This window comes from Rosa chinensis, chromosome 5, assembly GCF_002994745.2.
Source record: "Rosa chinensis cultivar Old Blush chromosome 5, RchiOBHm-V2, whole genome shotgun sequence".
Taxonomy (NCBI): domain Eukaryota; kingdom Viridiplantae; phylum Streptophyta; class Magnoliopsida; order Rosales; family Rosaceae; genus Rosa; species Rosa chinensis.
In genome coordinates, this window is record NC_037092.1 from 77,316,200 (window position 1) to 77,386,918 (window position 70,719).

At 38.2% G+C, this 70,719-nt stretch overlaps 6 protein-coding genes, 2 non-coding genes and 1 pseudogene across 11 annotated transcripts; 5 read left to right on the top strand and 4 right to left on the bottom strand.

Annotated features, from left to right (window-relative positions):
* Positions 1-7,429: 7,429 nt before the first annotated feature.
* LOC112164115 lies at positions 7,430-17,093 on the bottom strand (annotated as a pseudogene).
* A 3,992-nt stretch (positions 17,094-21,085) lies between these two features.
* LOC112165691 (mitoferrin) lies at positions 21,086-23,713 on the top strand. The gene is made up of 2 exons (XM_024302299.2): positions 21,086-22,202; positions 23,179-23,713. The coding sequence occupies exons 1-2, from the start codon at positions 21,417-21,419 to the stop codon at positions 23,395-23,397; spliced, it is 1,005 nt and encodes a 334-aa protein (XP_024158067.1). The 5' UTR covers positions 21,086-21,416; the 3' UTR covers positions 23,398-23,713.
* Positions 23,714-24,094: 381 nt separating this feature from the next.
* Positions 24,095-26,795, bottom strand: LOC112165692 (probable protein phosphatase 2C 26). 4 transcript variants are annotated; one of them, XM_040506639.1, is made up of 11 exons: positions 26,575-26,795; positions 26,393-26,444; positions 26,164-26,243; positions 25,905-25,986; positions 25,742-25,815; positions 25,548-25,627; positions 25,354-25,355; positions 24,928-25,051; positions 24,756-24,838; positions 24,625-24,673; positions 24,095-24,365 (listed from the first exon to the last, which is right to left on the bottom strand). In XM_040506639.1, exons 1-11 carry the CDS (start codon positions 26,715-26,717, stop codon positions 24,313-24,315), a joined length of 822 nt encoding a protein of 273 aa, XP_040362573.1. In that variant the 5' UTR covers positions 26,718-26,795; the 3' UTR covers positions 24,095-24,312. The 4 variants fall into 4 exon arrangements, 3 of the variants coding, with proteins under 3 accessions (XP_040362573.1, XP_024158069.1, XP_040362572.1); XM_024302301.2 differs by having other exon boundaries at positions 25,354-25,451; positions 25,742-25,812; positions 26,575-26,789; XM_040506638.1 differs by having other exon boundaries at positions 25,354-25,451; positions 26,575-26,788.
* A 73-nt stretch (positions 26,796-26,868) lies between these two features.
* TRNAG-GCC lies at positions 26,869-26,939 on the top strand. Its single transcript has one exon. It is a non-coding gene; the product is annotated as a tRNA-Gly (tRNA).
* A 3,114-nt stretch (positions 26,940-30,053) lies between these two features.
* TRNAG-GCC lies at positions 30,054-30,124 on the top strand. Its single transcript has one exon. It is a non-coding gene; the product is annotated as a tRNA-Gly (tRNA).
* Positions 30,125-30,140: 16 nt separating this feature from the next.
* On the top strand, positions 30,141-31,021 carry LOC112165189. The gene is made up of 2 exons (XM_024301626.2): positions 30,141-30,300; positions 30,395-31,021. Exons 1-2 carry the CDS (start codon positions 30,267-30,269, stop codon positions 30,877-30,879), a joined length of 519 nt encoding a protein of 172 aa, XP_024157394.1. The 5' UTR covers positions 30,141-30,266; the 3' UTR covers positions 30,880-31,021.
* LOC112165188 (malonyl CoA-acyl carrier protein transacylase) lies at positions 31,015-33,835 on the bottom strand. Its single transcript, XM_024301625.2, has 10 exons — positions 33,468-33,835; positions 33,180-33,265; positions 33,001-33,067; positions 32,736-32,878; positions 32,333-32,381; positions 32,089-32,226; positions 31,904-31,984; positions 31,625-31,801; positions 31,453-31,539; positions 31,015-31,364 (listed from the first exon to the last, which is right to left on the bottom strand). The coding sequence occupies exons 1-10, from the start codon at positions 33,732-33,734 to the stop codon at positions 31,302-31,304; spliced, it is 1,158 nt and encodes a 385-aa protein (XP_024157393.1). The 5' UTR covers positions 33,735-33,835; the 3' UTR covers positions 31,015-31,301.
* A 1,578-nt stretch (positions 33,836-35,413) lies between these two features.
* LOC112165187 (shewanella-like protein phosphatase 1) lies at positions 35,414-38,980 on the bottom strand. Its single transcript, XM_024301622.2, has 9 exons — positions 38,679-38,980; positions 37,915-38,015; positions 37,704-37,817; positions 37,323-37,535; positions 37,100-37,235; positions 36,837-37,012; positions 36,595-36,683; positions 36,394-36,463; positions 35,414-35,908 (listed from the first exon to the last, which is right to left on the bottom strand). Exons 1-9 carry the CDS (start codon positions 38,929-38,931, stop codon positions 35,822-35,824), a joined length of 1,239 nt encoding a protein of 412 aa, XP_024157390.1. The 5' UTR covers positions 38,932-38,980; the 3' UTR covers positions 35,414-35,821.
* Positions 38,981-60,113: 21,133 nt separating this feature from the next.
* LOC121049253 lies at positions 60,114-60,741 on the top strand. Its single transcript, XM_040505933.1, has 2 exons — positions 60,114-60,540; positions 60,619-60,741. Exons 1-2 carry the CDS (start codon positions 60,130-60,132, stop codon positions 60,661-60,663), a joined length of 456 nt encoding a protein of 151 aa, XP_040361867.1. The 5' UTR covers positions 60,114-60,129; the 3' UTR covers positions 60,664-60,741.
* The last annotated feature ends 9,978 nt before the right edge of the window (positions 60,742-70,719 follow it).

Here is a 70,719-nt window from a genome sequence, read left to right on the forward strand (position 1 = left end):
ATTCAACTCCAACAGACTAGCTATTGCTAAGTTAAATTTAGTTTTAGCTATATTTAGCTAGAGAATCATGCATAACTAAAGCAAAAGTTATATTCCTCTCTCCTCTTTTGTCCTCATGTCAGTTTATGATTTGATAAAATATAGTATATTATTTATAAATAGCTACTACTGCTGGAGCAACATTGTTAAATTAATAGCTATATTTCACAATTTTAGCTATATTTAACTATAAAATAATTCATACTGTTGGAGATGCTCTGAGTTTCTGTATTTGATGCAGATGGAGACTTGGAGCCATTCATATGGATTCATTTTGTGCAGCAACTTTTCACAGAAAACGTGTCTAATTAATTTCTATGGTTGTCCTAGCTGGTGTATATTCATGCAGTACGTAGATATATGTGGTCAAATTCAATGGTTGTATTACCCGTGATATTTGGGATTCTATCCGAGAAATAAAGAAAAGTCATGGACAACTTATGCCATTGGGTGAGAGATTTGTATGAAGAACAGAGAATTTAGAGAGAAAGAGGATTTCTATTAATGAAAATGAAAATGAGGCTATGATACATCAACAAAAATGAGCAAGCTACAGTCCTTATATAATGAGCAAAGAGAGCAGATTAATGCTTTTAGCACTATGATTCTATTCGGCTCAATTACATCATTTGATCATGCAGAAGTTTTCTCTATGTATAATAATGTTAGCTACTCTAGCTACTAATTAGTTAGTCTGCTGTTTACTTATCTGTATGGTTAATTAGCCAGTGGCGCACAACTGTAGTCCACATGTAAGCAATGTGCAGCATAAGTGGTTAGGATATAAAGCTAGTAGCTACCTCAGTTTTCGACCATTGTATTAGAGCCTCATTTTTCATCAATAGAAATCCTCTCTCTCTAAATTCTCTATTCTTCCTGCAAAGCTTTCAAATGCCACATGTTTAACAGCTGTAGGGCACTAGAGTAACTAGCATGCAAACAGACTAATTAAGTAACTAATTAACCAACTAACGGGTAAATATCCTCCTTTAATTGGTTGGGTTAAAATTAATACGGATAGCGCATGGAAAATGAGTTCATTGAGTGCAGGTTATACTATAGTGGAGTTTTTTCGAGACTATAAGGGTGAGATTCTTGGTGCTTTCTCCGCCAATTTAGATATCCCAAGCTCAAAAGTTGGTTTGGATTCAGGATTGGAAGCATGTATGGTTAGAACTTAGAAGTTGATTCATCTTTTGTTCTCACCTTACTTCACTCTCCTCATATATATGGTGCCTTGGCAACTTCGAGTGGAGTGGGGTAATTGTCTTCATTGGATTTCTCAAATGCACTTTCTTTCTTCACATATTTATAGAGAGTGTAACTAAGTTGTTGATGCTTTAGCTAATTTTGGTGCTTCATTGTTTGATATGATTTGGTGGGATTCGATATCACATTTTGCAATTTCACTACAACAGGAAGCATTTTTTCTGACGACTAAATTCGGTCGGAAAATGCATTTTTTGGTTAGAAATACATATTTCCGACCAAAAAGTTCCGTCGGTGGTGGTTGGGAATATTCTCGTCAGAAATGCTCTACTACTGACCAGTCGTCGGAATAACAAGCATTTTCAACCACATTTTGTCGTCGTTGGTGGTCAGAAAGATTATTTTTTCCGTCGAAATATTCCGTCAAAAATATTTTAATACCGTCAAAAATACATTATGTAAACGACGACATCATGTTTCTGACAACTTACTTCGTCAGAATAATTATTTCTGACTAAAATATTTTATCATTATTGACAAAAACGTTCGTCAAAAGTAATCATTTTTGCCATACAAGATATAATTAATATTTTAACCAAAAAAAAAAAATTCCCACTAGTTGGAAATGAGTTTCTGACCACTCTTGGTTGTCGGATTTATTTTTATTTTTTTATATTTTTACGTCCAACTACCAAAAATAATTTTTGGAAGCTTTCTTCTTGAATAAAAATATATATTAAAAAGAGAAATATTTAAAGAGTACAAAATAAAGAAGATTAAGCTACATTTTATTTGAAACAAGACATTCATCATCAAGTCTTACAAAATAGGAAAAGTCTTAACAATAAGCGTAAAACTAGTAGGGAACATGAGCATACAGTGCTTATTTAATATTAGCAAATAACAAGAAAGTAGTATTTCTTGTATTCATCATTTGGCTTCATGATTTGCACCTGAGGTACCTGTGGTATTTTCCTACCAAAAAAAAAAAAAAACAAACAGAGACAATATAAATTAATGGTTAAATAACTTACAAAGTAATTGAAAAAAAAAAGAAAAAAGTACTGGACAGCAGCAACTAAAAGATCCAAGTGTCTTTACTTACTAGTATTGCATATTTCCTATATACTAATTCTCAACGCACTATTCATCGGCTTATGAACAGTGCCAGCTCGAGCCGAGCCGGTTATGGCTGAAAAGACGATGTTGTCCCTGCTTCATCTCTCTTGCCCGACACCTATTTATCGTTTCAAAGCTTTCGTGTCTTTGTTCTTCGCTTCGCACAGTGTGTGTTTCTCTTGCTTTGACACCTGGGGTGCTGCTCAGCAATCGTGTCTATGCTTCAGTTTGAGAGAGAAATAGCACGAGAGAGAGAGAGAGAGAGCTCCAGGCTGCGTTCTATCTATCTAGGGATAGAGAGAGAGTTTGAGACTGAAGAAGAGGGAGACGGGAAGAAGTTGATGGTCTATTAGAACAGAAATTGAGTGAACTGATCATCCCAGGAATTCTACGATGGGTTCGAATTTGTTTGATTTACTTTTTTGTTGGTCTCTCAGTTTTTCCATCATTATACATCACCGTTTTGAGTTTTTCCTGTTCAAGAACCAGTTTAAGTAGTTTTCAATTAACCTGGGTTTGGCTTAACCTTGAGGTGGAGGTCTGTTGAGAAAGGTAGGAGAGCTGCTGTTTCTGGTGTTTGAGGTGTGGCTTCAAACATCCAATTCTAGAGTTATTGTTCATGCTTGGAGACCTAGATTGCTTCTACGTTCAAGGTTCCTTAATTCTCCTCTCTCAATTTTGTCTATTGTAATTGTAAATTTTTCCTATTTAATGTTAAACTGTGATTGGTTTTGCATGCAGGTTTCACATGCTACTGTTGTAAGAAATTGGTCTGCAAGGTCTGAAGAGAAGGAGAAGGTTGAATCTGTAAATCAAGGTAAATGGAAGAGAATACATGTTAAGCAATTTTTGAAATCATGCTCAACTTTAAATTTTTAGAAATTTTTTGATAAGGTTTTTTTTCCTGAGATCTCTAGAGGATGAATTTCTTTGAAGTTGTAACCTTTGAACTTTTTAGTACAATTTAAAGCCATAGCCCGAGAGTAGAATGGAAAATTGATATGAGTTGGTCTGCTGGTGTGAGATTATATGCTGTTGAGGAACTCTTCTTATGCTATAGAATGGAAAATTGATATGAGCTGGTCTGCTGGTGTGAGATTATATGCTGTTGAGGAACTCTTCTTATGCTTGAAAGATGGTATATGAAACAGGGTTTTGGTTAGATTGCTCTATGGGTTTGATTTCTCCATGTATGATGATATCCCAAATCAATCTTTACCTTTCAAGTATTTTAATTAAATTAAGTGTGGATTTTGTAGAGTTATCTATATGGGATTTTGTATCTATTCATAAAAGAATCATAAGCACTTGCTAATCAAAAGAGTTCTCCCCATTTCTCATATATGTTATGGAGTCCAGGTCATTTTGGGATTGGATCAAGGAATTTTTGGGGGTGAACGTGTGCCTCCAATGCAAGTAGGTAAGGTTGTCAGTTGATTATCTGTTTATTTGTTTATTTTTAATTCTCATTTGCATAAAAAGAAAAAAAAAACAAGTTCTCACCCAACAAATATTGCACAGGGGGGAAACGGAAGCTTCAAATTCCTTCAAATTTATCATATGGGCCAGAACCTGTCGGATGCTTTGCAGGTGAAGTTCTAAAATCTGTGAAACTCCATTGGTTCTTTAGTTTTTTGGTCATGGAGCCATGGTATCTTAAACTATTGTCATCTACCAAATTATCTTAATTAAAGTGCGAAGGCCCTAAAAGATGTTCAAAGATACTAATCAGGACAATTAGAACCCTACCATCAGCTCTTTCCATCAAAATGTCATTGTTATGAACTTGACTTGATCAACTGATCAAGTTCAATCAATCCTTACGTCGATGTAAACTTGATGGGATCGTAATGATTTATTGGCATGCTTGCTTACAATATAGAACTTTAAAATTTTTCACCAGAGAGAGAGGAGAAAATGAGTTCATGCGCCATCGGTTATCATGATAACTATTGAGACACTAATGTATGTATTTTTCTCTTATAGGTGACTGCAATGTACCTGGAAATGCTATTCTTGACTACTATATTAATTTTGTTGCCATCTATTCGGGAAATAGAGCATTACCTACAAACAAATAGGAAGCCTATCAAGTGCATCTCCTTATTTTCCATACCGTGAGGCTCAAGTTGAGATGGGAATGCAAGTACCGCACATATATTAGATGATGGTTCGATTCGCTATAGGGCTTCACTGAAATTTTTTAGAAAACACATACCCCAGAATGTGTTAGGCTACCTCTATCTAGATTTAGCTCTAGAGTTCATGTGTTGCTTTTAGTTGTAAACCAAAACTCTTACCTTAGTTGGGTGCATAACTGGGTAGTACTGTGGGATCATGCAGAAAAAGCAAAAATATTAATGGTCCTGCTTTCCTATATTCTTCTAGGTCCTATGCTTAGGAATGGAATTGATGTATTGGTAATTGCTTTTTTCCTCTCTGTTACTAATGGAATTGTTGGTTTCTGTTTATTTTTTTTTTTTACTTGAATCTTATTTGATTATATTGTTGATAGGTGGGATCTAATTTTTGTATAGTTTGTGATTCAGGTTTTTGGCTTGATTTGAAGCAAATTTGGAGATTTTTAGCACTTCTAAAGGTAACTACTGTTCTGATTCTGTTGTTGTTTTTTACTTTTGGGTTTTGTTTTTTTTTGGGATTATTGAGTGCTTGAATTTACAACCAAAAAAAGGAAAAAGAACAGGGTTTATAAATAGTTCCTTCACTATTTCTTTAGTGGTGGTGATTTTGGGCGAGCAGGCTTTTGGGTGTAGAAAGAATTTGACTTTTTTGTCTCAATTTTTTGGGTTTCACTTTTGGTTCATGACATCTTAACTGTGCACTGCGAAATACTTCTACACATGTTTTGCAATGTAGTTTGTGATTGAACTGAATTAATTTGTATACCGATAGACTTGATTGTAGGATATTCATGGAAAATGATGTAAACCTAAGTGAGCACAGTGGCAAGGTTCTTCTGATTGTGAATGTTGCTTCAAAATGGTAATTAACTTGCTCTGTTGTGTGGATGAGTTTCTGGATATTTTTCTCTCTTCTTCCATGTAAATCGTTACCGGTTTCATGTTTGTTTCAATTAAGTGCTACAAATTCGAGTTAACTGGATACAGGTGTGGAAATCTATGACACAAATCGTGCGTCTCAAAACACTTACAGATCTATTTCCCTGGGTGTTTGGCGTCTCAAATTCTGAGATGTGGGATCTGATTTTTGTATAGTTTATGCTTTAGGTTTTTGGCTGGATTTGATGTGAATTTGGAGGTTCTGCATATGGAAGAAGTTGACAAAATAAAGAAAAGAGTTCGGGTTTGGTTACTCTGAACTGTATGGAGCTTTGACGTTTCACTTGGTTTTTGAAGAAAGTCCAGCAACTACAGTTTAGGGTTTACTGTTTAGGGTATGTGAAAGTTTAGAACGCATGTACTACAGTTCTTGCATAATACCCAACTCCCAAAAAAGGTAAAACCTTTCCTCTCCACACTTATTGAGCTTAGTTGGCTTTCAAAATGCTTTGTCATGTTCATGAAGCATGTATGTTAAACTATACCAGCATAAGCAGCAAGAAAAGGGTCACGGCTAGAATCTTGAAAATGATGGATTAGCTCATGAGTGTCTGATTGGTTGTTGAAGTTTCCTGCTGCAATTTTCATAGCAGCTTCTGTTCTTTGCCGGGAATTAACATCAATGATTTCTCCAATGTTGGTGACATTTTTTTCATCTTCTGCTTCAGCTGCATAGGAGAGAAAGCCTTTGGTCTCTGTTAGCTGTAGAATGAGAAAACATGACTGCTTTTTGATTGTATAGCGCAGATACAGAACATTTACAAACATTACTTGCATATGTATGATTACTGTTTTTTTTTTTTTTGGCAAACATATTCCAGGATAAACAGTGGAATTTTATGCTTGAATTGGTCTTCCATGAAAGATTGAAATTGCTAACATGGTTGCAGAAGTCGTCGAGATGAAAGTACCTAGGGAGATCTTATCAAAGTACTTGGTCTGTTACGAATTTAGGAGAACAACCCCCATTATTGAGCATTCCCTAACCCGCAGCAACGCACAGGCGCAAATTCTAGTCTATACCAATCAGTGACCAACCAAATACAATATGGTTTTGTTAAAACAAAAACAAAACAGAAAGGAGAATGAACTTAATCAGTTACTTAATCTAATAAAGATCCCTAAAGGGCAATAGGTATTGTTAAACAGTTGTATTAGCTGTAATGTCAGTTCCATTTATATGACGTGCCAGCTCTTTAGAGGCCCACCTGTTTATCATAATGCAGCAACATAAAGCTTTGATTGAACTTGACATCGATCAAGCTTCCAACACGTTCAACACACTTTTAGCCACGACAGTGGGATCAAAATGATTCTTCTTTTCCATTTTTTTTTTCTTTCTACATGCATTTGTAATGTGTTAGAATAATGACTGTAACCAAGAAAACCTTGCTCAAACTCAAAGTTTAAAGCTAACTAGAATGCTAGTTGTTGCAGATGAGATGTTGCCTCATCGCAAAGAGGCACAACTTCTCATTGTATCCCACCCAGAAACCAAGGCAAAATGGACTAGGCAAATGGTTTAAAACATTATTCACTAAGACAAACATAAATTGAAATCCAAAAGAACCTAAGCATATAGTTATAAGCATCATAAAATGACCAGCAACTCTACAAACAACCCAAGAAGTAAATATAATAATGACCAGTAGTGCTCAACAGCAAGGTTAATTAACTTATGTCATTAAGCTAAGAGGTTAGAATTTGGAGTGCAAATGAAAAGAAACTTACCGTAGATGGTGCTTCTGTTGCGCATTCAGAATGAGTTGAGTTCTTCGATAGAAAAGTCATAACCACTTGCTTCAAATCTTCTAGCTGGTTGGTAAGAGTTGTAACTTTCTCGTTCACTTGTTTGAATTCTTTCTCACGCGCCATGCATGGATGCTTATTGCAAGTGTGGCTAGAAGAGTCCACATCTTCATCTTCAGGTGGTATCATGCCATCACCTAAGCCACGAATTCTGCCGTGACTTGGCCCTCCAATCACAGCTTTATATATGCCCCAATGCCCCATTCATCTACTGCTTCACTTTCTTCACCAAATGCCTCTTCGAGCCTCTTTTGGGTATGAATAGTTTCCTTAAACAAAAAATAAGCAAACATAATTAAAGGCACAATCTCATGACAAGCAAACACTAAGTAAACCAAGATTTGAATACATACATAAAGATCTTTAGCTTTCTCACTAATCCAATGTTCCCCCTCTTCATTCTTGGCCTTAGAGACATGAAACCTTTTGAAGCATTCAATGGGACTAGGCTCAACTCCAGTCCTATCAATCTGTTGGAGTAAAATAAACAAAGTGTAAATCAACAAATAACAATCAGTCCATATTTGCAAACAACCTGATTTCCATGACGCATTAACCTAAGTACATCTATAGAAGCAATGGAGGTTTAGTACATCATACTTGATGAAATCATACCTATATCATGGTACATCATACTTGATTGCACTAGAGACTGATATGTTACATACACCAATAAAATATAGATCGTGTGCAAAACCTATTAAAAGATAAAAACTCTTGATAGTACAGAACAAAGTAAAGAGAACTTACAATGAACAGGAAACATATACAAGACTACATTTTGTACCAGAAACCTATATACCCATCAAAAAACATTTAACCTTATTAATACTAGTTCCTTTTCATCTTCATTTGCTTCCCTGTTTGCTGCAATATTTCTGATAATTTTGTCAATGTCTGCTAGGCATCCAAGTAAGACTCGACGTTATCATTGACCAGCTCGTATTCGCTCTACATCTCCTCCAGATGATGATTATTTTTATAACTCCAAAAAAGATGCTGATGTAAAAGTGCATCCAGTTAATCCATCACTTGGACTGGAGTATATCAATGGTGTTCAACCTGTTACACCTCCATTACCGGCTATAGAGGTGGAACCTCAACATTCAGGCATTACTTGTCCGAGAGGCCGAGTTTTATCAGCTTGGTGTTATCCCGGAAAAGACCCTTGTTACCCTATTGATCTCACCGCTGATGATTCTAAAGTAAAGCCTCGTGTTTTACATACTCAAATAAAGATTGAAAAACCTAAGGTCAACCCATCTTGTCCAAAATCAACCATTGTTATTGATGACTCATCTGATTCATCTGACGAAAATTAAGAAAGTTGTTGCTATTTTATAATAAGGGCATATTCTATTTTATTTCTTGTCATATAGTAATAATTCTTTGTAAAACTGGGTAGTTTTTGTATACCTACATTTGCTTCCATGCTAGTGATGCCTAAATTTTTTTTTTATTTGCTTATTTATATTATGTTAACGTCTTGATGAGTTTTACAATTTATTAAGGAATTCATTTGAAATACTGGGCGTATGCTATATCATTAACTAATCTCACTATTTTCAACGGTGAGTGTTTTCGTCGGAAATATTATATATATTTTCTGACGACAAAAAGGTCTCGTCGGAAAATGATCTATTATTTTCCGACGATATTCAGTGTGGTCGGAAAAGTAATTAGCGGGAAGTTTTCCCGCTAAATAATAATTATTTCCAACCAAAATCTATACTTTTTTTTAGAGATTGGTGGTCGTCGGAAATAATGGCCATCAAAAAAGTGTATTTCCGACGGACAATTTTTTTTGGTCGGAAAAAATGATATTTCCAACCAAAAGTAGGATCTGTCGAAAAGACGTGGTCAAAAAAGACCATTTCTCTTATAGTGTTTCTTTTTGTGCTCGAGAGACTGTTTAGGTATTCCTAATTTTTAATTTAGCTAGTTTGTAGTTCTTTAGTTATTCTTAAAGAGGTTTGTCTCTTCAATTTTTCGATGGGTAAGACAACAACTACAAATTAGCTAAATTAAAAATTAGGTATACCTAAACGGTGCATTAGTGATTTGTTGTTTCGAGTTTGGTGAATGTATAATGGAATTCGTGCTTTGTCAATGCCTCGGGGATGGGATGTCGATCATTTTTGTTGTAAGTCATAGATCTTATCAAGTTTGGAGACAATTTTTTGATCAAAGGATAAAATGCTATCTACAGAAAATTGGTACAATCCTATTTAAATTTGCTACAATCCAAATCTAGCGGCCACAAATTAGTTATTAGTACATGTAGGAGATGAGGGTCGATCCAAAGGAGTTTCCATCATCCCTCAACGCCACCCCAACCCTTGCAGTGGGAAAAAATGGACCAAATAATTCATTCTAACTTTATGATTCTCTCTAATTTATTGTGATCCTTTCCAGTTTTAGTTGCACTAGAGAATAGGGAATAGTGAATGTGTACAAAATGAAACAGAACTCTGAAACAGAGTAATGATATAAAGGAAGAGAGTTCTGCAGAGCAAATGAATTTTTCATTATTATTTGTGACATATATAAGATCACTAATTGCAGCCCTTTTATATGAAGTAATATTCGTAAGAAATTTGATTACTCAACAGAAGTTTATATTTTCCTCTATACACATAAAATAGTAAGTTACCTTGTTGATCAAGGGACAAATAGAAAGAGAGAGGGAAGTGATCTACATTGAAAATTACAAGTTTTACAACATATCCATCTCCAAAATTTCTTTACCTTTTTTTGAGGAAACATTTGAACCAGTGTGCAGAAAGTTTTGGGTGCCTATTCTGCCCATTTTTGTAATCTACATAGTTGATACCAAATCGGACAGTGTAACCAGAATTCCATTCAAAGTTTGTCTAGCAATGACCATGCAAAGTATCCCTTAACATTCACACCATCCCTACAATAAAGAAGTGTTGTAAGTGAGATGATCAACTCATTTGTAACCTTGATCTGTTAACCACTCACTTGATTGCTCTTTGAAGGCAATAGAGGTGGCGATAGTAGTAGTCAACTCTCTGGGTGTCGTTAAGGGATACTTCGAGTGTTAATTTGGGATCATTGGACTCATCAATACCTACATTATTCACATAATATGTTACATTGATATCAATTATATATGTAGTAACTGCGTTACAAAACTATGTGGAACATTGATGATGCAGTTAAGCACTTAAGCCTCAAATATAGTTACCATTCTCAGTAACGTATATGAGTGGATCATTATACTTTGTCTTCGTGTAGAGCAAAAGATCTCGAATTCCTCTGGGATAAACGTATAGCCAATCCGAAGCAGCCTGCACCAGTACCATTTGAAGACTATGGTGTATTAATATAGGATATGATACAATATTTATGTGTGAGGAAACATTTGAACCAGTGTACAAAATATAAGAGAAATGAGGATTTCCGACTTTAATACAATCGTAGAATACAATTAGGACTGTTACTCGCTCTCCTGGGAAGTCTGTTCTAACTACTATGTTGGAGATGCTTAATTTACATTAATACTGGACCCAGATTTCAACTACTTAATGAAAAACAATTAATGAAACTTGATGCATTCCTTTGGTCCAATGGGAATTCCATTAAGCACATCTACCAGAAGATATAGACATATAGTTCCATTAAGATCAAAGTCTAATTAAGTTCTCTATGAAACTTAAATAACTGTAGAAGAAATGAAATTTTTGAACTTGCAGTACTTACAGGAAAGAGTAGCATAAGTGTCTGTCAAGTAGCTTGCATTGACAGAATTATAGTGAGGTGCATCGGCTGCATAATTAGCTGTGTAGTAATTCAATCCCAGAAAATCAAATGATCCAATTAGCAACTTGGATTGCTCCTTTGTGAATTTGGGTAATCGGTTTCCAACAAGAGATCTCATGCTATGTGGATAATCACCATTTGTCAAGGGGTCCATAAACCTACAAAACATGGAAATTCCATATACGAACTCAAGGATACATATATAAAGGCCATCAAGTATATAAGTATATTATACTCATGAAGTCATGATTCTGCTAATCGAGTTAAAGAGTATATAACAGAGTTCAGTTGATGTAAGTTTACTGATCATGAGCATCCAAACATATAATCTAGAGCTCTTAGTGTAGCATTTTTATGGTGCTCTGCCTCAGAAACCGGCTCAAACCAGTTTGACACTAGAGTAATCCCTATCAATCCCTTTTGAGATGACTGCACATTTTCAACATTGATTAATTTGGTTAATTAGAACCACCAATTCCACCTGGAAAAAAAAAACAAGAGATTAAAAAAAAAAAACAAGGAGAACTAGCTGGGACCTGATATTGTTGCTTGTATAATGTTATTGCAGCTGTATGAGCAAGGAGCTGGTTGTGTGCCACCAAGTATGGTTCAGTACCCGAATTCCCACCGGTGCAATTTAGTTCCTGCCGATCAGAACAGCGTCCTGGTGCCAAAATTGCCACTGCATAACCACCAGCACTATAACTATATGGCTCATTAAAAGTGATCCAGTGCTTTACCCTATCACCAAATTCCTTGTAACAAAGCTCTGCATAGTCCCGAAAATGATTGCTGTATATATAAATTGTTTTGACGATTAAAATCAAGAAAAATTATACAATGTGTTAACGTATGACATGCATACAATTGCCTTAAAAATGGTAAAATGAGTCCTCAAAATAGTAATATTAGTCCTCAAAGTAGTAACATGAGTCCTTAAAGTGGTAAATTTTCTTAGTTACCACATGAGTCATCAAAATAGTAATATTAATCCTCAAACTGGTAACATAAGTCCTTAAAGTGGTAAATTTTCTTAGTTTACCATATGAGTCCTGAAAATAGTAATATTAGTCCTCAAAGTGATAACATGAGTCCTTAGAGGGGTAAAAATAGTTGATGTATGAGAAATGTTAACATATCATACCTGTATCCTAAAATCAATTGCATATTTGCTGATCATCCAATACATTTGGGTTTTAGTAGTAGTAACCTACACAATGAGAGGGCTTAAGAAACCGCCATATTCATCTTCTAAAGTCTGGGGAAGATCCCAGTGGAAGAGGGTTACAAATGGCTTTAGACCTGCATTGTTATGAGCTTATAATTATGAGTAACAGAAAAATATTAATTAATTAAATGATGTTGTTTTACATCATATACAGTTAAAAGTGTATGATAGATGTAAGATCAAGTTGAATGACCATTGCGTAAGAGTTCGTTGATGAGATTGTTGTAGTATTTGACTCCTTCCTTGTTCACGCCCCCCGTTAGCTTTCCATCTAACAACCAGAAGAAAAACTATATAAAAACAAACGAACAAAAATAACTCAATCAATAAATAGAGAGAATAAGGATAAACTATATATATATATATATATATATATATATATATATATATATTCCGCCAAGAGTGGCCATGAACTTGGACTAAAATTCAACTTTTTGGTTCAACTGTGACTAGTTAGTTGCTTATTTAATTTTAATCGACAAGAAAACCTTGCATGGTTGTATGCAATCAATAGAAGCACTACATTGATATGTTTTAAATTCCGGCTACTCAATTAAGGTCAAGTACAGTATATTTTCTTTCTTATAAGTTGACAAAGAAATAAAAAGAATCGTTATTTACGATATTTTGAATTAGTTCAGACGTCTGATTGAATAACTCGTACTATCTGAATTATCTTTTGGGTTTTTAACACACTATGCCAATAATCTCATCAGACGATAGAGCTCAGACGACAGACATGTTGGTTTCTGTCGTCTGATATATTTTAACGACAGACAGTGAAAAAACTGTTGTCTGAATATAGCAACATACCATGGTAAGTTAGTTTTGAGAATTAGGTTTATCTTGACACAACATTTATCTGTCGTCTAACCAAAGGAGATAAATTTGATTTCGGCTCATGTCGTACCAGTTTTTTTTTTTTGGCACAACATGAAGGGATTAAAAGCTATTTCTCTCTACCCGACACATTTATCAAACTCGGATCTAAAGCTTTCCCATCTTCTTCTTACACTACACTACCTTCTCTTACCCAAATTTAATCCAAACTTCATGCCGCCAAATCGAGTTCTCACCCAAATCAAAAATCCAGCTGAGTCAAAACCTAACCCTCTGATTCATACCCCTCTTCGAGAAAGAAAGGGAACCTCATTCTGCATCTGATCCAGACTTTGTTTCAAAACCTAACCCTCCGATTCATACCCCTTTTCGCGAAATCATCCAAACCTCATTACTCATATCATGGGTGTCAATCAGTAGTTCTTTACCTATGCTGGTTGGATTGGGAATTTAGGGCTTTAATAGGAAATTTCCTTTGAATCTTGATTTTTTTTCTTTTCTTTTCTGGGTTATATTCGATTTGGGGATGGAAGGTTATCAAAGTAGATATAAGTGTTAGGGTTTTTTATTGAAGTCGAATTTGGTGTTAAACTGTTTAGAAATTAGGATTGCTTGTGTAGTATCAGTAAATATGCATAAACTCAACTTTGTACTTGCAGTATTAGATTTGCACTTGTTCTTCCTCTTTTTCAACCTTCTTTGTATTACTATTAATTAGACCTTCATAGACCACTTTCATGAACATAGTTCTTTGGTTATGGAAGTGTAAGCAGAGAGTTATAAATTGCATATGCACACATATGTATCCTGTTTTCATATCTTTTTATTAAGTTTTATTTATACAGGGAGACTCATGTATGAATGGAAGTTTTGCAACTAGTATTTCTAGATCTGCTGACCGTACCTTTACAAAGTAAGCATGGGTGTTTCATAAATTATTGTTGAATAGTTGCTATTACCCTTAATTTCATTTCTTGTTTTATAACTGTCAAACTTGTTAAGTGGGCTCTAATCTAAATTTTATATTCCCACGGTATAATTGGTCCGAGATTAATAAATTCAACAACACTAACATGGAGATGGGATCATTAAGGGAATTAAGAAGTAGTGTCTATAGTTCTATTGTCTTGGCTTTATGTTGGAGATAGATGCCCAAGTGCCCAAGTTACAATGAAAGGAACAAATGCTTTACAGTTCATGTTAATAATGTAGCTGCACATCTTTCTTTTCCACAAGCTATCTTGACTAAAACTGGCAGAACACTAGATACCCTCCTTACTAGGATGTTTTATAGAGATGCAACGCAAGTACCCTCATGCTCATGCTTAACATTATTGAATGTGTATTTTTCTCTTCTAGTTTCTGTAGGACCCCTAAATATGATGTTTAAAGTTTCTCTTTGTATAATTGAAAGAAGTAGGTATCAGATGCTACAACCTAGAATTAGTAATATTATTTCTTTTATCTTATGATGCTACCTATCAATTTCATAATGTCAATGTTGGATTATTTCTACCTGAGAAACTGTTGGCTTCTCTTTTTGAATTGTTATAGATTTTCCTTCTATGAGTATTAATGATGAACTATAGCTATGTATTGTGTATGTGTTTGCTTAATGTCACTTATCTTTGTTATGTATTCAGTTTCGGTTTCGCTGATGATATTTATTCTCTTTTGTATTACCTTTTTTTTCGGCGGTGTATGGGAATTTGCCTTCTCAAAGCCAGTTAGCGGATTAGGAATTCGTTGTTACTCAGCATTCAGCTGTACCACAGGGGATTTTGGTGAGCTTGTCTTTCTTTGTTTTGTAGAAATTAAGAGACTACTTTGGAAAAGAATTTAAACTATTTTATGTGAATAACTGATTTTGTTTAGAAATTGTGGTTGCTTGTGTTATATCGGTCATTATAGAGATTCCACTACTGTTAACTTTGTGGATTATCTACCTCCACTTTGAGTTCCGGAGACTTCAGCTTCATATGGGCTCAATATCTGTGATGGAAACATTCCTTGTTTGCCAATGTTGAGCTCTTCCTTTTTCTTTTCTTTTCTTTTCTCTTCTTCTTTCATTCATTTGTAAGCATGAATTGGCCTGATACTGATTAGCAATCTATTATTGTTTTATATATATATATATATATATATATATATATATATGATATGTTCGTTTAGGGAAAGCATTCGAGTTGTGTGAGGATCCATAATCAAATTATGTTCTCAAATTACCTCCTTGATTACTATTTAGGAATTCAGAATTTTGTCTATGCCCAAAAGTTAATTTCTTGTGGAAAGGCACTTCCCTATGTATCGTTACATTTTGTGCTTTAAAAATTTAGTATTGAACATCAACAAGAGGAATAGATGCTGGTTGATTCACTATATTATGGATTTCTCAGGTGCTTGGGGACATGGGAGCTGGGAAAAATAAGTTTGATATTGAGATTTGTCACAAGAAAATTTTTAGAGTACCAGGTTACTTTTAACATCAGACCATCAGAGTCTTTGTTATTGTATAATGTTTCATTATTCCTGCATGTTCTTTCACATCAGAATTATAGTATAGTTCATTGCTTCTAACATGTGTAGGCTGCAGCCTACAGGAATCAACAATTGGAGCAGATTTCTTCACTCAAGTTCTGTCATTGAATGAAGCGACCATAAAATTCGACTATAAAAGTTTGACTTGTATTAAAAGTTTTTTGACTTGTATTTCATGTGTTTACTCTAATGGTAACTGAAATAATGTTGGTTGATGTTGTCATAGAAAAATGGTCCTCACTTAGGAAGCAGAGATCTATCAGGGCAGAAATGGTCAGGAAGCAGAGATGATACGCAGTCTGCATAAGGCAAGTAGAAAACAAGTTGTGAAGTCTTTGACCAAGGCAACAGATACACTGTTGATTACCCATGGAACAAGTACACCCTTCATGAAGGACCTTTTGTGGAGGTTGGACCAATTGTGCTGACTTTTATCAATGGAGTAGATTAGTTTATACTGCTGTTAATAGACTATATTCATGGTTTGAGTATGATTTTTTCATCATTGGGATATATGATAATACTTTGGATATATATATATATATATGTCTTTTTTAATAATATTAAACAATAGAAAGTTACCAACAACTATTGTTTGAAACAAGAACACACAATAGAAAGACCAAAGACACTTCAAGCATCTACACATTCAAAGGACATTTAACTACCCTTTTACAACAAGAGACACAATAGATAACTAACATTGGATGTTGTTTTAATAAAGCCCACACAACAGATTTGACAGAGAAACAGCGAAATTCTACACATTTAGACGACATTTTATTGTCGTCTCATATTAAAACAGACAATAGATTATTTGTAAAGTCTGTTGTTAGAGTTTGACAACAACAACATTTAACTGTCGTTCTATTTGATATCTAACCACATATACTTACAATTTGTGCATATTTAAGCACATTCAGACGACAGATTTGTTTTTTTTTTTTTTTTGTGTCTGTCTTCTTAGTGAACTTCTGACGTCGGGCTTTACCCGTCGTCTGAACGTCAATCAGATATCAGCTTACTAAACGACATATTTTTTGCATATTAGACGACGGTCCAAGTCTGTCGTCTGATGAGGTCATTGGCACAGTGACAACTTCTTCAGATAAGACTCTCTCTACGTTGATTCCAGCATTAGTTGCAATTTCTACAACTTGTGGAAGAGGTCTTCCAGCTTCATCATTGAGGTGTGCAGGCATAATCCAATCATGAAGTGGATCAATGCTATTATCAAGTGGCTCGCTTGCAACATGAAGTAGATCTATATAGTTGTTTTCATTGACCACATTATTATTTGCCTGTTTTTCTCGCAGCCATAGCTTCATGTTGTAGTAGCAGTATACAAGCTTTTCCAACTTCTGATATGCCAAACGGTTCCTTTGCTTGGTATGAATAATGGCAAATGTACTCCAATTTCTCTCACACGCAGAAGAAGAAGCCATTTGTGCCAAAATACGCATTGCAATTTTCTGCATGTTTGGTACAGAATGCCCACATTGTGCCCACCAATCAGCTGTAAAGCTACTACAATGAGTTACTGCTATAGTAGATCAACATTTTCTATTAAAGAAATTTTATGTGTGTGTGTGTGTGTGTTTTAATGTATACATATACCACAAACCTGTTTTTCTGGTTTCCCTTGTTTTTCTTCTTGCTATGGTTGACCCAAATGATTCGTTTGCATCTCTAAAGCATACAATCTGCATTAACCATTTGAAAATTGGTCATTTATAATCCCAAACTTTTTTAAGGTTGTCATCAATAAGAAGTTACCTCATCCACAAACGTATTCGCAATTTCTCCATTTATGTTAAATTGTTCGACAACTGTTGCCAGAGAGTTTGTGAAACGTGTGCTATAACCAACATTAGGTCGATAATGAAAATTTGGGTTTAAGAAATGTGCTACAAACAAGAAACTAAAAAGTTATATAATATAGATCTTCATCTAACTAAGTAATTATCAAGATACAAACGTATTTCGAGATAGAGAAATAATACCTGCTGCATGCAATGGTTGACTTAATGTGTTATCCCATCGATTATTGATGATTTTAAGCACCCATTTCTTTCCTCTCATCTGTGATATTTGTTGTTTCACTCTTTCAAACATATCATATAATATGGGCATGGTTGGCTGAATTTCTGTGTCAACAATTTGAAGAATCTCATACAATGGCTTATAAATTTTATGGACTGCTTCCATGCCATCCCAAAATGTCCCATCGAGGACTCTTTTTTCTATCCTTTCTCCATCTCTGGTCCTGCTCCTGCATTCTCATTCCATGCGCTACTTGTAAACAATTTTCTCAAATCAGATTTCTTCTTCAAGATACTGTTGATGGCAATGTGATTTGTCACAAATCGAGTTTTACCCGGTCGAATCAAATCTCCCTTCGTGATGCTCCTCATTTCAGCCAGTACCCAACTATGATTGTAGATGTAGTTAGTTACACTTTGAGCCTATTTGACGACAGTGGAAACAGTCTCTTGCTTCCCGATATCTTCAAATATCAAATCGATGCAGTGGGCAGCACACGGGATCCAGAACAGCTGATATTTTTTATGTAGTTCCCTTCCGACCTTTTTAAATGCTGATGCATTGTCAGTGACAATCTGGACAACATTTTCTGGTCCAACATCTTAGATAATCTCATCTAACAATAGTTCTATGTACTGAGCATTTTTTTTCATATGTGAAGCATCTGCAGACTTCAAAAACACAGTTGAACCTTTTGAATACACCATGAAATTTAGAATAGCCATTTTGGTTGGGCCAGTCCATCCATCACACATGATAGTGCATCCATATATTTTTCAGGTTTCTCTGTGAGTATCCACATACCTTTTCCTTTCTGTGTACTCGTTCTCTAAGTAACGAGTCTGAATTTCATAGGAGGTAGGAAGCTTTACACCAGGACCTAAATAAGAAAATGATTTATTTTATAGGAATGTTTATTATATAAAATTCTACTTAACATAATTGTCCATGAAGAAATATGTCAATACAATATAATTTACCTAGATTTCCAGCTGTAGTCAACATGTTTTGAAAATGTGGAGAATCAACTTTGTTAAAAGGGACAGCATCATATATGTGGTATTTGGACACCATTGTTGCCAATAGTTCTCTACCACCTTTTGGTAATGATTTAATTGTGCTTTGTTTTGATCGACTATCTTTTGATGGCATTGCTACTGGAGGCTCAGGAAATGAGTACTGATAGGTTTTTGATCGATCAACTTGTTGCGGTTGTTGACTGCTACTAACGCCTCTCGATTGTTTTGAAAATTAAAATCTTGCACTTCTACTAAACTGAGAGTTCTTATCATGATCTACTGTTGATCGTCTTACTGCAGCACGATAATCTTATTGTTCTGCAGGATGCATGTCTAGTGGATACTGAAATCCATCATCATCATCATCATCATTGTCGTCGTCGTCATTGTACAGACTTGTTTGATTGCCAAGATAATCATTGCGGAGTTCTTCTCTAATATCATCTGTCTTTTCTTGCTTAATAAATTCTTTTCTCTTTATCCATGCTATCACCTCTGTTTTGATCTTCGGTGGCACCTTATCACATTTCTTTACACTCTTATGAGGATCATAACCTGATAAATGACTCTTTGTTGGAGGTGAAAAATTTCGTAGAGGAGTTTGACCCAACAATTAATGCGAACTGGAGCGGAAGCTGACCGGGAACAATCGAGAAGCTTCCCTCGAGCGTTGACCGTCGGCTCCAGGAGAAGGGGGGGTACCTGCAGAAAACTCTTCGATGCCTAAGTCAATATGTTTCTTAGTAGTGGAGTACAACGAGTTGAAATTCGATGATTTACCTCGCTGTCGAGCAGCCTATTTATAGGTGTACTTCGGCGTGGGCTGCAAGTAAACTTGCACAGCAAGTCGCAGTGACTTGAGCGGCACACCACCATTAAGGCCATATTCACTCCTGCAATAACCGTCACTTATTGGAGGCCATGATTGCCATACTGAATGTCGCATTTATCGTCGTCTTTACAGCTACATCAATTGTTGCATTTACTGCTGCCATTACTTCTCTTTAATTTCCTTGATTGCATGGTCAAATTAATTGACCACCCCCACACTCTTCAATCTTGTAATTCCTCCACTTTTGAAAGTGGCAAAACAAAATATACATGTTGTACCATATCGATTTCCTTCGACGGGAGTTGCGTACTTCGATGCTGGATCATTTCCACCTCCACCACTGCTTGCCATTTTTAATCTAGCATATAAAAATGTACTAAAACAAGTAAATATTTATTGTAACTTGCAGATTAGATCTAAAACATAACGTATAATATTAAGAACTATTTATACCAGAAATGTAGAACTTCTTTTCTTTAAAACAACTGCAAGACTGCTTCGATGCGTAAATTGAAGTATATGATAAACTCTTATATGGATTCCTCACTTCTTCAAGATGCATAGTCACTCTGTTTTTCATTAATATATTGTTTCTTCTACAAACTCACTTAGCCAGTCAGCCTCTTTTGAAATAATTGAACTTGGTCTCTTTTCAAATAATTGAACTTGGCCACTTTTGAATAATTGAGCGGCCTGCTCTAAGTCGCTTTATGCATGTTATTCACTTATTCCATTTGATAGTTACTTTAGCATTTGAACATTTAGCTTCTTTATACTATTCAACTACAGACTATACACTCACAGACTACACAGTAACTTTGTTATTCCTCATTTTTTCAAGATGCATAGCCAAAATTTAATACTCCATACTCTGCACTCTCTTCTCATCATGTCATCCATATATGGTTCCTTGACTTCCTTCTGCAATGTCATTTGACATCATTTGAATAATTGAACATTTATGGCTTTATCTTCTTTCTATTATTCAACTACAGAGTTACAAACTACATACAGAGTTACAGACATAGTCACAGACTACACAGTACCAAATCTCTCCTCACACATATTTGCATTTAGACTTTTAGAGAATTACTTCTCACCCAAAATCGCCTTGAGGGTATTTCTCCTCACCTACATTCGCCTTGAGGGGATTTTTTTTCCTCACCTAGATTCGCCTTGAGGGGATTTTCTACTCACCTAGATTCACCTTGAGGGGATTTCTCCTCACTAAGATTTGTCTTTAGGAGATCTCTCTTCACACATATTTTCATTTAGAGAATTACTGAGTTTTTTTTTTTTTTTTTTTATCTCAAATTTTATAGATATTTCTTCACTTTATCAGGGATTTGCAAATTTCTAATATATCGAAGATATTTGACGATGTCGGAGAAATTTCACCGAAACAATAAAAAATATCTTATTTACCCCCGTAGATATATCGAAAAAAATATCGAAAATATCGCAGATATTTAAAATCTTGATTCTTACCTAAACGCGAAATCCAATAGTCAAAGAGAGGAGACAGCTGATGGGATAGGACAGAAGAACAGCCCATATGTCATTTACATTGGGCCTCACAATGTTGCTATTCTCAGACGTCTCTCCAGAAAAACAAATAAAGCATATGAAAAACCCTAATTCCGGAAATCTTGGAACCCTAATTTAACCCAAAAAAAAAAAATCCAATCCTTCTTCTTCTTCTTCTTTCTTCTGCAACTGTCTTGTTTGACTTGTCAAACATAAACCCTCTCTCTCAAGTACAATAAAGATGCTGCAACTCCAATCCTCTGCTTGCTGATGCACCTGTTTATGGAGAAACCCCAAACCCTAAAATCCCCAAATTCAACCCTAAATCCCAACTTCGCAGTCCCCAAATGGCCACAGACGCAAAGCCCAAGTTCCAAAACCCGGACTTCCGCCCGATTCCGCAGCAGCCCACCGACTACGGCCCACCGGACCTCGCCGCTGCCTCCTCCCACGACGGCCTACACTTCTGGCAGTTCATGATCGCCGGTTCAATCGCCGGCATGGTCGAGCACATGGCTATGTTCCCCGTCGATACCGTCAAAACCCATATGCAAGCTCTCGGGTCCTGCCCGATCAAGTCGGTCGGAATCCGGCAGGCCCTCGGCTCCATTATGAAGATCGAGGGCCCCGCCGGGCTCTACCGCGGCATTGCCGCCATGGGCCTCGGCGCCGGCCCGGCCCACGCCGTCTACTTCTCGGTCTACGAAATCTCCAAGAAGTATTTTTCCGGCGGGAATCCCAACAACTCCGCCGCCCACGCCGTCTCCGGAGTCTTCGCGACGGTTGCGAGCGACACCGTTTTGACGCCGATGGATATGGTGAAGCAGAGGCTGCAGCTGGGGAATAGCCCCCTCTACAAGGGTGTGTGGGATTGTGTGAAGAAGGTGTTTAGGGAAGATGGGATTAGAGCCTTTTACGCTAGTTATAGGACTACTGTGTTGATGAATGCGCCGTTCACGGCGGTGCATTTCGCCACGTATGAGGCGGTGAAGAAGGGGTTGATGGAGATATCGCCGGAGCATGCGGATGAGGAGAGGCTGATTGTTCATGCTACTGCTGGTGCTGCAGCTGGAGGATTGGCCTCAGTGGTCACCACGCCGCTTGATGTGGTCAAAACTCAATTACAGTGTCAGGTATGGTCCATTTTTAAGTTCAGTTCAGCTTTATAGATGTTGTTTCCGAAATGTTTTAGGCCTTTGTGTAATGATGTTAGCTTAGTTTGAAATTTGACCCTGCAAAGGATTATGCAATTTGGACCCAAATCTTTTTGTGTTGAGTTAAAACTGAGTGTCACTGAAAGCAGAGGATAAAATAGCAAACTAGCTTATGCAATTGATAACCTTTAATGGCAAAATCTAGAATTAGTGTAATACATAGCCATCTTTTGGATACTAGTCATGTCCATAGCTCCAGCATTTTATCTACTGATGAAATGTTGATTCTTAATCACACTCTGTGCATAGCAAACTTCAATTGAAGCAAATTGCTTAGCCTAACAAAACTAAATAAGATATTATACTCATTCAATAGATAACCTTTAATTACCAAAATCGATGATCTAATTAGCTATCTTTTGGATTCACTGATGCTTCATGTCCCTTATCTCCAACATTATTCTTTCAAGGATGTGGGTAGCAGTATTTATACATGATATGCTGTTCTTTTGTTTTGGTACAGAAGTATGGAAGAGAAGACACAGAAATAATCTGTCAAGTGCCATAGGTTTTAGATTGTAACTGATAATGGTGGAGGAAAGAAGTTCCATAGAATCCTAGTGAAAACAAGTTGATCATAAGCTTCATGCATAAAGTCTGTTTCCTTGATTATTGCTTTGATGTTTCATGTAACTGACAATTCACGTGAAAACATTGTTTTGATTGAAGTTTCTACCTAACTTTTCAGAGTAATACAGACACTGTTATTTGGTTCTTTTCCTTATTTGTCTAGTCATTTACTTGTGCTCTCCTGAAAACTTCCTTGCATGTTCTACTCAATTTTGATAAGCTTGCTTGGACAATACATTGAGAATTGAAACCAGTGATAGTTAAGACATATGCATTGCTAAATTATGCCAATGACTTTTTGGATATATATGTGTTGGCTGTACAGGGCATTTGTGGGTGTGACAGATTTAAAAGTGGTTCGATTGGAGATGTTGTTCGAACAATACTGAGAAAGGATGGATATAGAGGGCTTGTGAGAGGATGGGCACCGAGAATGCTGTTCCATGCCCCTGCTGCTGCTATCTGCTGGTCAACATATGAGGCTTCGAAGACCTTCTTCCAAGAACTCAATGGTGGTGGTAGTAACAGTGGCACTGTAACCTGAATAAGACAAAGGAGATTTTGCCGTTGCATTACCGATATGTCTGTATGATTTACAATCAGAGTTTGCTTCACACGATGCTTGAGTAGGCAAGTCCATTGGAAATTTTCAGGCTTCACTGGCAGTCTATTTAGTACACAGGATTAGGCAGCAAGTCAAATTCACCGGTGCAGGTTAAGTTGTTTGTATCGTAGCCATTTGTTGTCTGTTTCAGTAGTATTTTTTCTCCTGCCCAATGTTTGTCCTAAAAATTTAAGAGAAATTTTTTCTGTTTATTTTTTATGGCAAAGAAAAAAGAAATAATGTTTTGTTATTGATTCATTAAGTTTTGGAGTATTAGCTCACACAAACACACTGTTCACGGATGTTTGCTGCTTCATGATTATGGTCCTGCTATTTCCCCGGTTCAGGAATTTTGAGATGTCCTTGGTAGCTTTAAGTCGTTGGATGCATTTATATTGTTATAGGATTGTTTGATATTCCCATCCTCTTAGAACATGCTGTGAGATGTGCAAATTTGCTAATAACGCTAAGAAATTTCTATTTTTGAATTTTTTGTATACCAGTATATCTAGCAGTTGGTTGAAGTTAGGTCTAAAGGAAACAAAAATACCTAACAAATTCCCTTTTGTTCCTAAAAGGTTGTTTTGATATAAATGAGGCTTCATCTTTCCTCCAAGGCTCCATAAACAATGGATCATTATGAATGTACATTTCACTACTGTATATTGAAGTATTTAGCAATGTTTTGCTTTATGCATTAAGGTATCCACCATTTTTCAAGGTCATACTTCTATGACCAAAATTATCTGGCAGCTGTAAAATTATCAAAGCTGCAAGACTGTTTAAACAGCTGCAGTAAAACTGTGTAGTGCAGCCACCCTAAGTTTGAATCCCTTGGGAGATGACCAAAATGCTTCATAAGCTCACAACCTGACCAACCACCACAGTGATATCATCTGGCTTTCCACCTGCAAAAATTGAGGCCAGTAGTTACATCGACATAAGGCCTGATTACAGTTTGTACCGTCCAAAGTACATGTTGAGGCATTGGTGATGGCAATTTGGTCTTACAAAGAAAAAACTAATCTTGCCAAGACACTTGAGCTGAGATGAGAAGAAATGTTACTTTTTGTTTTCGGCCAAAAAATTTTACTTTTTCCAAATGGAACTTGAAATTTTAGAAAAATGGCTGCAATGTGATGATATTGCACACGTAACATTTATTACCTGTAAGCTTCATTCCAAGTATTTTCTTCCAAAAAGGAGCTTCAAAACCCTGAAAGATGAAAGAGCAAAGTCATATATAATTTTGTTTCTTTAACCGTTATGATTACTAAAAGTCAGGTAAGTTATATTACTCTGGCTCTGGCCTCAATGATGTAGGGAGAATCAAACTTCGCATCCAGGGAATGATTGCTTGCCAAATTAGCTAATGCCTTTGCTAGCATTAAAATTAATTTCAGTTAGGTAGAACATAATGTGCTATAGTTTCTTATCCTCATAACATTTGTTAATTTTAGAAATATCTACCAGCCTCTGCAACATCTTTGTATCCTGTCAGATTCGAAACAATTTCATGGTCGAAAACATTATCAAAAAGTCCATCCGAACCCATTACTATGGTGTCTCCTTCTACCAACTCAACACTGCTAACCTGCAATTGGAAAGGAGTATCCAGAATTATATCACCAGAAACCATCAGATTATATAAACTAAAAATATAAGACATTTCCCTGTTCTACATAACTATATAATAGCAAGTTTTTCTCAAACAGCAATAATAAATTGTTAGAAGACCTCTCATAATGTTTTGGATTTTTTTATTTTTGTTTTCACTTCAGAGTGATTTAAGTAGTTAGAAGAGATATGAAGCATGAAAGACGTCTATGCATGAATTGTCTGAAGTTGACTAGGATTTAGATAGCAATCACATAGTGCTAGATAAAGGGTAATTACCACTGCATCACGGTAAGTTTGGCCGAAAGCTTGTGAACTAAGTTGGAAGGGACAATCAAAATAATGTTCCTGTGGTGATGTAGAAAAATATACTTTACCTGCAAGTTCAGTGATGACGTCATTTAAGAATTTAGAAGAAAAGATAAGGAAGAGCTCAAAACTTTGCACAAAAATCAAAACCATTGTGTTATTACCTTCACGAATAACCCTAAGTCCACAATCCCCGACATTGGCAATCTTCAGAATTCCATTCCTCTCGAGCATGGCAACAATCCTGGTCATATGAAGTAAAGCGAAAATAAATATACGTGTGCCGGAAAAATGTGTTTTAGGCTTCACAGAACTGACTATTACAGCGAGGATATCTTGCACAGAGTGATCAACTTACACGGTAGCAGAACCTATAGAGGAGGTAGCAGCATGTGCTTTTCCTATCAGAACCTGAGGATTATCGTTCACCTGCTACATGGGCGAGATGTCATGGGTTCCATATACAACACTATATATGCATAAACTCAAGAATATACTGAGAAAAACATGCCAATTTTCACCTCCACATCTTCCACAAAAGATGAAGCATAGGCCATCAATTCTTTAGGAAACAATGAAGGATCCACCTTCTGTTCAGCCCAACTAGCAAACCCAAAAAAAGGATAAATCACAAACTTTGGAGCTTAACCACTGAATTATGCATATAATTCTTCTATTACTAATTCATAGACCAACCCAATTTCCATTTCATTTCTTGCAAGTCATCAACCAAAAATGTACATATCATTCATTTTCGAATTGAGAACCTTAAATTCATACCCAGAGACACCATCAGCAACAGCAATAACTCCCCCATTGTAGGTGCTCACAAAGAAGGCATCTTCTCCTCCTTTTTCAACCTTTCCAAATACCAACTCTTGTAAATACACAAAAGCCTTGATAAAGACTAGAAACTCTAACAACAAAAAAACTCAAGCCCCCAACACAAATGAGGAACAAATATACATGGTGGGCATATAAAGAATGAAGCTTTGCAACTGTGAACTACCTTGCTGGGGTGTGGAATAAGATGGGTTCCAACACAGAAAGACAGCTCTTCCCTGCAAATACGCCACACAATTTTACTAATTCCAAGCTCAAATGTTTAAGTTACAAGACTTTGACGACAATAATATAATGAATGGAAACAAAGACGTGGGCTTGAGGAATGAGGATTGAAGATTGGCTCACCGAACTGGCTTGGTTGCTGATGGAGCACAAGAGACTAACATCCTTCTCTTCTTTAAAGTTTCATCAGTAAATGAAGTAGAAAAAAGGGAGTGAATGAGTGGGTGAGACTTGGGAACTGACGCCCTGAAAATGGGAACTGCCATTTTTCCCGCTTCCACTCCTTCTCTCCCTCTCTCTAGCAGCCTAGCAGCTCTAGGCAAGCTCGCACAGCCCAAATGAGTGGTTCAAAGTAGCCTGACAATCTGTATTTAGTTGGAGATTCATTATTTTGTTGTAGCGCTTCACTGACAAGTAGCACCAGTGGTCTAGTGGTAGAATAGTACCCTGCCACGGTACAGACCCGGGTTCGATTCCCGGCTGGTGCATTTATTTTTAATTTTTAATTTTTTAATTTAGCTAGCTCCTCTATAATTGTTTTTAACTCTCTATTTCATTAGGCATTTATATAATCGTACCAACTAGAGTCAGGTACCCAAGTTATATGGCTATCGCACCAACTAGCGTAGAGTCAAGTATATTTTTTCTATATAGCTTCTACTTATATTTCTAAAGTTATTGAATAGATTGTTTTCAACTCTTTTTATTTGATTAGCTCGTATAATTGCATCAACCAGCATATGCAGCATCAAGTCATGGCTTCTACTTATATTTCTAAAATCATTAAATAAGAAATCCATCATTCATCCTCGTTGCTTGTCATTCGCACCAATTAACGTATGCAACATCAAATTCTATATTCTACTTCTATTTCTAAAGTTTTTGAATAGGTTGTTTTCAACTCTTTTTATTTGATAAGCTCATTGCTCGTATAATTGTACCAACTAGCGTATGCAACGTCAAGTTATATATGGTTTTCATCTATATTTCAATTTTTTAAGTTATTGAATAGGAAACTCATAATTATGTCTCGTTACTTGGTTCCTCATTGGTTGCTTGTATAATTGCACCAACTAGCGTAGCGTCAAGTTATATGGCTTCTACTTATATTTTTGAAGTTTTTGAATAGGTTTCAACTCTTTTTATTTAATTAGCTCGTATAATTACAACAACTAGCGTATGCAGTATCAAGTTATGACTTCTACTTATATTCTATAGTCATTAAATAAGAAATCCATCATTCAGCCTCGTTACTTATATGATTACACCAACTAACATAAGCAACGTCAAGTTATATATTCTACTTTTATTTCTAAATTTTTTGAATAATTTTTTTTTGTGAGCCCCAAAAATATTTAAGGAATAAATAAAAATATTAGAGATTTAATTTATGATCTTGATAGTTATCAAGATGCTCGAAATTATTTTTTGAAAATTTTTACCAGGCGAAATCTTCAATCTAAGGGTCCAATAAGAAAGTATGTGATGCAACGAGATCGCGGTTATATTTCAAACTGCTGAGGTAAAAGTCCATTTACCTCCTTTTGAGAGATTTTTTTTCCACTTACCCCATTAAGTTTATTTAATTCTCTCTTACTCAAAACACTCTAAGAAGGTCATCCCTAATACCCCATTAACATTTTTTTTTTGTTTTTTAATTTTTTTTAATACCATTTTACCCTCACCCCTTTGAAATTTAGAGAGAGAGAGAGAGAAACCATAGGAGACTTCGCTGGAGTCCAGTCACCGGCCGCCGCCTATCGGAATTTGCTGAAAATCTCACCAGAAAGGTTTTTTTGCCCCCAATAGACATCTATTGTCCCTCAATAGACGTCTATTTCCCCAATAATCTATTGCTCCCTAATAGACGTGTATTGCCCCCCAATAGACGACTATCAGTCATGTATTGCCCCCCAATAGACGTCTATTGCCCTCCAATAGAACTTCAGATCGCCAAAATGGGAATTAATCTTCCTAAAATTAGACAAATAAAACTTTTGATTAAAAAAATAGAGAGAGGAGATTACATCAATTTAAAACGTCTATTGCTCCCCAATAAAATATTTTTCTTTCTCTTTTTTCTTTCTGTCCCTATTTTACCAAAAAAAAAAAAATTTGGACACCAAAAAAATGTTTTGGGCACCTAGAATTGATTTCATCACTTTCCAGTATCAGAAGAGCATTCAATGCACCAACTACTGCGGTGCCTTCTGATCCAGAGCGAAGCAACCTTACCAACACAGCTACAGGCACTTCTAAAGTTCTAATAAAACATTTTTTTTCTTTTTCCTTTCTTTATAGGCATTTTGCCTCCATTCAAAAAAAAAAAAAAAAAAAAAAGAAGGGCCTGAGCTCGTCTCCAGAGCATGAAGGCCGCGCACTCACCCATCTCCTTCTTCTCTGATCCAATCCCCTCAAATCCAATTCGAGAACGCAAACTGAGGAATCATCGATCACCAAAGCCGCCGGGATTCAGACCCCTTGACCCGACTGATAGAGACTGCCCCGGCGGAGCCACAGCTTCAGACCGCGTCGCCAAGCACAGTCAAAACAGCGTCGTCGGAGAACAACAACGACTCGAACTGTCAACGTCGTCGTCGTTGTCAGCGGCGGCGAAGCACGACGATGAGGAAATGGAAGAGGACGTGTGCCGGATCTGTAGGAACCTGCCGACGCTGATAACGCAAGAGAAAGAGAGCGAGAGGGGGAGAGGGAGATGAGATAGTGGCAGAAAATGTAGTTTGTTAATTAGATTAAGGGAAAATTTGACATTTTATCTTAAATTGGGTTAGTGGGAACAAAAATATGTTGTTGGGGTAAGTGAGATAATTTTGGCCAATTTTAGTGCTTTGGGTCAAGGGCCCTTTTAATAATTTGAAAGTTTTGGAATTAAGGAAAATATTAAAGAAAAAAGTGAAACTCGTGCGGTGCTATTTGGGTCATGTTGTGGAGCCATGATTATGGTGTCATCTGCGTGGACGATTAGATTTATGTTCGTTTTACTCTTGTTGTCAACATGTAGACATGCGATCCTTGCACGTAGTCTTAGTATTTTTGAGACATGGTATAGAAGATGACATTGTCTCTGATGTTATTGATTATGAGATTTTACTAAGAATCTCTAGTATATCTGGCATAAATAGCCTTGGAAATGAGCATATTGCGGTTCCTATTGGCTTATGGTACATGTAACTACCTTCTCTTTGGGGTTTTGGTCTATGTGCCCCCTCTCCCCTCCTCCCCTAAATGTCTGCTTTTCGTGATTGAATAAAATTTCTTTTTTTCTCTCTTCAGAAAAATTGGCTCTCTTGTATTTCTAAAATTTGATTAGGAAACTCATCAGTTTATGAAATTTACAAAATTTTAATTGACTCATAAATGAGTAAATTTTGAATACAGCTGCTCTAAATGTACATATTTTTAGTAGCTGCTTTATCATTCAATTGGTGGAAACAACAATAAGTACACTTAATAATAAATCTTAATAACAGTATTTCTATTTTATTCATAACATAAGAAATACCCTTTTTAAAAAAAAATTACACACATATCACGAAAAGGACTGGTACCAATTGATTCTTGTTCCATTTTATCCACAGGAAGCACCAGTGGTCTAGTGGTAGAATAGTACCCTGCCACGGTACAGACCCGGGTTCGATTCCCGGCTGGTGCATAATTTTTTTCAACTTTTTTTTATTTTTTTATTTTTTATCTTCCTCCATTTATATCGATCCCAAATTCTCAGCTTTCCACCTATGCTTCCACGGTTTTCACCAAACACCGAGACTTGGTTCTCTGAAAGTGACTGACAAACCATGAACGCTACCTCTCCTAACGATTTCATGGAAGGTCTCACTTCTTAATCATCAAAACTCTCTCTCGTTTTCTCCATTTCCTTTCTGTGTTCATTTTTGATTTAGATTGGATGACATGTGTTATGCAGCCGTAGAGAATCACAGCGGAAGCGATTCCGACACCAACATCGACGACGACGACGATGCCGCCGACGAGTACTACCAGCCAGTCTCCGCCGTCGATTCCGAAGACGACGAGGAGAATCACCATCTCCAAAACGACGCCGTTGTTGTTTCCCACTCGCAGCTGCTCCCCAACGGCGTGATTGTGAACCAGGCGCAGAGGGGAGTGTCGTCGCTGAGATTAAACGACGACGTCGAGGGTGATAATGGCAGTAGCAGCGAAGAAGAAGAAGATGTGATTGGAGTGGGTTCTGATTCGGCGATCACGAGGGCGATCAGAGAAGACGAGAGTCGCCGGCACGCGCCGTTGACGCCGGAGACTGCGACGAGGGTTATGGAGGCGATGAGAGGGATTTCGTTCGCCGGAGTGGCTCCGGATTGGGCCGATCGGATCCCTGAAGAAAACTGGATCGATCGGCTTCGCCGGCTCCGACAGTCACCCCAGAGTTAAGACATTGTTTGTTCTTGTTTTCTCAATTTGAATTGGATTAGAATTTTAATAATTGCTGCATTTGCACGTAAGATTCTTGATGTTGATCAATGAAAGTAATATCATTTCAGATTTTCAGCAATTCAAAGTGTTAAATGACAAACAAAAGCTTTAATGCATTTCACTATTCTACACTGAATCACAAAGCTCACAAATTTAGGAAGAACTCTGCTCTTATTACATTGTGATAATAGCATCTGTAAACCCCAAACAAAACTCTAAATGGTATATAACTTTCTGGAAAACTCAAGATCATGTTTTAACTTTGGGTTGGCTGAACAAGCTACTTCTTCTGCCCATACTCTCAACTTTAGCCACTAGCAACTCTTATCATATGGTAATTCGATACCAAGTGGAGAAGAATCTGCATCTGGGTCGCCTTTTCAAGCTCCAATGTTCTCAATTTCGGCGCCTCTATCCATTCTCTTCACAATGCCAGCAATGACCTGATACATGACCCAAATATAAACTTGAGAATAGAGATATTTAATGTGTGCTAAAATTGTAGATGTCTTTGGTACAAGTGTTTCTGACCTTTCCAGGTCCCAATTCATAACTCTTCTTCAGCCCCTTGGAAAGGAGAGTCTTGACTGTTGTTTCCCATTGAACAGGGGAAGTCACCTGTAAGTCGGTGTTGAGAGTTCAAATTAATATTCTTTATCGTGAAGCCTTAGTGATGGAAAGAGGAAAGTTCCAACTAGCTTACCTGGCGAGCCAATATTTTCTTAATCACTTCAGGGTCCGAATGTGGCTGTGCATCAACGTTGGAGATTACTGGTATTTTTGGAGTTCTAATCTGTGTTGCAGCCAATTTTGCTTCCAATCTTGATACAGCTGGGTCCATAAATCTAGTGTGGAAAGCACCAGCAACAGCTAGACGCACCTGAGTGTAGCAGGAAGTAGGCAGGGGGCTTTGTCATTTCTATTATTGTAAGTACAGAATTGCATTGGAGTTTAAATTGAATAATAGATAACAAAAAAATACCGTCATTCGGGCCTTGAATGACTTTGCCTTGGCTTCTAGTGCTTCCACTCCTTTCACACCTCCAGACACAGCATAGTTTCCCTAACACAGTAGAATCATGCGGTGTCATGGCCAAGATTGTTGTTAAAATCAATGAAGAAGCAATTGCCTGGTGAAGCTTACTAAGTAGGATTTAAAATCCTTACAGTACATAGGTAATTTGCAATTTGAACTTTGTCTTTGTCATCAACTTCTTCATTGGCTGCATCACACAACTGTTGAACCTTGTCTGAATCTAACCCTATGACACTGACCATGGCACCTTTGGCAGCATCAGCAGCTTCCTGCAGCAAGTTAAATAAGATAGCATAGTAAAAATCTATCCTTTCAGGATTTTGAATCAAAACCAGCCTAAACTAATACACGCATATTTTACAACTAAAAAGTTACCTGCATAGCTTCTCCCCTCAGTTTAACCAGCTTGAGCCCATCCTCGAAGCTTACAATGGGAACACAACCAACAACAAAGGAAACATTAATATGAGAAGATTACAACTACAGAAGACCTTAGAAATGCAGATAAATCTGCTCTATATATATACAGCTAGTGCATTAGTCTCCTACCCTAAACGAGGCCCTAGGTAGCATCTTCCCTATATAATAAATATGGAAAGGCAGCATCCAAGAAACTGAAATCGTGCCTAATCTCTTGTGCAGAATCGCACAAATGAGGTTATTAAGTTAATGAACTAAAGAAAAGTTTCTTATACATAATTCGATACACATTTTTGGTTTACTGAAGCCTTCTATACAGTTCCCACTATAGCATATCTTGCTCGATTCAATGACTCACCTAAATGAACCAGCAAATGCCAGAGCAGTATATTCTCCCAAACTTAGACCACATGTAACATCAACAGAATCAATGATCTGCTGACCTCCATCACGTGCACGAAGCAACTCAACAGCAGCTAGACTTGTGACATAAAGAGCTGGCTGCAAATTAGTAGTAGACACTAATCAATGTTTATCATAACAAAATCTTAGCCTTCAACATTTGACATAAACTTCTATTATGTAGCAGTACCCATGAAGCAAATAATAAATTGAGCACATACCTGGCTTATAACAGTAGAATCAAGCTTCTCTTTCGGTCCATTGATACAAACATCTAAAAGATCAAACCTTCATACAAACAGAAACAAAAAATCAACACCGAAAACTATCTTCCAAACACCGAAAAGAAAATATTACACATTGGCTGCCGAAAAATCAACAAACACTATTCGAATCCTACCCTAAAATATCGTTTGCTTTCTTGTACAACTCTGCAGCTGCCGGTACACTCTGAGCTTCCTTTCCCATTCCAAGTGCTTGTGCACCCTAAATTAACCAGAACACAAACACAACAAAGCTCAATCCACAACGAAGCAGTAGTTACTAATTTCGGCTAAGCAAAATTGCACTACTCAATTATACCCCAAATTAGACATTTCCATATCAAACTGGGATTTTCAGGAAACAATTCAGAATTGAACTATTCTCAGAGCATTAAAGCAATGACATTGTAGAGCAAGGAGCTTACTTGGCCGGGGAAGAGGAAAGCATTGGTGGGCTTGTAATCGGCGAACAAGGCGTCGTCGATTACAGCCGGCGATGATCCGACGGAGACGCTCATGGAAACCCTAGATCGGCCGAGGTTCCGGACCCCGAGGACGGGGCGGGCGGTGCCATTTCGGAGCCCTGAAAAGTTGAGAGAAATGGGGGAGACGGCGAGCGAGGCGGCGGACATGGCGGCGAGTGAGGTGCGCAGGCTAAGAGGGTGGTGGTGCAGGCTAAGAAGGGTGCGCATATAAGAGAGGGGAGGGACGGAGATATAATACGCAGGGGGGTTCAGGTTAGCGGAGTTTACAAAGGTGGGAGGGAGACGGCCAACTGCTTTTTTAGATTTTGCGTCTATGCTTAAATGCTTTGGTCACTCTAATTGATAGTTCCTAATTTTTTTTTTTCTAAGACAAGCATTGTACTAATAAATGAAAAATTAGGAGGATCCCATAATTAGAAATCTAGAACTAGTATTAGTACGTTAAATTATGAGCAATAACATTTGTTTGAGGACGAATATGTTGGAATGAGAATTTGGGAAGATGCACAAGAATATTTGAAATATCGTCATGCAAACAATATATGTATGTGAAAAGTCTTTAAATTACGTGGTTATCGATCCGCCCACTTGTTTATTTCATTTTTAAAAATATCAGTCTGATCTGACAAGACTTATGCTAGACAACACTGCAAACGTCAAAAATTTTGCTAAAAAAAAAAAAATTAACGACTGTGTAAAACTGAGAACTCAATTAACTGCTAAATCGAAAGTAAATTAAAATATCATTAAAACTTAAGTGTTTCTTGCATACTTGGCAACACCTTCTCAAAATTATTAGAGTACTGTAAGAATGTCAATCTCCAATATCAATATTTCCACTTGTAATAGTTTTGAGATTCTTGCTCAAATGCAGCAAGGTGAGAGCATTGTTGCAGATGAGCGAGAGACAGATGGAGAGTGCATTGACACTTTTGTTGGCACTAATAATATGAATCTACTTTGGTTGAATTTAGTGTTCATCAAGCTAAGTTCTGTTGGGGTATTTAGAAAATGAAGAACCACTTGGTCATCATACATATGCTCATGCCAAGATAAGTCTTATGTTTTCATGGTTTGATGAAGGTGAAGCAACTCTCGAAGACGAGAATCTTCTCAAGTCTTTCGTTAACTCACAAAATAAAAAATTGAAGTCTAAAAGAGATTCAAGTGACCCTTACCAAGGGCGTAGCTACATGGACATCAGAAGGGTCACTTGACCCTGCTCACCATCTTGATAAACTCCATCATGTCTTGAGTGTTTGCGTTTATGTAAGAGAAATATGAGCTACTTGACTCAATTTGCCCCTTTTAAAACAATAAAATAATTACTTTTAGCTAGCTTATGACACCTTATTCTAAAAAATAAATGTGTTTCTTTTTTTATATATATTCCTCTCCTTGATTTGTTTATCTTATCCTTATGTACAGATTTTTTTTATATTTTTGTTGTTCATCTTAGGAAAATAGTTTGGGGCTAAAAGACTTTCATAGGTGATTATTATATAGTATTTTAAAACCACTTTTTTAAAAAAAAAACTTAATCGACTAGCTATATAAATTTGACCCCTCTTAACTAAACTTTTGGCTACGCCACTGACCCTTACCCTACCCACAATCGGACGCCCGCTGTGCATCTTGATCTTTGATTCAATCAACTCTGCTTAATTTTACTTATGTTTTGGTTGCTTTTTGGTTTTGTTATTTCTTCTAAGAGGTTTTGGTTTCATGTCCTCCTGCTATTTTTTTAATGAAATAAATTTCTTCAATGGGCAAAAAATAAAATAAAAAAGGAATGTCAATCTCCAGTTTCGTTGTTTATGTAACCTACTACAGAAGAAACCATTGTTTTAATATTTCAAAACCTTAAAGCGCTACCAAAATTCAAATTGACATCAAACTGTCATTGCAATATAACTTACAACTATAATCAATGATTATATAGTGTATATTTGTATATAATAAATCAAGTTACATGATCTTCAAGCAAGGCTGAAAGTAAAGGTACGTACGTATTAACAATGAAAACAACTAATACATCTCCATGATGAAGACCAGATAACAGCTAATCAAATTGAATCACTAAAATCCAATTGGTCAGTTTCATTGAAACAAGCACACAATTTGTACTTTCCGGTATATATATACGATATGATACAACAGCAGGTTTTGCCTCTCTGCTCTTCTGTTTCTGCTCTCAAGATTGTCAAAAATGGTGCTAAATCTTCATCGTCATCAATGTTAATCTTCTGTTGTATAAACAATTTGAGGCATGGAAACATCTTGTTTGTTTGTTTCTATATATAATCAACAACATTGAGTTCACTGAAGCTATCCCTCTCACTTCTGATAACTCTTGCTTTATCGCCTCTTATTTCTAGAACCTGTAAAACAAATGGTCAAAGTGTAGAGTAAAGAACTCAACTGCAATGCCTCGTATTATAAGGCGATGAGAAATGAATTTCCTTAAATTCTAGATCAAATACTAGCCTTTCGATTGGTTACTGTAAGTCAAAGATCTTGTCTAATTCCATTAGATCTTTCAATAAAGTAGCCACTAAAACTTATTATCCTCTAAGAGAATTTATTGTCCCTGCTTACTAAAAGAACCTGGAAAACAAAGTCAAAAATATACACACAAAACTCAACTGTAATGTCACAAACTACAAGGCAACGAGAAATTGAGCTTGAGCTCTAGAGGCCTTATGGTTTAGACTGGTTAATATATAGGTGAGATCTCATCTAATTCCATCCATTGGCCAGTTCGAGATACTAAGAGAATATAAACAGATTCACACTGGATGTTACTATATGATCTTATGAATCACGCATGCTCACTTTCTATATCTCCTCCATCTACATAGCTTACCTCTGGTCTTGAATTAAGAACTCCACTTGACATCCCAACGTCAATCCGCCATATGCTACAATTGTATTTACTGCAAGGAGAATGCATAAGCATAGGAATTGAGTCTACAAAAGATGAGAAAACCCCTTCCCATCTACTTCACTTTTATTTGACACAAAACAAGAGATATGGCTACAGAAAGTACAGACTATAGGCCAATACCAGTTTACTCCTACAGTTTGAGGAGTATGCCCTACAACCATTGCCTTAGCACCAGCTGCTTGTAGTGTCTTTTCAAGAATAGAGTGTATCTGAGTGAAAATTTGATTTCAAAGCCAACCGAGTCAGATAAAAGATACGAGTCAATGAAAGAACCAACACTATAGCTGAAAAACTCATTCAGAAACTAGTCCTAATTCTCCCATTTCCAAGGGAAGGAAATTAAAGCACTGTTATTTACTTGCCTGGTTACTCTGGTAGTCATCGAAATCTGAGTTATCTCTCGAGTACAAACGATTCCAAACTACACTGTCATATCCCCTTGTGGCTATGAAAGGGATGTTAGGATCGTCCTCACTCTCACTGAGGCCTCTCATCCAATGAGATACTTCCTTATTCATTCTCTCTATGCCATATGCAACTGCAGATATCCAAACAAGAAATAAATAACACTTCTTCTATGAAACAAAAGATAACATTTAGATCAAACAGTAGTACTATTTTTTACCGTGGTGAGGAACAAGACCACCATGACAGAAGAGCCAATCATTGACCTTAAGAACAACAGCATGTCGCGCTAACTCACACGCCAATGGACCGCCTGGTCTTAGAAGGATTGATCTGGCAATCACACCCTTTTGCCTCTGTCCTAATATTTAAAAACCTCATCAAAATCAACATTAAAATAGTAGCTGCATAAGGATAAAAGTTGAAGTAGAGGACTTCAGTACCCTCACTAGATTCCATGGATCCCAATAACTTTGGGGCATTTTCCTATCTTCTTTCAACTTTTGAGAGACACCAATCCAGTCAACAAAAGCTTCTTCCCAGTCATCTCTACAGTCATCCAAGTATTCCAAGAAATCAATACACTCATCAAATCCTCCAGCGTCCACAAATCGAAAATCCCCCTCCACATTCATGCTTTCGTGATTTCCATTGACCTAAACCATTACAAGGAGTAGAACACCATTCAATCCTTGAATTTCATTGAAAAGAGAATTCTTAAAATTAGTGTACTCTGAACAATTTGAAATTGGTGTTTTGCTAGAACATTTCAAGCATCTAATAATACTCCAGCAGTGCAAAAGTTCCAATTTTTCTGTACAAACCTGAAAAACTGCTCCACCTTCAGCTTTTGCCTGGATATCCAAGGATCGCAGCAATGACAAAATGGCAATTTCATCCTCACCTCGATCAAGTATATCTCCAAGCTGAACTAATACCTAAGTTGCAAGGGAAACAAATTTATCCTCATGTTCTCCAAAACTTGGTGGCTTTATAACATAAAAAAAAAAAACAAATTAAAGGCTCTGAGTTTACCGTTTCCCCGCCTGTCCACAAGTCTTCACCATCAGAACTCAACACACCAGCCATCTCAAGTGCACATCTTGTTTGATCAAGGTCTCCATGCAGATCCCCAACTATATGTATACAAGCACAGAAAGGGATAAATATTCTATAAACCATGAGCTGAGAAGAACATATACTAGAGACAATGTTGATCACTCATACAACCCTGGATGTCTTCACCATTTTAGATATTCAATTCTAACAACTTCTTAGCTTTTCAATGATTGGCTACATTTGCATAAGCAAATGACGATTCAAGTATACCAAGTAACAGTCATTTCTAAGGTGTTTTCAGCGCAAACAAGGAGTAATTGATTTGTATATCCAATACACTATCCTTGCACTCAAATGTTGTCTCTTATAATAATAAAACATGTAATGACAAGATTTTGTCTTTGAAGTAGCTATGTAATAATTTTAGATTTATATTTATAGAACATTTAATACGTAGCAATATTTGAGTTGAATGATACACCACGTAAGTTGTAATAATGAAGTAATATTTAAGTATACTGGACTGATCATGTGCAAAGTGACAAAACCTCCCTTCATTATTGGCATGAATCCAGCTTTAAAAGTTCAAATGCATTCTACACTTTAAGCAAATTTGATCATTAAAATATCAAAGCTTTCTTTCACCGGTGAATAAAATGTTAACCTTTCTTTGAGAAACGTAAAAATATTTGTATCAAAAAACACAAAAAGAAAATGCAAAGATTTCAAAGAACACTAACCGGCGACAATTCGGCGACCGGGAGCAGAAACAAAAGTGGGTGGGTTTCCACTGACGACTATGGGCTTGGATGCCTCTGTTTTGCCATAACTGTTCAGTGAAGAAGGAGATGAAGAAGAAAAAGAAGGAGGAGTCTCTAAGAGCTTGCGAGGCTGAGAAGGTGGAGGCAGAGGCAACGAGTTGAGACAAAGCGAAGCCATTGTTGGCTTGGCTGGACTCAGAGCACTACTTACTGAATATGAATCAGTGACCATTCATATTCTTATTGCTTGCTATATACTGTTTTCTTTAAACTCCTCAGCCAAGTGTTTGGTTGGTATATCTTCTTTCCCTTTTATTTGATTTTTAGTTTTCGCTTTCTGTCCTTTTTGCTCTTCTGTGGGCAAACGGTCAAAATAATAGGCAGTTGGGCACTCGAGGTGTCCAAACCAACATGGTACACCTTCCCTAGTTTTTGCCTTCTAATGCTAAATATCTAGAGACCAAGGAGTCTTTACGAGGGACGCCTACTCATTATAGAAAAATTCTTAGGTAGGGGCTTTCTCACCACGTGGATATAGGGCAAGCCAATCAGACATCATAATTTTTTTCTTTGTTCTGAAACTGTCCCTACTTTTTAAAAGTGCAAACCCAAAATACCCCCATGTTGGGGGTTGATTGGTCCGCCCTATATCCACGTAGTGCGACTGCCCCACGCGAGTCTCTCTCATTATTATAATGGTTTAACCGTCTCGTGATAACAATTCATTTAAACCACGTGGTGTGGTGTGCTGGTCGAGCGGCCTAGTCTGGAACCCCCAGGTCTAGCGTTTGATTCCCAACTCCATCCCGTGGCCAGCATATTTGAGGGACCTTTGTTTGTTAACACGAGGGTTCGTGCGTCTGCGGTGCAGTGATTAGTCTGGCAAAACTGGAATACTCTGCATGAGGGTGGGTGTGTGGTTCTATTGACGTCTTCCCCCTCAAAAAAAAAAAACAATTCATTTAAAAATATTATACATAATGACCCACCACAATGAAATTGACAAAACAGTTATTACTTAAGCGATTCAATATTTTTATAAATAATAAAACACATCCAAAACTATCATACATAATCCGCAGAAAAAAAAAATCAAAAGGCACTGGATATGCTGGTGTTGTTGGCGACATTCTCAATCTTGAGCAGAACTACGTGTCATGTCCAAAAGAAGACACACACCTACCTCCCCAGCTACCTCCAATGGAGTTTAAACCATTGCCATTTCCTCCACCATAGCCTCCACCACATGTGCATCTCCACTAAGTTTAAGCTTCTAAGGAAACCTCTTCTTTTTTCGGTTTAGGCCCATTCTCATTAACTTTAGCTTTGTTCTTCACCTTTAGACCAACCTTTCTTCTTCTTTCCAGGAGACAGATGCACCACACCTTTAGTATTTGGAATACAAAGTCTTCCTCCACATCCAATAGAGCAACAATCACCATAACCTCCACAAACATAGGTCTCTTCCTTAACATAACTAATTCCACTGGAAAGTCCCAACACATCCCAAGAATTTGAGACGACGGAGCAGATGGAAGCGCCTCTACCAGCATTGGTCTAGCCGCAGCACCCAAACTCGGAATAGCCTACAGATTAGTTGTCAAAAAACCCATCATCTGCAACAAATTCATTTGGGTTGCTAAAGCAACTCTGCCACCATCTCTCCTTGGACCACTGCCGGCCCAAACCTCCCTGGGGTTAGAAACCCTAGATGTCACCCATGACTAGACTACATTCGTCTCATCAGCAACACGGTCCACCCGATTCCCCATACTTAACATCGATGCTAGCATCACTGTTACGTCTCATACATTAATTTACTGGTTTACTAGTCATTTGAACAGTAAACGACAACTATTGTTACTTTTACCTTTGTTTCAAACTTTTAGTGGACCCAAAAGTTGAATTTTTATTTCATTCTTCTTGAAAGAACTTCCTTCACGAAAGTTGTAGAGGATGTTTATCCAAGTTCGTGGACACGCGACACACTAAAATCGAAATTCGTACGACAAAGTTATGATCTAAAAAACTCATGTTACCATTTCGGGAAACCTACTATAAATAGCATTTTCACCTTTCCATTTTGTTAAGTTGCCATTTCAGTCGAAACCCTAATTCTCAAGTTCTATTCGTGTGACCTGAATTCCAAACTCAACCTGACCTAGAGACCTAAGGTTTTCTTCACCATTAAGCCAACCCAGACCATTAGACCATTGCGTTCAGCGCACCTCTCTACGACGATCAAGCATTTGGCCACCATTAGCTCCGATTTGCACTAGAAAGAGAAAGAATCAAAGTAATTGGTGCTTCAGCAGGATGTGCACTCGACCTGGCTGGAACTTTCTCCTCCAGTGACCAAAGACGACAAGACAAGCTGGGTTTTGGAGCTCTCCTGAAACTGATCAATCCCTCCAAACGGCTTAATACGATTCAAAAAAATGAAGGAAAATCGAGCTTTGAAAGAATTCGGCTCCTTTTTCAAATGGAGGTAAATTCCAGCCATTTGGCTTTGATTCAATGTTTGTTGTAGTTCTAGGAATGGATGGGATTGTTGAGAGGAAGATTTTGATGTAGGTTTCGCAGCCCAAATCATAGTTCGGATTGCTGGCACATCAGGCCGACATGCCGCCCCTTCCTCCTGCACGTGGGGGAGCGTACCGCCTCTTCTGGCTTTCTGGTTTAGCCCACTAAGTAGAGCTTAATATATGAAACTTGTGGATATGATTTTGGTTAAATTAGTAAAGGTTTGATATCTATCGAAAATTTCAGAATTTCAGAGTTCCGGGTGTTGATTTATGGAAATCCGAACTTCAGATTTTCTTCGTTTTCATTCTAGAACGCTAGAATCGATGAAACGATAAGGTTGGTGAAGTTCGGATTGAATCCAAGGAGAACTGGAGAATTTAATTTTTTGGGGGAGATGACGTTAAGTTTGGTTTTCTATATATGTAATTCTAATTCCGAACTTTGGATTTATGTTCATGAGCATTGTTTTGTACAAGATGTAAGTAGCCCCCAGACGAGGAGAGTTTGGTTCAACGACAGACTTAGTCGTATACTATATGTGGACCTTTGTTTTTAATACTATGCATGCAATTCTTTTCTAAACGATCATTTGATTTTCCTTGCGCATATTGAAATTTAGTTTATGATTGATTCCTTGGTTTGTTTTTTTCGATAAGATATTTTGATTTTATAAATTACTTTAGTGAATTTCCATGCTCAGAGTTGAAATTGTGAATTTTTTTTTTTGATCAAATAAGAACTTCATTAATAATGAACTGCTTACAACGAGTTTTAGGCGACATCTCTTATGCAGAAATGGCCTCTAGACTTCCCACTGGAACTCTATATACTGACTCTAAACTTGCACTACAACTGTATGACAAAGACAAAAGCGCAGGAGCAGTGAACCCTTGACATCTCACCTCTCGTCCAGCCAGTAAGAACTCTAAAACTAGACAACTCACTTGTGTCGACACTAAACTCACCCACCAGAGTTCTCCTGACCAGCTTTTAATCGACCAAGCCAACACTCATTGTGACCTAAACTCAACCAAAAGGATTGCCGGACTTTCAGACCTGGGACTAAATAAAACCCTACACCATCACCACCATATTGTCGACACCATCCATCCACCACTGCTCCAAAACACCATCGCCTCCGACCCGATCCCAGATAGGAAGGACCCACTAGAAGGCCAAGGATGATTGTCTAGCTAGACTGTTTCGCCACCGCTGCTGACCCAACTCCAGAACAGGAACGATCTCCGAGACCGCGACAGAGAAGATCGTCTCTGCCACACCTTTAGTAGTGTCTTATTACCAACAATAAAATAAAACCAGACCCGAAAACACTAGTAACAACCAAGCCCGCCACCATGGCAAACCTGATCCACCATCTCACCACCACCAGCGGCGCCCCATCCACCACGATCTCCACCTACCAACCAATCAAACAAAAAGCAGCCCAATACCTTAATCCAGGCCCAAGACCAAGCCCAGACCCCATACGGACTGCTCCAGCCCATTAGCCAAAACCTGCTCTACCCGTTCGTCCCTACCATCGTTCCATCACGACCGCAGCACCTCCACCGGCGTACCACCACACCCGACATAAGCGAGGAGGAGTTTCTGTCAGTGCCCACCCCCGCCATCAGACCCCGACTACCATCAACCAGGCATCGCCGGCCAATCCCTGATAGCATACAAGCCCCACCCCCTCCACCACCTCGCACCAGCCTCATCACGGCCGCCTCCAACGACAGATCACCCAACGCGCATCCCAGATCTGATCCATGACGAACCAGATCCGATCTGAAACTACCCAGCGCCGCCACGGATTAGAGGCCGCCAGTCAATCTCCGATATCGCGCCGATCCAACTCGTTCCAATCCACTCCGCATCGATCCAAACCAACAACCCCCCACCGATCCACGCCGTCAACAAGTACCGCAAGTCCAGAACCAAAATCTGACTCCCAACTCGGCCTTCCTCTTCCAAAAAGCCACCTCGAACACACCAAACTCACACAGAATGGACAAAGCCCGTCCGACGACGGCGCAGGGCTCGCCGCCGGACAGGGACGGGAGCTCTCACTTTTTCTCTCTCTAGGGTTTTTCTCTTTTACTGAAGTTCAGAAGGTCTTTTAAAAACAAGATTAGCCTCCGACTTGAAATTGTGAATTTAGTCATGACATATGGTTTCTGATAAATAATTTGGATTTTGATTGCGGTCATGATCGACTTAGGTTCTTATTGTGCTCATATTTTCCTATATTTCTATGCCTCTTAATCTTGACATTTATGTTTAGTTCTCTTTATTTATGATTTATTTACGTTATTTTAGTGTTTGTATAGGTTTGTTCCATAGAAAGAAGAAAATAAGCTAAAATGAGCTAAGTGGGATTGAAAAGCAATGTGCAATATAAGACTGGGAATCTACTTGTGCAGAACATTCAACTTCTCTGAATTACTGAGAAGTTACCAGATCGAATCAGACAATGACCTTGTATCATTGGAAAGCTACGGGTGTCTACTTTCTGTAGAATTTATGGATCTCGATTTCAATACTTCTAGAGAAAATTATGATTGTTTGAGTGAAGATAGGTCAGATAGGAAAGTTGCTCAGGAATTTACAAACATTCATGGAGAACACAAGTTTCGTGGCACAAGACTGTCAATCCTAATGTTTCAAGGAATTTTATTCAGTTAAGGATTCAATGATGAACTTATTCCTACTTTTACTGAAGATATTTCCAGGTTTTCCCATTCCAAATGAAGAAAGGAATCTGATCCCAAGTCTGACAAGGAAACTTGAAGTCAAAGATGAGTAAGAATCTTCCCTATAAATAGGAGAACGAAATTCACATAGAAGGACATCTCGGGAGCACATTAAAGATACCTAAGGAGTAGAGATGACTCATCCATCTTCTCCTTCTTTTCTCTTTCTATTCTTTTTATGTTTTTGCTATGTTTTACTTAGTTATCTTTTGCTAAACCTTTTTCTAGGGTTAGGATGATGCTCTATCATGATTGTTTATGTAAGTTGAAGATTTATTGATGGATTTATAGTTTCTATATGATGAATGCTTAATCACTATTTGAATTTATGCTTTATATTTAAGTTCTTTAATTGATCACCTTAGGGCTTTGCATCTAATAATTAGAAGATGAATTTGAGGCGTACCTGCAATATAATTCAAATTAGATTCTTGTGATTAAGAGTTGTGAATTACATAATTGTTGTACCTGAAGTAATGGTTTGCATGATTCCCTTGTTTTCTAGTACGTAATGAGTCCTATGTGTTAAATTTATGTCGCATCTTGATAGACTACATGCTAGGATATACAACATTTTCCGTACCTGGAGAGAATCATACACTTAGGCCCCGTTTGGTTAGCAGGAATGTCAAAATAGGAAAATGATTTATTTTCCTTTCCAGATTGATATGGAATGGAATATGTTTTGCTATTTCCATGTGAGTGTTTGGAACATTACTAAAAATTAAATTCTGAAATTAATTTTCCATTCCTAATGTAGTGTTTGGTAAGTCATAAGAATGAAATATAAAATTATAATTTTCAATAACGCCTTTTACTAAATAAAGTACAGATATGACATTAACTTATAAGGAATATTGGTGGAGGAATATAAATTTTTTAGATGGATAATTAATGTAATTTTACCTTTGACAGTGGGAAATGGAAATAGAAATAGAATACCACCCCTGACTAGGTAATTGTATTCAGGCTTTATGAGGGAGCCAATTTCCAGTCAGATCTCATTTTTTATTTTCTTTCCAATCTCTAATTACAACCAAAGGGCACATCTGAATGAAAAATAAAATTAATTCACATTCCATACCACGATTTTCTGCCATCCAAACTGGGTTTTAAGGAAAACTACGGTCTAAGTGCCGTACCTAGACTTAGATACGGGAATTGTCATCAAAAGAAACAAAAGAATATGTTAATTGCATCGAAACATAAATAGGATTGTTAGTGGGTAATTCCCAAACCCTAGGTTCTATTATTTTTGCAATTTATAAATTTGGTTATTTGTTTCTTTCTTTAATTTTCACATTATTTGTTTATTCGAAAAATTCAAAAACGATATCTTCTTTAACTTGATTGTTTATGTGATTTTGTGTTTAGATTAATTGAGTTAGGATTTAAATTGATTATCAATCCTCAGTTGGAATGACCTCGTACTTGCACACTATATATACTAATGACAATTCGTGCACTTGCGAGTTTTAATTAAAATTTCACAATAGTTCTTGAATAATTAGTTTTGAGGAGCATTCCGGAATATAATTGTGCTTATGATTTATGATCGTGACTAATGCGAAGCTTTCTGAAAGATTTTTACGAAAATAGGATTTTTGTTGGAAATTATAATTTTCTTTAAATCTCGCAAGTTATTCTCGATTATGATTTCCTTTATGGATTGTTAAATCGCATTAGTTGATTGTGAATATTGAACAATATCTTTCGGAACCACTGCAAGTGGTCTAGTGGTTCTTTCCTAGTTGGGTGTGCTCCCCAACCTAGGTTCGAATCCTGAAGCTGTTAAAGTGGTCAGGCACTGTGCTGCAATGCATAGTTGGAGCATTTTACATGCGTCGAAGGGGTTTATCTTAGGCTTAGGAAGTCTTTGAGTTCCCCTTGACAAAGTCAAAAAAAAAAAACAATATCTTTCGGAGATTTTTCAAGTAAGATTGGGAACTGTACTCATGTTTCTCTCTCTCTTTGCGATTAATTATTATTTATTTATGCGAGTTTTTTTTTTTAAGGTGTTTTACTTAACCATACTTGGGTTGTAATATTTTACTGCTAGCTAGCTCATTTCTCCTCCTCACAATATCTTGTGAGTTGTAATCAAGCATTTAGCTTGGGAGGCTATTATAAAAGCCTGGGATCGAGGCTCCAACCCAAGCTTGGGAGTCTCTTTATTGTACGGCGACCCCTCCTTCCCTATGTTCTACCTTTCTACTTAACCAACCGGGTTGGTTTGGTTTTATGAGTTTTCTTCAAGAAATGTTTTATAAATGTTTGCATGCATCGATGACTTTTAAAGGAAAAAATGTGAGAAAGTATTAAAGTTTTCTTTCGATTTTATTTACTTAAAGGTTTGTTTTTTGTCCACTCCTGCTAACATGATTTTCAAATACCTTTTCCTGGGCCCTTTGGTTTCAAATGCCCAGTTTGCAGACTCGATTAGTTGTGGTTGGGTGTACTTGGAGTCGAGGTATAGTCATCATAGTAGCTTCCGCATAATTGCCTTATTTTTACTTGTATACTTTGTGGATTAGATTTGCCCTGATTACCAATCTCATGCATAATATTGATTGTTTGAGAAGATTCAGTTATTTCCTTGTTTCTAGATGTGGAGTTGGTTGTCACTATGGAGACCAGGTGGGCTCTTGGAGTTGTGGTTGGTCATGAACTCTTAGAAGTGTAAATTTTGTTATTCCATAGGTTCTGGGTATTCAATTTTATGAGTAATTATGTCGAATTTTCGATAGAGTTATTCCTAAAGTGGGTCTCACAAGGCCATCTTGAATTTCAAGATGAAATCAGGGCCGGGTCCTATTAATCACTGAACACTTCAATGCCGCAGCCTGCTTCACCAAAAATTGGTCACAACCCTCAGTCATGGTTCATCCACAAGTCTTGCATAATGATTTTACCTTTTCATAATGAAACTCAACCCCCACTGTCACCGCTGAGGCAAAACAGAAGGATTGTGTGGCCCATAGCAGCCGCTACATGTCCTTTGCAACTCGAAATCACAACTCACCATGTCCTCTTTGTAATTCTAACTGGTCTGCTCTCAAATAGTGACCTTTGAGGCTCCCAACAGCATTAAGGATCCCTCTGTCTTCAACCGTTGGCAGCAACCTCCTCACCACCACCCAGGTTAGGAAATGTAGCGGTATCGCCACTATCTCCCCTAATCCATCGTACTCTCCTAGCAACACCATTCGATCATTATAATGTCAAGGTCCACCGTGAAGAATACGGTTGCAATCTTCCCTCCATTTGAAATTGAGCATAAAACATCCATCTTCATGGGCGATGATTGACAGTCTATCCTTCAGCCCCCAAACTACAGCAAGCATTCCAGGAAGTCCCTTATCATCAACAGCCTTTCGGGTCAAAACCCTCCCCACCAAGTAGAAGAAAGATTCAGTGATGGCCACCAAACCCATTTCCCATTTCATTAGTTAGAACCAGCATCGCAGACAACCTTGCAACCATCTCCTCAACAATTTATAGCTGATTGAAAATTCCAGATGGACGTATTAGATAAACCCTAGGCATTCCCAACCCTAGCAAACGTGCAAATTGATTTTATTTGATGATACCTCCTAAAATTATTGAGGGTTCCAATTTAGGCTCCTCTAAAATATTGTATTTGTTGTATACACAATTTTTGACTCATTTTTTGTTTTGTTTTGTTTTTGAAAAGGGGTTTGGAACCCAGCCTAACTGGGAGGCTCAGCCCCACGCCAGTTATTTATATTATTAAATAAATTTTGCTGTATCGAGGGGGACGTAATACCTAAACCCCGAGCAGACATAGTTGTGTTACAATTATCCTCATAGAGAACATCATGTATGAAAGTAGGAGCCTCATCTAAACAAAAATCCACAACATGATCTAAACTAGCAAAGTGAGTCAATCTATTTGCTACACTATTTGCTTCATGAAAAATGTGTCGAATTTCAATCCAATCAAAACTTCGCATGAAAATTCTACAACCATCTAAGATTCGACTAACCTCGGAATTGTCCTCCATTTGTTGGTGGAGGGCAGCAACTAGGATGGCACAGTCACTCTCCAACACTACCTCACGCCAGCCTTGATGTATGGCTAGGAGCAGCCCTGTTCTACATGCTTCAGCCTCTGCTTGTAGCGCCGAGCTTAACAATGGTAACCTCCGAGAGCATGATCCACGAAAGCGACCAGTGTCATCCCGAGCCACTACTCCCACTCCCCCAATCCCATCATTGCTGCAAAAGGCCCCATCAAAATTTATCTTGAGTCTTCCTCTGGGGGAACCACCCATTTAGTAGTCTTGGGTTTATTACCTCTTCCTGAATTATTCACAGGATGGCAGCGTTGATACTCAGAAAGAAGATGCATGGACCAACTAACAATGTGCATGGGATTGAAATACGCACCATTCCAAACCAATTTATTGCGTTATGACCATATGGCCAAAATAAGCATGAAAAATACTTCAATTTGGCATTTATTTAGAACACCCAGTAACTCCAAGATCCAATCCTTAATTGATGTAGCTTCATGATTCCTAGCACGCAAACCAAGAGAGCTAAACAACCACATGCATGCACTCATATTGCAATCCTTGAATACATGCAACGTAGTCTCAATATCGCAACAACAAAATGGGCATACTTGATCATCCAACCTCACCCTCCGACTCAATGTAGCTTTCGTAGGCACAATATATTTCACTAGCCTCCAAATAAAACACTTCACTTAGGCTAAATCTTGGCTCCCCATATCTTCTTCCACAAATCCCTGTCTCCCTGCACATAGGACGTAGAGACCTAAGAAGGCAACGAAGCAAACCTTCTAGCCACATGATAACCACTCTTGACAGAGTATAGACCACTCTTGTCAAAATGCCATATTAGCCTATCCTCCGGATTCCGTAAGCTGAGAGGGATTTTACGAATCATTTCAACCTCATCAGCATGAAAGAGTTCTTCTAGCCAATCCACCATCCATTCTTTTGAGACCGGATCGATCAAATCTGCCACCAACATATCCTCTAGCCCTTCCACCACTACTAAATAGGGGCGAAAAGAGTACGGTCTTGGAAGCCATGGATCAAACCAAATAGATATATTAGCACCATTGCCCACCTGATAACGGAGACCCCTTTCAAGAAGTTCCTTCCCCTTCATTAAGCTCTTCTAAGTGTAGGAGTCACCTGGATGCACACATGCATGCATAAAATCACAATCAGGGAAATACTTTGCTTTTAAAGTTCTGCTAAGAAGGGACTCTAGATGCCTGAGTAAACGCCAACCCTGTTTTGCAAGGAGTGCTTGGTTAAAGAGTTCCATGTTACGAAACCCTAGTCCACCCTCTTCTTTTGGCACACACATTTTGTCCTATGCTATCCAATGGATCTTCCTTCCATTCTCCGTATCGCCCCACCAAAACTCGGCCATACACCGGTGCATTTCATGACACAAATGTTTTAGTAACTCGAAACAACTCATAACATAAGTTGACGCAGATTGAACAACAGACTTGATCATAACTTCTTTGCCTGCACTACTAAGTGTTTTGTCCTTCCAATTCTTCATCTTGTTTCTAGTTTTTTCCATAATGAACTGAAAAGCCTCCGTTTTGGAGTAACTGACCTTGGTGGGGAGACCAAGTATTTGTCATGTTTATCCACTCTTTCCACCCCAAAGATAGTTGCTAACACTTCCTGAAATTCCAAATCAACGTTTTTGGAGAAAGATATACAACTCTTTTAAAAATTTACCTGTTGTCCCGATGCTTCTTCATACCACTTCAGAACCTCCTTTAACCTCAAACACTCCTCTATTTCAACCTTCATAAAAAAAATGAATTGTCCGCAAAGAATAAATGATTGATAGAGGGAGCCCCAGTAGCAATAGAAATCCCATGTATACGTTGTTGCTCTTCTTCAGAAGTCAGCATTCTTGACAACCCCTCCGCACAAAGCAAAAATAAGTATGGTGAAATTGAATCCCCTTGCCTCAAGCCCCTAGTAGGAATAAGTTGACCTATAAGCTCACCTTTCAGAACAAATGACTATGTCACAGTTTTTACACAACCCATGATCCACTTTATCCAAGCTTAGTGAAAACCCATACCACTCATCACAGCTTCAAGAAATTCCCACTCGACCCTATCGTAGGCTTTACTCATTGTTGGAGACATCATTGAGTGTGAAAGTGTGTGCAAATTTGTGTATGATGTTCCTTACTTCCAAGTGTAGAAGGTCAAGTTTTAGTAAGGGAAAGTGTAGAGTATCGTACCCAAGGGATTGGGGGAAACTCCACCCTAGCTAGATCACCGCGAAAATAAACCTAGAAAACACATGCAAAGTCTACCTTTTTACAAGTTTAATAGTTTTGGCCCTTTGGAAGCCTAACTACCAAAAGTGATATTAACAATGGATAGTAGTGAATCGGCTTTTGAGTTAATTTTAACTATATTAAAATTAAAGTGCAAATAAAGCAAAATAAACTAACAAAGTGTAAGAGATTTGATCAAATGAGATAAAAGGGGTTGTAAGGCATCACACCTAACCTCCTTTGTGCAAATTCTAAGTAATGAAATCTAACATGCTCAAGCCAAGATGGAATCCCCCTCGGTTCTCTTGATTATCGAGTAACCAAGAAACAATTATACTAGAGAATGTATCGAAGCTACCCCTTGATTATCGGACATAACTCTCCTACAATCCTTTTAGTTTCTACCCATTCCTTGATTATCGGACACAAGTAGACCTATGTAGATGCAAGCTAAGATCCCTTGATTATCGGACACCTAAGCCACATCCACATGATAAGCTCAATTGTAAGGACCCAAACAACCTTATTTGATTATCACAAGATTACCATTTCTACATTTGCAACATGCTTTAGTTTACTAAGTTTGTCAAGCCTAGCATATTTCCATGAAATTATCAACATTTACCAACCTTAGGTGACAAATCTAAGAAGCATAAATGATGAACAATTAAACTAGCAAAGTAAAAATTCATGGCATGATCCATATTAAATTTAACTACATAGTTTGTACACAAATTTGGCTAGGGCTAAACCCTAGCCCCAAAATTATTCTACTCACAACTCATAGTTCCATAAATTAAAGCCATAAACTTGTAAAGCATCAAGTTAAGAGAGAAAATAGTAGATAAAGGAAGGAATACCCACGGGTTTGGTTCCAAAAAGAACCAAACCGTACCTCTAAGAACACTTTCTACCCTCCAAGATGCAAAATAAGGTGAGAAATGTTTCCTAGCATGGTATTTTTGGTTTCTAATAAGAGAAAGGATCCAAAAACACCATGCAACTCCACAAAGTCTCTTAGAATTATGATGAGCAAGACTCGAATATGTGAAACTAGAGTTGTGATTGATCAAAAGTGTATAGATACTTCGGTTTTGGTAAGGAAAAACCAAGAACCCAAGAAGCTATACACCTATCTCTACACAAAACTAAGAAACTATGAACTAAAGCTATGAAACTAAGAGAAATGTGTGAAGAGATGTGTGAGAAAGTGAGAGAAGAACATGAAAAACGTCCACCATGAGGGGAGGGTGTTTTTATAGGCCAAGAGTGATGAATGGAGGGTGGAGATCAAAGGAAATGAAGGGCTAGATGTAAAGAATAAATGTGTAAGCACAAAATGTCGATCTAATCCTTAACTCTACATGAAAATGACCTAGGAAGCCCATAGATATTTTGGTGGATGAGATAAAGTAAGGATAGAAGGGTCATTGGGAGACAAAGGTGTAAGATGTAAGAGGATGACCACTTGTCATCCTTCAAATTTTGGATTTCAAAATAACCTACACCTAAAGTCTTCCCACCTAAACTCTCTAACCCTAGTCAACAGCTGTTCCATGCCCCCCACACATGTCCTTGGCTAGAAATGGTTGGAAATTCGGCATTGACCTCCATTGACCCATTTTTTTGTCCTTTTGTGCACTTTCTTCTCCTTTCTTCCTTCAATTGAATCTCCACGGAGACTTCGGAATTGGCCTTTGGTTTCTTCATTAAAACTGTTCCTCCATGAGTGCAGATCATCCTGGTAAAATTTCAGAGCTTAATTCACCGTGGTGTGGCCGTAAATGCTGCCGGAATCATTACAGCTCTGGTTTCGTAGTTTTCATCTTTTAGTCAGGACTTGCACCGATCTTTTGAAGGCCTTCCACTCCGAAATAGCTCTTACACTCTTCGTAAAAAATGATCCTTAGGATGTCTAGAATGGATCTGGAAATTTTTAACTCATTCGGAGTTCATTTGGTCAGTCTACCGCTCCTCCTTCCTTGCCTTGCTCGGTTTCCCGTAGCCGGAGTAGGAAAATGTCCTAAGACTGACTTTTTAGTGCATTTCCAAGCTTCTCCATCATTTCCTAGCATGATAAGGAAAACATAATAAATAGATATAAATAAACACAAAGGCTAAGCAAAAGTGCAAGATTAGGGGAATAATTACTAGGTAATTATGGACCTAACACTCATATCTAACTTCAAAGCACCAAAACCTTGTGAACCCCAGAACGCCTCTTCATAAAATGTGACACCTCAAAAGCAAGAAGTGAGTTATCTGAAATTTGCCGACCCGGAACAAAAACTCATTTAGCTCGGAGCAATAATATCATGGAGAAGTGGCTTTAACCTATTAGCAAGAACCTTGGAACCCAATTTGTAGATTACGTTACAAAGACTGATGGGACGAAGTGCTGAATATGCTCCAGCTCTTTTACTTTAGGTATCAGAGTAACAAAAGTTCCATTGACCTCCCTAAGCAAAGTCTCGGAATTCATAAAAGACCTTACTACAGCAACAACATCTTTCCCAACTATTGACCAGAAGCGTTGATAGAAAATAGGAGAGAAACCTTCGGGCCCGGGAGCCTTCATAGGATGCATATGTTTTAAAGCTCGTAGAATTTCATCCTCCCCAAACTCCCTAACTAACTCCAAGTTCATTTCATTCGACACAACCTGTGGGAAAAGGTTAGTAAACATATCCATATTTGTAGTAGGGTTGGCATTTTCAACCGAGACAAACCAACCAACCGAATCCGAGCCGAACCAAAGAAGTTGGTAACCGACACTGTCGGTAACCGAACTCTTGGTACGGTACAACCGTACTGACTCCACATACACGGTACGGTAATGGTTTCAATTTTTGTATATACATGGTATACCGTACCAACCGAACTCATATACAATTAATTAATTACTCATATTGTTTTAATTTTTTATTCTTCTCACTTCTTCTTTTCTCTTCTCTTTCTTCTTTCTTCTAGTTTTTTATTCTTTCTCTCCTTCTTCCTAGACGGTCACTTCTTCTTCTCTCTCCTCTTTCTTCTTTCTTCTAGTTTTTTATTCTTCTCTCTTCTTCTTTCTGGACCCTCTCTTATTCTTCTCTCTTCCCTTTCTTCTTTCTTCTAATTTTTTATTTTTCTCTCCTCTTTCTTCTTCTTCTTGTTTCTGGAGATGCTCTTCTTCTTCTCTCTTTCTCGTTCTTCTTTCTTTTTTCTTCTTTCTAGACTCTCTCTTCTCTAAGCCTCTTAAACTCTTCAAAGAAACGCTCTCTCTCTCTCTCTCTCTCTCTCTCTCTCTCTCTCTCTCTCTCTCTCTCTCTCTCTCTCTCTCTCTCTCTCTCTCTCCCCAGCACGGGCCCTCGATTCTCAGCCTCTCTCCGGCCATGATGGGATTTCAGTAGCTCTGGTTAAATTGGACTTCCACTCTTCTAGCTCTCTGGCTCTCCCATGACTCTGGGTTTCTGGGTTCAGCAGCAAAAGTGGTAAGTCAAATTTCTGGGTTTTGGATTCGGTGATTCTTCAAGCTCGATTTCTGGGTTTTGGATTCAGTAATTCTTCAAGCTCGGTGATTCACTCTTGTTAGAAACTCGGTTGGAGGACCGACCAACCGATACCAACCGAGCTTCTCGGTATACCGATATATTGGTATACCTACTTCTGTGGCCGGTAATGGGAGAAGATTTTGTGTACCAAACTAGTCCGATACTGTAGCTGGTTTTGGACTTGCAGCTCCGGTACCGAACCGAACCCAGCCCTAATTTGTAGGACAACTTGTAGTAAATAAATTACCAAAATAGTCCAACACTATCTGTTTGCCCCAAAATCGTCTCGGTCGAAATGAGGGCCGAGGGACTTGTGGTTGAATCATCCTTCTGAAATTGCGCGGGCGTGCCAACTCGCGGCCGAATGGCCAACTGAGGTTTAGATCTGATTTGCGCTTGTATCTGACTACTTTCAAGTGATTGTAGGCCGAGGAAGGAACCCTCTCGGCCGTTAGGTTCTAATGCCTCTGTTGCAAGGACTTCGGTTAGGCGTTAATCCTGACCAGGATCTTCTATCACGTTCACTTCTTGGATAAACTCAAACGTCCGGGTGATAAGTGAGAGATCTATCAAGTGAAGGTACTCGCAAATCACGGTGAAGACGAAGGTGAAGTGGACTCGGTTGTCAAAGCGTTGTGAGATGATATGTGTGTGAACAACGAATCGCATCGACCCAATCCGGACTGGCCGAAAGAGATTAATGGACGATAATTCTACGTTACTAACTACTCCTAAGTGCCAAAAGTAAAGTGCATATAAAGTAAATGAACAAGAAAGTAAAGTGCTTGAACGTAAAGTATTGAATTGAAATAGAAAACTAGAAATGAAAACAAGTTATGAAAGTTGAATTGAAGGTAAAGTACCTAAGAGAAAAGTTTGAGAGTAAAAGTTGTATATTGATTTGTTTGTGTGGTGCAGGATCTCTTACAATGAGTTACAATGTGCTATATATACAAGTCAGAAACCCTAGCTAACTTGTCCTCCAAGACGTGGAATTTAAGTAGGATTCTCCTTCCTTCTAGGATTGATTCGTCTCATAAAATCCTAATCTGGCTGATATTTGAAATCTTCATAATCGAAATCCATAATTGATTCGAGCTCCTTCCTTGTGAGGATTCCTTCCTTGAATGACCTCTAAGTCGAACTTTTTACTTGGGCTCGGCCGAGCACTCCTAGTCCTTCTCTCGGCCTATTTGCGCATTCACCCGTTCCTCATTTGGACTGTCTAAGAGCTTAGCTGGGCGGCCCATTTTACTAACTTTAGGCCGTCCAACCCAAAATCTCGATCTCAGCCAGGCGGCCGAAAGACACATTCGTCTCAGTCGTATGATTCAAAAATCATTACCTTGGTCAAGCAACGCATGCAATTCAGGCGTATGACCCAACTTCTCTTCGTCTGACTCTACAAATGGCCTTACATAGGTGTTACTAAATTCAAGTGCAAACACTATCTTCTCCAAATCGGAGTCCTCCGTGCACCACACTCCCTCGGCATTAAACAGCCCCTTGATCTCATTCCTCCTCCTATTGCTGGCGCAATGATGAAAGAAGCTCGTGTTCAAATCTCCGTCAGTCAACCACATAACTCGTGATCTTTGCTTCCAATAATTGTGTTCATGAAGCAAAAGATCATTGAGCCTAGCTTCCAATTCCATATGTTCCTCCCCAGGAGGAGCAGATAGAGACTTATCATAGAAAATAGCCAACTTCGATCTTATCCTCTCAATCAATCTTGAGACTACCAAACTTCTGGCCACTCCAATCCCACAAGGCCTTACATGTCTGCTCAATCTTCATGCACACATTTTGGAAGGGATTACTACCATTAATGCTCTCCCAACCTCTCTTCACCACACTAGCGCATTCCTCATCATGAAGCCAATGTGCTTCAAAACGAAAACGCACAATCTTTGACTCATATTTCTTTACAGATTTTGTGAAATTTTCAAAGTGGTCGATGTCTAAAGTCTAAACTCACTTCGCTAAATGTCTTCTGACTTCATTATATACAACTTAGATTGAATCTCCATGTTATTTGAGTATCCTGAGAGTTTGAAATTTGCAAGAAGAAATTTGAGTAAAAAGTTTAACGGGAAGCCGGAAGCAAAATAGAAGATTAAACTGTTGAATTGGGTTCGGCCGAGTTGCGTTCCACATGTACGAGTTGCGTTTCATTCAAAACGCAAGAAGCAACATTGAGTTCTTTATTTTAGGCCACAGGGTCTTTTATTTTTATTTTTATTGATTATGCCCATCAGCCCATGCATCCAATTTTCCTCAAAAAAATAAAAAAAATTGGCATATTGCCCAAGGTTTTCACCCTCTTCCAATCTGTAACACACTTTCTCTTCCCCATAACTTTTTTTAATTAATTTGAGGTTTTTTACTTCAACAGTGTCTGAACTCTTCGAGGACTTTTGAAATGATACCTGAACTTTCAAAGTGATACCTGGACTCTAATTTTCTTGTCAACGGAATACCTACGTCAGAATTCTGTTATGGCTCCATAATCCGAAGGCACGTGAGGCGCATGTGATCAAAAAGTGAGGGTGAAACAGACTTTTTCTCCTGATTTCCCCCTAAAGTCGATCAAAAACTCAATTCCCTCTAAACTAACCACACTTTGAGAAAATCTCAGACCTAAATCAGTCCCAAACTATTGCTCCCAAAACAAAAAGGTCGACAAAAGCGAATCAACCAGATTGGAAAAGGGCTCCATTCAATTTTATTCCCGACAAAAATTGATCGATGGCGAAGATGTGGAGATTCTTTAGAGAATCTGGACCCAAAAGAGAAGATAGTAAGTGTCCATTCCTCTCTCTTTTGATAAAGTCAGTAATAACATGGAACTGGTCATGGTTTTCAGAGAATCCCGTTATGTTAGCTCAGATTACCATTTAGGGTTTAGATTAAAACCAAATTGTTTTTTAGGGTTTGGGGATTTGGGGCAGAATATTTAAATCTAGATTGGGATGGGTCCTTGTATTGATAAGTAGTATTTTCCTTGTCATTTAGTGGTTTTGCATTGGATTCTTCTTGTTTGAATATGCAGAAACCATTTTTATTGTTTCGATTGGGTACCTGTTTTGATTTGATGAACTTGGATTATATATGTTTTGTTTTAGCCTTTTGAAGTTGTTTTGCTTTTTCTGGAATTTATGGGAAGCAATTTTGATGAGAGATTGAGCATTAATCTTGTGCTTTTTCAATTTCATTTCAGTTCCAGAGGATTTATACACCATGGAAATACACCATGGTGGTTACTTTGACAAGATGCCTGATGGTACGAGGAAGTACAAAGTGGCTAGGTTCAATAAAGATGGTGAGAAAATTTGGCTAGATGGTCTAGATCCTGATAAGATTGCATGGACAGAATTTGGAAAGATTGCTTGGGATCTTGGGTACAGGGAGAAGCCAATTTCATATTACTACAAGATGCCTAGGACTTACTACAATGAGGGATGGATGCCACTTAGAAACGATGCAGATGCACTTGAGATGGTGAAGCTTATTCCACTGAAGACAAGGCAGATTAGTGTCTTTATTATTAGTGGAGGGAGGAGGAGGCAGAGGAGGATGATTTGAGGCCAGTGGACCCAAATTGGGAGAATCTTTTGAATAGATTAACAGCAGCAGAGAAAAGGAAGGTGGAACTGGAAGCAAACATTGCTGGGAGTAAGCTAAATAGGCCTGGTGTGTCAGGTTGTGGTTGAAGTGGAGTTAATGTGGTTGGTGGTGGAGATGTTAATGCAAGGCAAGAAGGGGTTACACAGAAGGCAAGGGCAGATGGGGTCATTAATTTGGACTCAGACTCAGACTTGGAAGCTAGTGAGGGTGGAAGGCAACAAAGTCAAGGCACCTTTACTGGTCTTAGTGACTTGGTGCCTGACTTGTTTGCTTTTGAAAGTATGGCCCAAGCTGGAAATGACAATATTGGACAGGGGAAAAAGAGGTGGCTGAGGAGCAACAACCACATTCTAAGACCTAGAGTGAAACACATCGTGCAAAAGAGGTGGGAAGGAAGGCGGCTACCTTGTGTGCTTGCTGCTGAACAACAAGAATCCGAACCAACTAAAGTTGAAGCAGTAGAACCAACCCAAACTGAACTAGGCCATCCTGAAGCTGAAGCAAGCCAATTTGAAGCACAACTAAGCCAAGTTGAAGGTGAGGCAAGTCAGGTTGAACCAAGCCAACCTGAAGTAAAGGAAGATGAAGCAGAAGCAAGCCAATTTGAAGCACAACCAAGCCAAGTTGAAGGTGTGGCAAGTAAGGTTGAACCAACTGAAGTAAAGGAAGCTGAAGCTGAGAGATTGAGCCAATTTGAAGCACCACCGAGTCAAGTTGAAGCTAAACCAAGTCAGGTTGAACCAAGCCAAGCTGAAGCAAAGGGAGCTGAATCCGGAGAGAAGAAGGGCAAGAAGCAGAACCAAGGTGAGAAGGGCAAGAAGCAGAACAAAGGAGTAGGGAAGAGGAAGAAGGTTGGTGAATCTGAGAAGGGGAAGAAACAAAAGTTTTGTGAAGCTGAGAAAGGCAAGAAGGTTGCTGTTGATTCTGGCAGACCTGCCTCCAAGAAGAAGGGGAGACAAACTAAGGAACCAAGGTACAACACCAGGAAGAGTAGTCCAAAGGTTTATGAGCAAGTTGATGACACAGATACCAGCTCTGAGGGTTCAGATTTCTACATTGACAGTGATTATGATCCACAAGATTCTGAAGATGATGTGGAGTTTGAAACCAATATGTCAAATCCCACAATTGTTGAAGAATATGAAGACATGGAATTTAGAGGACAATGTAGTGATGAAGGGGGAGATACAGAGGAAGATCTAGGCAGTTTCCAAGGTTCGGAAACAGAGGAAGATGAGGAAGGGAATCCACTTCCCATGCCTACTTGGAGAGGTATTAAGTTGAAGAGTTGGAATAGAAGGGTGGATTTGAAGAACCCTAAGTTTGTGCTTGGCCATGTGTTTCCAAACAATGAGGTGCTCAAAGAAGCTATAAGGGAGTGTGGTCTAGTGAGTAGAAGAGGGTTGTGGTTTCAGAAGAACAATAAACAGAAAATTGAGGTTAAGTGTCAACTTGGCTGCCCTTTTTGGTTGTATGCAAGCAACCTTGCAGATCTAGGCCCATCCACACTTGTCATCAAGACTCTAAATGATAAGCATAATTGTTCCCACCTTACACATAGTCATCACCTGACTTACAATAGAGTAGCCAAGGAGGTTCAAGCGGACTTGTTGGTGGATGAAGATTGGTCTAGGAAAGGGATTCAAAACCATATTCAGAAGAAGTTCAATTTGGATGTGAGTGTTCAGAAAATTTCGAGGGAGAAAATCAAGGCTAAAAGAATGAATGAGGGACATTATATAGATCAGTATAACAAGTTATCAAGTTACCGGAAGGAGCTGATGAGGAGCAACCCAGGATCCACAGTGGAAATAAAGACTAAAATGGTGGGGGAGGTGAGGAGATTTCATAGGATGTATGTATGTTTGGCTGCCTGCAAGAAAGGCTAGATTGAAGGTTGCAGACCCATTATTGGGTTGGATGGCTGCCATATAAAGGGTCATCACCCAGGTCAGTTGTTGTGTGCAGTGGGGGTTGATGCAAACAATGGGATGTTCCCCATTGCCTATGCAATTGCTGAGGTGGAAAACATAGATACTTGGAGGTGGTTTCTGGAGTACCTGAAATGGGATTTAAGGATTGAAAGGGAGTCGGCCTACACATTCATCACTGACAAGCAGAAGGGTTTGGGGATTGCCATTGGAGACTTGTTCCCTAGAGCTGAACACAGACATTGTGTGAGGCATATGTACAACAACTTCAAGGCTAAGCATCCAAGAGAGGGGCTGAAACAACTTGTGTGGGATGCAGCTAGATCAAGCACAAAGGTTTGGTTTAAGAAACACATGGAGGAGCTGCAACAATTGGATGATGTGGCCTGGAAATGGTTTGAGGACAAGAATCCAGAACAGTGGAGTATAGCCTATTTCAGGGAAGATTCAAAATGTGACTTGCTGTTGAACAATTTGTGAGTCATGGAATGCAGCTCCAATTCCAGCAAGGGACAAGCCTATATTAACCATTTTGGAAAAGATAAGGATGGAATTGATGGTTAGAATGGAAAATAGAAGAGTGGCAACACATAGATGGAAGGATATGGTTGGTCCAAGGATTAAGAAGATTATTGAAAAAGTGGCAGAGATGACTAGTTGTTACAGAGCCTATCATTCAGGGGAGTTTGAGTTCCAAATTACTGGAGGGGGAGATCATGGAAGCAAGCATGCAGTGGACTTGAGGATGCACACATGTACATGTAGGAGGTGGCAATTGAGTGGCATTCCCTGTGTGCATGCCATTTGTGCCATTAGAACCAAAAAGGCAGATCCTGTTCTCTTTTGTGACGATTACCTACTGCCTTCTACCTACATGGAGTCATACAATCTAATTATTCATCCTATTACTGGTGAGGATGATTGGGAACCGGTGGATTACCCAATAGCACCTCCCCCATACAAGAAGCAAGCTGGCAGACCAAAAATGAAGAGAACTAAGGAGCCAATTGAGAACAAGCAACCTCCACCAGCCCCTAACACAACCAAAATGCCAAGAACCTACTCGAAGATGACATGCCAAGTTTGCTTCAAGAAAGGGCATAATAGATTGGGCTGCCTAATTACAAAGGCAAAGAAAGCAGCAGCACAACAAGCAGTAAGTAATTCCAATTGTTTATGCTGGTTACATTAAACATCATGGAGTTGATATTAATAGACTCTTTTCTCATTTCAGGGAGAAGGGAGTTCCAATGCACCCAAGCAAAATAAGAAGAGGTAAAGGTAGCAGGTTTGTGATTTTCTGTTCAGCACTTGTCTCATTGCAGCATGTTTCTGATGTTCAAAAAATAGAATTAGATTTAATCAATAGAGCCCAAGAGCCCCAAGGCTCAAGGCCATCTTTTGACTAAAGCCCAATAGAAAAACCCACTAAAGCCCACACCTAGACTTCTCATCCATTTATGTCTTTAGAAGAATGTGTCCTTATGAAGGGTATAAGCCTTTAAAACTTCTTCCATGTGGGACTAATGCAACAGACCTGTAACTTTGTAAAATCATAACTAATTCTAGAAAAATTGTTTTCAAAAGATTCCAATTCTGAAATGATCTTTAATATGTCTACTGCAACTTTTATGAAGACACTAACTTCAAATACCCAACCAAAATGTACAGTTTTCAGTAAAAAGGCAGCTGCGTCAAAAGCTCAGAAACACAATTTCAGAATTTGCAGACCTGTAAATTTGCAAAATCATAACTAATTCTAGAAAAATTGTTTTCAAGATATTCCAATTCTGAAATGATCTTTGAGATGTCTACTGCAACTTTTATGAAGACACCAACTTCAAATACCCAACCAAAATGTACAGTTTTCAGTAAAAAGGCAGCTCAGAAACACAATTTCAGAATTTGCAGACCTCTGTTCTACCTTGAATTTAACCAATGTAATTTACCTTTTTGAGGTGACTCTAGATGAAATAACATATGAATTAACCTCATAACCCATACCATGATTCCCTTTTTGCTAGTCATCTTACTTAATCTCACAAGTTCCAACAGTTGGTTATGTTCAATATGGATATGGTTGTGTTGAATCTGGCATGGTTGTGTAGGCAGCAAAAGTTCAAAGGGGAGTCCCATATTGAATGATAATATCATCAAGTATAGGAAGGGTTGGAAGAAGATGAAAACCATGGAGGGCAGCCAAGGTGCCGATGCAGGGCCTTCTAGTTCACAAACTATGCATGATCCTCCAACACAAGGCAGCCAAAATCCTGCAGCAAAAAAGGCAAGGCAGCAAGACCAAACTGATTCTGAATGGGCAGGGTTGTGAAGAAAAAACATTGTTTTTGGTGTTGTTTTTTTTTAGGTTGTATGTAAGCTTATGATGCTATGAACAAACACATGACATTGTTGTTGGTTTGTCAACCATTTTGTGAAACTTTGGGAACTTGCTATGTGTGATGCCCCGGAAATTCGTATTTATTTTCTGAGGATTTTCCGGAATCTAAATTATGGTTATTGGATGGTTTCGTGGCTCGTGGATGGAGCGGAAGTGTTTCGGGCGAATAATTAATTGAAGAATATGGTTTTAAGTAGGGTTGTCAATTTTGACACGACCCGATAACACGACTCAAAACCCGCACGAAATAAAGCGGGTTGAACCCGCACGATTAAAAAGCGGGTCAGCCATGGGTCAACCCGCCATGACCCATTTAATAAATGGGTCGGCCACGGGTCAACCCGCCAACACGAAGTGAACCCGTATAACCCGATTATGCTATACTTCATCCTGAAATTTTAGACGTTGAGAGTATTTGATCATAGGATTAGACAATTTGAAATATTTTGCTTTATAATTATTGGATTTAATTATTTATGAATTATATATAATTATTTATATTCTTCATCTTGTAGAGTTTTTGTTGAATTTAATCAATTTATGCATTTTTTTTAGTTAAATAGGTTGCATTGTTAACCCTTAAATGGATCATTTTGTCAAACACGACACAACCTATTTATTAAATGGGTTAAGCAGGTTGGAAACGAGTAACCCGTTTAATAAATAGGTTGGGTTTGGGTTTAAATTTTTGACACGATTATTAAATGGGTTGGGTTTGGGTTTGTATCTTGCGACACGATAAATATCTTGACCCGACACGAACCCAACCCGACACGACCCATTGACAGCCCTAGTTTTAAGGGGGTTGCCTAAGGTTGACTTTTTTTACGTTGGGATTCTCCGAAAACTTCCTTCACGAAAGTTGTAGAGCGCGTCGATACGAGTTCGTGGACATGTGGAACGCGAGAATCGGAGTTCGTATGAAGAAGTTATGGCCATTGGAAGAAGTTTCCATTTTGGTATAAATAGGGAATTTCCGAAAATAATTTCATAATTTTCATATTTCCTTTTTCGGAAACCCTTTTCTCTCCGTTCTCTCTCCTCAGCCTCCGTGCGACCCGACCCAAACCCGGTGACCCGACCCGACTTTTCCGGCCGTTCCCGACGTCCGCCGGCGACGAAACCAACGCAGACGTGATCGCCACCATCTCGCCGACCTCCCTCTGGTGCTTGACGGCGACGGAGACCATCGGAAAGTGGAGATCGGAGGAGCTACAGTAGACGTAGTCGGATCCTGTCGGATTTTCTCAGTTTCCGGCGACTCCTCGGCCGATCGTTCTCAGTTTCGGAATCTCCTCCTCCTTCTGATCATCCTCATAACCACCTTGTAGGACGATTTTGCGTGTGGAGTGGAAGATCTAGGTTTGAAATCTACAGTGCACAACAAATCTGGGGTTTGATCAGACGGCTGCGATTGGCCGATCTTGCAAGCTTGATCTAGGACGATCTAGGCCGAACCAGGCTTAGCTCCAGGTATGAAAGTTGCTCTACTCATCATGATGAACATTTCTGGTTGGCTTGATTGTTGTGGTGTTGAGTTTTGGCCGGTGGTAGTTGTGGTGGTTGCACCGCCGACTGTGGCGGCATTATGGTGGCCTTCCGGCCATGTAATGGTTAGTTTCTGGTATTGTATATTATCCACTTGTCGATACGAGCGTTTTGATATATAATACGCAATTTTTGGAGATCGTATGAATATATTGTGATTTTTACGGTTTCGGACCGTTTGATGCTTCAATCCGTGAGGATCCGAGCGTCCGATCGACTTGTGGTTTGGACATATCGATCGTAGAAGTGTTCCGGAGACATTGGGTGGTCTCGGATGTGGTTTTGCCTCGATTGGCGCCACTTTGGGGGATTTTAGTTCAAAACAGGGGTTTCGGACTTAAAATTGGTTATGAATCGTTACTGATTTGAGATCATTGGTGAATAGGTGCTTCTAGAAGGTGAATTGGACGAGTTGTTGGTGATAGTGTACTAGTTCGGTTCTGTATAGAAGACGCAGCGGGATTCTGAGGTGAGTAATCTCACGAAGTTCATATCACGAACGGGTTCACCATACTGTTTTGAGAGTTATTTAGTTAACTGCAAACTATAGATGGTATTAGTGGCACTTTTGAGTAGATGATTACGTGTGTATATATGTATATTATGGGATGTATATATATACATACGTATTCATGTATTAGTAGATATATGTTTACGTGAAATATATATGTTTTGGGTGGTTTGTGGATTTATGAGAACAATATGCATGAAATGATGCTTTTTATTGTTTTAGGGTGTGGCTTTTGGAAAACAAATGATTTGTGGAAATGATTGATTTCGATTTGTTTTGAAAAGCGTTGAGATTTGAGAAAAGTGTTGAGATTTGGCTTTTTCGGAAAACAATGATTATGGAAATGTTGATTTCGATTGTTTTCAAAAGCGTTGCGATTTGTGTAACATTTTGGGTCAGATGCGACTCCTTTAATGTTTTGCTCCAAGGGACATTGCGGCCCGAGGATCGAAGGTCTAAGACCTTGGGCAGAATCTCAGGTGACCACGTCTTTGGCCGGACGAGTGGTTACGTTTTTCAGTTAGAGCTCTAATCTGTCTGCCATATAGGTAATTCATGGGGTAACGGGAATTGGTTATTTACAACTCATGACATTACGTATTTTTAGGGAACAAGGTGTGAGTTGCTTCCTTATTAATGGTTTTTAAGGGGACAAGGTGTGAGTTGTTTTCCTTATTAACGTTTTGATAGAAATCAAGGTGTGAGTTGCTTTCTATGGTACGATAATGGTACATTTGATAGGAAACAAGGTGTGAGTTGTTTTCTATGTTTTACTGATAGAAATCAAGGAGTGAGTTGCTTTCTATGTTTTACTGATAGAAATCAAGGTGTGAGTTGCTTTCTATGGTACGCTTATGGTACAACTGATAGAATTCAAAGTGTGCGTTGTTTTCTATGTTTTATTGATAGAATTCAAGTGTGGGTTGTTTTCTATGTTTCGTTTTAAAAGGAAACAAGGTGTGAGTTGCTTTCTTTTATTTCGATTTGAAAGGAAATTAAAGTGTGAGTTATTCTCCTTTATTTCGTGTTTTAAGGAATCAAAGCGTGAGTTGTTTTCCTTATTTTTGGCGTGAGTTGTGTGTGGTTTGAGTTACTCATACGGGCTTGCAAAAGCTTACCGGGTTTGTTGTGTGACAACCCGGTACACTATTCAAACGGTGTAGGGGTTAATTCTGCAGGTTAGGATAATCAAGGTTGAGGCAGCGAGCTAGCAGCTTTACGGTAGGAAACCATCTTTGTGACTTTACCGTTATTTGGACTTCCGTTGTAGTGAGCTCTGAGGAGCATTTACGTTTTATCTTGTTGTTGACAATTTAATTCGTAAGCTTGTGTAATATATAACTCTATGGAGCGAGTGTATATTAACTTTGAGGGTTCAGGGCATCAATATCTGTGTAAGTTAAAGGGAAAAAGATTCCAGGTATTTTGTATTGATGACTGGACGTTCACGCATATATAATTATGGGGTTATATATATCGATTTTCATGTGTGTAAAATCAGGGGCGTGACACTATGTCCTTTTTGGTTGACCAATTTGTGCAGTTCTAGAGCAATGACTATCTATTATGTTACAAGCTTGTTGTTTTCAATTTTTCTTTTTCATTTCCATTCACTTATAGTACAAGATTTGCCTTGGAGATGGTACTATTTTATTTGTTGATGCTATTTGGTACCCAGATTATGTGAATCAAGTCATGCCCAACTTGGTCAATGATTTTTGGAGGGAAACGGTTAGAGAGGGTTCAACTACATCTGTTTATGGAGGGAAAAAGTCTTGGTCAAACCGAACAAAACAAATTAAGGGCAAATAAGCCATTTTGCTTTGTTTTAGGGCCACACGTGCGCCTCACGTGATAAAATTAACGGAGCCGTAACGGAATTCTGACGTAGGTATTCCGTTGACAAGAAAATTAGAATCCAAGTATCACTTTGATCACTTTGAAAGTTCAGGTATCATTTCAAAAGTCCTCGAAGAGTTCAGACACTGTTGAAGTAAAAAACCCATTAATTTGTTACTTAACTTTAAATATGTTTAACAATCGGAAAAATACATGAGTCCAAAAAACATATTTAAAAACGGTAATAATAGAATCATACACACCATTAAAAATAACCAAAGAGTGAGGTCACAAGGAAAAGAGATAAAAAAAAATCACTTTTAATATTAAGATGAGCCAAATTTCTTCTCCCTCATTGCTTTTAGAAAGCAAATTTCGTTGCGATGATTCTATGTCGAGTATTGGTCAATCTCTTTCAGCTCTTAAAGCAAGATCAACTCTTGTTGCTGCTATTCGTCTTTGGGGATGGCGAGTTTCGAAGTTTGTAGAGAGTTTTCAAGTTGTGGTTTTTTTTTTTTTAATAAAAATTGATATCATTATAATCAATAGCCCATGGGTAGAGTCTAACATGTACTTTAAGAAAAATAACTGGCAATAAAATCTGATAAGTTTGTTTGAGCTCTTTTTTGCAAACTTACAAACAAAGTGCAACTGCATGTCTTCTAGGGAATAAAATAATTGACTAGCCTCTCATTAGCCTGCATGCAACTGTGGTATCAACAGAACACCACTTCCTAGCAGCAAAAAAAATAAGAGCAACTCTTTACTCTTTATTCGTAAGTCACTTGAAATACGTTAGTCACATTCACAATAGTTACCAACTCCTATATATAGAAGTCATGATCAAAATAGATTGGCTCTTGAAGACCATAGATAGACCCAAAATTCCCAAGAAAGTCCAAACTCTTGGGTCAGGCCAACCAAATCAATAAGTAACAAAGTGAGGGTGGCAAGACACCCTCTTTGAAAGCCCATGAAATAGGCTCAATCAGCCCAAACTAAGACTCAGGCTCAGATACCCAAGTTTTGGTCTAGGTCACCGCCACCCTTTGCCATACCACCACTGACTAGGCCACCATCGCCACCCCCACCACCGCCGACTTAGTTCTCATTACCGCCGCTGCAATTGCTTTCGGAGGCCAACTCCTCCGGTAAGCCATAGATGAGATCTGCACCCTATACACCCCACGAGCTGACACCGTTGATCAGAAAGACTTGACCATCGACTGGACCCACCCACACAACCCACCGGATCAAAACCGCCCGCTGCTTGTTAACTATACCAAGCCTTCAAAAGCCCAAACGGCCGGGATCAAAGGCTACCAGACTCGACGGATCCAATTCAAGGATCCAAACTCGACGTTCTCAATTGCTTTTCATGCACTGAGAACGAAACCCAGAATAACCTCACCCTGGCATAGACTAGCGCTAGACACGATTGGACAAGCGTCGCCGTTTAGCAGGAAGCCCTGGGTATTGCGACATTCACTAGTAATGTCTAGATCATCCCAGTTACAATGACTTAACACTGTTTGTTACATGCAGCGACTGGAAATAACATGGGCACTACTGATATAAGTGGGAATCAAACTCTTCAATGGACAAAACACCAGCACATATATCCCAATTCAAAGTGAATGACATAATAACCCTTATTTAATAGTTACTCACATTATCATGGGATTCATGGGTAGAAGTAGAACACAATGCAACTATACCCACTAGCCAATCGAATCAAATTCATAGATGCAGATATGAGTGATGGCTAGCATTACTCTATAACTCAAAAATGTGGTAGAGCTAGATGTTTCCGTACATATTATCACATCACTCATTAGTCCTACCTTTAAAATCACAAATGACCAAAACAATTAATTGCTCTTAATTAAGTTTGTTCAATTCAAAAGAATAATAAAAACAGTGCACGTAGATGATGATTTCCACATAATTGGTCACAATTAGTCACGGATCTACTTTAAGGGTTATTAGGCCTGTAGCGCGCCCAACACAAAATTCTCTCAATAGTATAGGTAATAGGTGCTAATGTTTTGTGAAACCTATGTTGGTTCAGTTGGTTCAGTGTTATCCCAAGAGAGAGACTCATGACTCGGACTAAGGTCTCGTCCCCCTCCCTCCCCCCTTTCTCGTCCTTTTTTTTTTTTTTAATTCTTTTGTTCTTTTTTTTTCTCTTTGCTCTTTCCCCTGTTTTTTTCTTCTTCCTTTTCATTTGTCCTTTTCTTTGGAAAATTTTATAATACATACTTGTATGTTATACACACATTTATAAAAATGACAACAAATTTGTTGTCAAAGTGGTAATGTTGAGTCCTATTTTGAGTAATTTAGTTTTATTAATGGTAATTACACCACCTATGACCTTGTTACAAGTTTTTGAACAAATTTGTTATCAATATTGTAATTTTTGTTTAATTATATGTAAATAGTGTAAATGAGTATGATAATTTCGTTTTCAATGTTGTACTTTTAATTAATAGAAATTGTAATTTTTGTTCAAATAGATGCAAATTGAATGTATGATAAATATCACAGTACCATAACTTGTCTCATTTTCTTTTACTTCTGTTACAATATTTCTATTAGTATTTCTTCAAAATTTATTCCCCTAAAAACAAATCTTGCATTTTTTTTCTTTCCCCATTTTGTTCTCCATTTTTTTCTTTAGTTACAACATTTTTTATTTGTATTTATTTAAATAAAATTTTATTTTATAGTCTTAAAATTCTTGAAAACAATATTGACAAAAAAAAAAATATACTGATAAGCATGTCTTAGTTTCTTTTTTTGTCATTATAAGCATGTCTTAGTTAGTCCACCCTAAATTCGCATCTTGGATCCGCGACTGGTCTTGATATATATTAGGATTTGGACTAAATAAGAATTATGTATTAGAGAAGTTTGTATTTCTCTAGTTGAGTCAAAGCAAACATTTCCGGGTGATTTGCGCTATGCTCCGATGTTAAGTTATAAACAAAGGGCGGTGGACAAAGGTGGAAAGCGCTATGCTCTAAACACGGGTACGTAGCAGTGCGCTAGAATGTTGTGAGAGAAGCCAACATGCAGGAACAAGCATTTGAATTGGGGAAAAGGTAGAGCGAAAAAGAGGGGCTTTAATAAGAAGGCTGCCAAGATGTCTAGTCGAAGCTAGCACACAGAACGTGATAAATCATCGAATATAGAGATGATAGCCATATAGAGATGATAACCTCATACAGATGATAGAGATCGAGCTGGGTCAGTAGGTATAGATTTAAAGTACCTTTGTTCCCAAGCATGCATGCTCTATTATACTGGCTTGAATTGAGATTGAGAGATTCAGATCTATGATTTGATCGATCTATGAACGATAGATACCGGCCCCCTGCCCCGGATCAATTTTACATTTACGTGTGTCAATAATAGGAATCGGTCGCAGTCACCCTCAAAAGCTAAGGCTAGGGCTAGGGATTCCTCTACGTTTCAGAGGCAATCAAAGAGCCCAGGACTATATGTAGAACCTTCAAGCAAGTTGATTTTTAGCCAAAGATAGAAGAGGAAATGAGGAATATATACTGTACAATTGGCGGGAAGTGCAGTAAGTATCATGATTACATTACTCTCTCTCTCTCTCTCTCTCTCTCTCTCTCTCTCTCTCTCTCTCTCTCAATCTATTTGTCAAGAAGATCAATATAGGTCTCATCATGGCCGAGCTAGGGCCAGCTCTACCTTAAATTTTAGGATTTAGGGTAGGGCCGGGCTGGGCTTTGACTAGGTCAACAAAACTTAGGGCCGGGCCGAGGTTTCAATACGTAAGCCCTTATCCGTCCTTAGGGCCCATTCCGCAGGGGCCGGGCCAGGCCTTTGTTTAACTCATACAAAACACATCTCCTCTTCCTGGTAATCTGTTACTGCTCCCATTTCTTCTACTGATTACTGCTCCCATCTCTTCCACTGTTATAACACAAACAAAAGAAATTTAACACTTGCTGAATTGTAAATTTGTAATGCAATCAAGGAAGCATATGTTAAAACTGATATTCATACCCTTACCAGCATTTAGTTCATAACTGAGTTTCAAGATCAAATAAAGTGATGTTTAGGTTTGTTTATATGCCAGACACATCAACAATTACAATCTAAACGGATCTATTTTTGTTGTAACGGTAACTAAATATTTGGGAGTCTGTGAACAACGGCCAAATCTCTCTATATAATTCTCAATGCATATTATATGTTAGATATTTCAACACATCACTCAAATGACTCAACACTCAACAGTAAGTAAAAATTTCATACCTTATTCTACACTTCAGAAACTGAGAGAAGGGACAGACTTTACAAAGCTCTTGCAACTTTTTACATCAAGGCTTCGGTTATTAGCTCCAGACTCCAGAGCCGTCACCGTCGTGTCGTCCCAACGTTCAGATTTCGTGACATCACCGTCACCTTCACCATTGTGTCGTCACCGTCCACGTCGTGTTGTCACTGTCCCAACATTCAGATCGACTATTAGCTTCGGTTACTATTGAAGGATAAGACCATCTGCTTGCAGGGTCCGAACGAATTTGATTTCAAAGAATCCGAGATGGTAGACAACGACGGAGTAGGATGTGTTCGAGGGTCTGAACCAACCAAGGTCGATGAGCCCAGGTGAGGTCGACGACGACGGCTTGAAGGTGATTGTACTGTCAGAGGGTAAACTTCTCGCGCGAGTTAAGCTAGGGGGTGTTTTGGGTGTCCAGATCGAATTTCTGTGAAGGAAGAGAGTGTTTTGAGAGAGAGGCGGCTATAGTCCATTTTCTTCTGAAGACTGCGACGTCTAGCATCTAGGTTTTGCCGTCTTGGAGACTAGGACTTGGATGTTTGGACTCATCGAGTAAGGCTTCATACCTGCTATTAAGTTTGGGCCCCAAACGGACAGACGCAATGTAAAAAACCCATTTTCTAATCTACATATTCAAATAATTTAATACAAGTTCTATACTTCTATAGTTTTATACACATGTAAGAAAAAAATAACAAAAATATAATATTAAATTTTA

What these genes read in the sequence shown, in the direction of transcription:
- LOC112165691 (XM_024302299.2), top strand. Translation starts at nt 21,417, where the DNA reads ATGGCCACAGACGCAAAGCCCAAGTTCCAAAACCCGGACTTCCGCCCG. An exon ending in AAACTCAATTACAGTGTCAG is followed by an intron (nt 22,203 to 23,178) that starts GTATGGTCCATT and finishes TTGGCTGTACAG; the next exon opens with GGCATTTGTGGGTGTGACAG.
- LOC112165692 (XM_040506638.1), bottom strand. Translation starts at nt 26,717, where the DNA reads ATGGCAGTTCCCATTTTCAGGGCGTCAGTTCCCAAGTCTCACCCACTC. An exon ending in TTATTCCACACCCCAGCAAG is followed by an intron (nt 26,244 to 26,392) that starts GTAGTTCACAGT and finishes GTATTTGGAAAG; the next exon opens with GTTGAAAAAGGAGGAGAAGA. An exon ending in CAAAGATGTTGCAGAGGCTG is followed by an intron (nt 24,839 to 24,927) that starts GTAGATATTTCT and finishes TTTTAATGCTAG; the next exon opens with CAAAGGCATTAGCTAATTTG.
- LOC112165189 (XM_024301626.2), top strand. Translation starts at nt 30,267, where the DNA reads ATGAACGCTACCTCTCCTAACGATTTCATGGAAG. An exon ending in TCCTAACGATTTCATGGAAG is followed by an intron (nt 30,301 to 30,394) that starts GTCTCACTTCTT and finishes TGTGTTATGCAG; the next exon opens with CCGTAGAGAATCACAGCGGA.
- LOC112165188 (XM_024301625.2), bottom strand. Translation starts at nt 33,734, where the DNA reads ATGCGCACCCTTCTTAGCCTGCACCACCACCCTCTTAGCCTGCGCACC. An exon ending in CTTTCCTCTTCCCCGGCCAA is followed by an intron (nt 33,266 to 33,467) that starts GTAAGCTCCTTG and finishes TGGTTAATTTAG; the next exon opens with GGTGCACAAGCACTTGGAAT. An exon ending in TGAGGGGAGAAGCTATGCAG is followed by an intron (nt 32,227 to 32,332) that starts GTAACTTTTTAG and finishes AACTTGCTGCAG; the next exon opens with GAAGCTGCTGATGCTGCCAA.
- LOC112165187 (XM_024301622.2), bottom strand. Translation starts at nt 38,931, where the DNA reads ATGGTCACTGATTCATATTCAGTAAGTAGTGCTCTGAGTCCAGCCAAG. An exon ending in CGGTCGCCGAATTGTCGCCG is followed by an intron (nt 38,016 to 38,678) that starts GTTAGTGTTCTT and finishes GTATACATATAG; the next exon opens with TTGGGGATCTGCATGGAGAC. An exon ending in AAGGTGGAGCAGTTTTTCAG is followed by an intron (nt 37,536 to 37,703) that starts GTTTGTACAGAA and finishes GTAATGGTTTAG; the next exon opens with GTCAATGGAAATCACGAAAG.
- LOC121049253 (XM_040505933.1), top strand. Translation starts at nt 60,130, where the DNA reads ATGCACACATGTACATGTAGGAGGTGGCAATTGAGTGGCATTCCCTGT. An exon ending in AAGCAGCAGCACAACAAGCA is followed by an intron (nt 60,541 to 60,618) that starts GTAAGTAATTCC and finishes TTCTCATTTCAG; the next exon opens with GGAGAAGGGAGTTCCAATGC.